The sequence below is a fragment of the Heterodontus francisci genome, unplaced genomic scaffold (assembly GCF_036365525.1).
Source record: "Heterodontus francisci isolate sHetFra1 unplaced genomic scaffold, sHetFra1.hap1 HAP1_SCAFFOLD_571, whole genome shotgun sequence".
Lineage (NCBI taxonomy): Eukaryota > Metazoa > Chordata > Chondrichthyes > Heterodontiformes > Heterodontidae > Heterodontus > Heterodontus francisci.
The window spans coordinates 81,636-153,724 of record NW_027141237.1 but is presented as its reverse complement, the minus strand read 5'-3'; the positions used below and the strand labels follow the sequence as shown (position 1 = coordinate 153,724).

At 44.0% G+C, this 72,089-nt stretch overlaps 2 protein-coding genes across 2 annotated transcripts; both read right to left on the bottom strand.

The window, feature by feature from the left end:
- Positions 1-11,290: 11,290 nt before the first annotated feature.
- On the bottom strand, positions 11,291-16,208 carry LOC137362513 (probable G-protein coupled receptor 139). The gene is made up of 3 exons (XM_068026904.1): positions 15,489-16,208; positions 13,744-13,992; positions 11,291-11,503 (listed from the first exon to the last, which is right to left on the bottom strand). Exons 1-3 carry the CDS (start codon positions 16,206-16,208, stop codon positions 11,291-11,293), a joined length of 1,182 nt encoding a protein of 393 aa, XP_067883005.1.
- Positions 16,209-44,392: 28,184 nt separating this feature from the next.
- On the bottom strand, positions 44,393-46,298 carry LOC137362512 (probable G-protein coupled receptor 139). The gene is made up of 2 exons (XM_068026903.1): positions 46,259-46,298; positions 44,393-45,300 (listed from the first exon to the last, which is right to left on the bottom strand). The coding sequence occupies exons 1-2, from the start codon at positions 46,296-46,298 to the stop codon at positions 44,393-44,395; spliced, it is 948 nt and encodes a 315-aa protein (XP_067883004.1).
- Between the last annotated feature and the right edge of the window lie 25,791 nt (positions 46,299-72,089).

Here is a 72,089-nt window from a genome sequence, read left to right as displayed (position 1 = left end):
CGCAGTAGCTGCTCCTTGAATAAGCTCCACATTTCGATTGCGCCCATCCCCTGCAGTTTCCTTCCCCATCCTGCGCATCCTAAATCTTGCCTAATCGCATCATAATTTCCTTTCCCCCAGCTATAATTCTTGCCCTGCTGTATATGCCTGTCCCTGCCCATCGCTAAGGTAAACCTAACCGAATTGTGATCACTATCACCAAAGTGCTCACCAACTTCTAAATCTAACACCTGGCCGGGTTCATTACCCAGTACCAAATCCAATGTGGCATCGCCCCTGGTTGGCCTGTCTACATACTGTGTCAGAAAACCCTCCTGCACACACTGGACAAAAACAGACCCATCTAAAGTACTCGAACTATAGTATTTCCAGTCAATATTTGGAAAGTTAATGTCCCCCATAACCACTACCCTGTTACTCTCGCTCCTGTCAAGAATCATCTTTGCTATCCTTTCCTCTACATCTCTGGAACTATTTGGAGGTCTATAGAAAACTCCCAACAGGGTGACCTCTCCTCTCCTGCTTCTAACCTCGGCCCAGACTACCTCAGTAGACGAGTCCTCAAACGTCCTTTCTGCCGCTGTAATACTTTCCTTGATTAACAATGCCACACCCCCTCCCCTCTTTTACCCTCTTCTCTGTTCTTAGTGAAACATCTAAATCCCGGAACCCGCAACATCCATTCCTGTCCCTGCTCTACCCATGTCTCTGAAATGGCCACAACATCGAGATCCCAGGTACCAACCCATGCTGCAAGCTCACCCACCTTATTCCGGATGCTCCTGGCGTTGAAGTAGACACATTTTAAACCAAGCTCTTGCTTGCCAGTGCCCTCTTGTTTCCTTATAACCTTATCTCTGCCCTCACTACTCTCAACATCCTGCACACTGGAACTACAATTTAGGTTCCCATCCCCCTGCTGAATTAGTTTAAACCCCCCCGAAGAGCACTAGCAAATCTCCCCCCCCCCCCCCCCGCAGGATATTGGTACCCCTCTGGTTCAGGTGAAGACCATCCTGTTTGTAGAGGTCCCACCTACCCCAGAAAGAGCCCCAATTATCCAGGAAACCAAAACCCTCCCTCCTACACCATCCCTGCAGCCACGTGTTCAACTCCTCTCTCTCCCTATTCCTCACTTCGCTAGCACGTGGCACGGGCAACAACCCAGAGATAACAACTCTGTTTGTTCTCGCTCTAAGCTTCCACCCTCGCTCCCTGAATTTCTGCCTTAAATCCCCATCTGTCTTCCTACCTATGTCGTTGGTGCCTATGTGTACCACGACTTGGGGCTGCTCCCCCTCCCCCTTGAGGATCCCAAAAACACGATCCGAGACATCACGTACCCTGGCACCTGGGAGGCAACACACCAACCGTGAGTCTCTCTCGTTCCCACAAAACCTCCTATCTGTTCCCCTAACTATGGAGTCCCCAATGACTAATGCTCTGCTCCTCTTACCCCTTCCCTTCTGAGCAACAGGGACAGACTCTGTTCCAGAGACCTGTATCCCATTGCCTACCCCTGGTAAGTCGTCTCCCCCAACAGTATCCAAAACGGTATACCTGTTGTTGAGGGAAACGGCCACAGGGGATCCTTGCACTGCCTGCTGGTTCCCTCTCCTTCCCCTGACGGTAACCCATCTACCTTCTTCTTTTACCTGAGGTGTGACTGCCTCCGGATGACTCCTCTCAATAATCCCCTCCACCTCCCGAATGATCCGAAGTTCCTCCAGCTTCAGTTCCCTAATGCGGTCCTCGAGGAGCTGGAGCTGGGTGCACTTCCCGCAGATGCAGTCAGCAGGGACACCCTTGGCGACCCTTACCTCCCACATTCTGCAGGAGGAACATTCAACTGCCTGAACCTCCATTCCCACTATTCTAAATTCCCAAGTTTTTAACCAATCACACGATAAAACAAGAAGAGAAATAGAAAAAGCCTTACCTTACCTACACACAAGCGAGTCCTTTTTTTGGTAAGAGGAGGAGGGCGGGTGGGAGACACTACAAGAGTAGTGTCTCGGGTTCAGAAACAGCCCAAATATATAGGTTTCTACTTACCCAGCAGTCCCTGCTCCACCGAAACTCCCGATGAAATTGACTTCCCAGCTGTTCACTCCTCGCTCGCAATGCCTTTGCTCCTGGAAAAGCTGCACAACGAAAAGGTAAGAGAATTTACACAGCCCAAATATATAGGTTTCTACTTACCCAGCAGTCCCTGCTCCACCGAAACTCCCGATGAAATTGACTTCCCAGCTGTTCACTCCTCGCTCGCAATGCCTGTGCTCCTGGAAAGCTGCACAACGAAAATGTATATAAAGACATCATGCTGTATTGGAGCTTCTCTCAGTTTGAGGGTTGAATGGTTTGTGCTAATTGTTCAAATATGTTCGAAAGGTGTCAGATCAATATTATCAGATGTCACAGGACAGGTTTTGAATACCTACTGTAAGATTTGCAGCATCCAGGGAGGAAGATAACGAGTAGGACCGAAGCTAGTAATCTCTGGATGACTCCCAGGGCCATGTGTTAGTTCGAGTAGAGAAAGGAAGATAAGGGTTATCAATGTTTGTCTTGAAACATGGTGCAGGAGGGATGGCTTCAGATTCTTGGGGCATTAGGTCCATTTCTGGCGCAGAAGCTGCCTGTGCAAAGGGGCTGGTTACACCTCAACAGCACTGGGAACAATGTTCTCACGGAGATGTTCACTCGTGTGGTTGGGGCCGTTTCACTGTTATTGGCAGGGTGATGGGCACTAGCATACTTAAGTACAATAGAGAATTAGGTGCATAATATGCAAGTGTTGGACAGAACTGGGGAAGGGTCTAGTTCCATATTAGATGTGAACTGACTGAGAAGGGCTATGGGGAATACAAAGGCGGCACTAAGATGTGTGTAAGTAAACAGACAAAGGGCTGGATTTTGGTGCAGAAAATTGCGGCTGCCCCTCGCGGGACCCACACCGCCGTGATTCTGTGGTAGGTGGCAACTTTGCATATTCATTGTGGCTGCCCCCTCCCCAATGAGGTGGCGGTGTGGCATTGGCGAACTCCATTCATAGTGTCACCTGATGCGGGCACAGGTGCTGCCGCCGTTTTTAAAAGGTGGCCAGACCTGCACACAGTTCAACAAAATGCTAAGTTGACCCCTTCCCCCTTCTCTATACAAATAGTGCAGAGTTGACGCCTTGCCCACTGCGTTGGTGCTAGCTTTCCCTGGACAGGAAAGTGAAGGTGCTTAAGTGCAGCACATTGCAGTGAAAATTGGGAACTGCAGATAAGATCACTGCGGGTCACATATAAATTAATACAAGGAAGTAGTTAACATATCGAAAGCAGTGTCCTGTTGCAGAGTGGCGCGGGAGCAGCCATGGAGCTTCCTAGCCGCTAGCAATCAGCAATCCTGGCATTGGGTTCGATGGCAGCCACTGCTCCAATTCTCCACCTCACTCCGCCACAGAACTTGGCTTGGAACAAAATCCAGTCCAAAGTGTGGTGAGTATGCATGGTGAGCTATAAGCATAAATACCATTATGAGAGTATGATGTGGTGGAAATAACAGAAGCGTGGCTGAAAGATGATGAGGACTGGGCGCTTAAGCTAAAGGTTATAAAGTGTTCAGAAAAGAAAGAGATGGAGAAAAGGGAGTTGAGTTTGCAGTACGGATTAGGGAAGATATTAATAGTGTCAGAAAGAGTGGATGGCCTTGAGGGGAAAATGACAAAATCCATCAGCTTTTAGTTAAGAAGCAAAAGGGGTATGATCACACTATTAGGTATATTCTATAGGTCTCCAAATATTGAGAGACAGATGGAGGAGCAAATCTGAAGGGAAATTACAGAGATGTGCAAGAACTAGAATAGTGATATTGTGGACTGTAATTACCTAAATAGCCATTGGGATAATTTCAGAGTAAAGGGAAATGAGGGTGGAAGTTTCGTTTGTGTTCAGGAGAATTCCTTGATCAGTATGTTCTTGGCCCAACAAGAACGGACACATTCCTGGATTTGGTGCTGGGAAATGAAGCTGGCTACGACTCTGTGAGGAAGTAAGAATGAACATCGTATCATGAGGTTTGGACTCGTAATGCAGAAAAATAAGTAACAATGTAAAGTACAATGGCTATATTGGAAGACAGCTAATTTCAATGCGATGTAAAGGAATCTATCTGACTCGAATAGCTGTAACAGAACAACGGGTTATGTTTAAGGAAGAGATGTTTCAGCTACAGGCTAAATAGATTGCAACAAGGGCGAAATGCAGGGCAACCAAAAACAGAGCACCTGGGATGACAATGGCGATAGATATTATAATATTATAATGAAACAGAAAAAGAAAGTGCTGTATGTCACTTGAATTATTCAATGGCAATAAAGGTCAAATACAATAGGTTGAGAGGGGAGGTGAAGACGGAAATAAGACTGGCAGAGTGGGAATATGAGAATAGAATGGCAGTCAACGTAAAAGGGAACCCTAAAATCCTCTGCCAAAGAATAAAAATGTAAATGGGTAGTAACAGGTGGAATAGGGCCTACTAGGGTCAAAGAGGGTAGTATATGATTAGAGGCAAATGACAAGACTAGAATATTTCTCTCAGTGTTTACTAAGGAATAGGAATCTGACAAAATATTGGTAGAGGCAGGGACAGTAGACAAAATGGTTCGGGCAAAAATTGAGAGAGAGGAGGGACTGGAAAGGATGGCTATACTTAGCGTAGATAAGTGACTTGCTCTGGACGGCTTGCATCCCAAGTTGCGAAAGGAAGTGGGGGTGAAGATAGCGAAGGGCTTACCATAGCTTTCAAATTTTCGCGAGATCTGAGGCAGGTGCCAGAGGATTGCAGAGTGGCAAATATGACACCCTTATTCAAGAAATAAGGAAAGATGTAGCAACTATAGACTAGTTATTTGAATAGCAGTGTTGGGTACGTTTTTAGAAACAATAATAAGGGAAAATCAACAGGCATTTGAAGAGGTTTGAGTTAATTAAAGATAGCCAGCACGGATTTGCAAAAAGTGCATCATTCTTGACAAATCTAAGTGATTTTTATTTCCCTGAAGTAACAGAGAAGGTTGATGAAGGGATTGTGGCAGATGTTGCCTATGTGGATTTTAAGAAAGTATTTGATAAAGTACCACATAAAAGGCTGGTTAACAAAATTGTGGCTCATAGAAAAGAAAGGTCAGTGTCCAAATTGATAAAAATTGGCTTCCACATCCAAAGCAGTCAATCGCAGTAAATAGTTGGTTTTCAGACTGGAGGTAGCAAACAGCGGTGGTGCCGAAGGGTCAATAGTAGAACCACTGCAATTTTGCTTCATATAAACGACTTGGATGATGAATAGACAGTAGAATTTCAAAATGTGTTGATGATACCAAACTTGGAGAGTCGGCAATCAATGAGGATGATACGAATCACATGCAACAGGGCATGCATAACCTAGCAGAATGGGCAGACAAATGGAAGATGGAATTTAACACTGACAAGTGAGGTGATGTATTTTGGCCGTAGGGATAGGATGAGGCAATATAGAATTAATGACACAGTTCTAAAGAGTGTACAGGAACAAAGGACCTGTGGGTGCATGTGCATCAATCTTAAAACATGGCAGGGAATATCGAGAGCGTGGTTAGCAAAGCACATGGGGATCTTGGGCTGCATAAAAAGCAGAATAGAGTACAACAGCAGAGAAGTCATGCTGAACCCGTATAAAGCTCTGGTTAGGCCAAAACTGGATTATTGCATCCAGTTCTGGTCAGCACACTTTTGGAAGAATATGAGGGTCTTTGTGAGGCTGCAGGGGAGAATTACCAAAATGGTTCCAGGGATGGGGGATTTTAGTTACAATGTTAGGTTGAAAAACTGGTGTTCTTCTCCCTCGAGCAAAGAAGATTGAGTTGAGATTTGATGGAACTGTTGAAGATTATGATATGCTTAGATAAGATAGACAAAGAAAAAAATACGCCTCCCATTAACTGATGATACAGAACTAAGGGACACAGATTGATGATTTTGTGAGGAGATGCAGCGAGTGGTAATGACTTGGAACTCGTTGCCCACAAGGATTGTGGAAGTGGTGACAATCAATGATGTCAAAGGAAATTGGATTGGATTGCTAGTTGAAGGAAATAAACTTTCAGGGATACGGCTATTGAGCAGAGGATTGGGACTGACTGGATTACTTCCGGAGAGCCAGAGTGGACTAAAACGTCTGAATGGCCTTTTTCAATGCCACTAAGTAAGCGGAGTAGTGCATAGCGTCTCAAAATTCCAACTTGAACCAATTACTTGTCAGTTACTAACTCAGATTAAGCACATTGCAAGTTGTGGAACTGCAAAGGAGGAGCAATATTCGTTTTTCAAAGCAGTACACCAACTAGGGCCTTGCGTGTGCAGGAACTTAATAAAGGAAAAAACTAAGAAACGACCTATTACGATGGGATTGGTCATCTCTGCAACAACAGCAACAACAAGAAATTATAGTTATTTAGTGCTTCTAACGTAATAAGACGTTCCACGGTGCTTCTCAGAGGCATTATTACGCAAAATGTGACACCCAGCTACGTGGAGATATATTACAGAAGATGACAAAAGCTTGGTCGAAGAGGTAGGCTTTAAGCAGTACCTTAGAGGAGGAAAGAGAGTTAGAGACGCAGAGAACTTTAAAAAGGTAATTCCCAGTACAGGGCCGAGGCAGCAAAAGACACAGTCAATTGCAATCGGGGATTCTAAAGAGGTCCCTCCTTGCTACTGCAGTGCAGTTTTGAGAACGTCCCATGCGATTCCAGTTGCAGGTTATTTTTGGGTATTCGGAAGACATGGGGAAATATAATTCTATTTTTGTTACTGGCCGAAGCTGCACAGGGATGTGGTTGACTTCTGTAAAATGTGTCAAATGATTGGAAAGCCACAGCTTTCAATTCAGCCAGCCCCATTATTGCCAATACGGATATTTGTCGAACCTTTTAGTTGGATTCTTGTCGAGTATGTTGGATCCTTACCCACGACTAAGTCGGGCTATAGGTATTTCCCGGCCATCATGCATTTGTACACTCGATTTCCAGAGGTAGTATCCTTGAAAAAGATCTCAACAAAAGTTGTGGCTCAGGAGTTGGTCCAGTTTTCAATAGCTATCGGTTATTAAAAGACATTCAGCTGACCAGAGGTCAACTTTCATGTCAGCTGCATTTCAAGAGATCATGTGTAGTTTCAGAGTGAAGCAGCTCAAATCGTCTTCTTATTACCCACAGTCGCAAGGTGCTTTGGAGGATTTCATTAAGGCCTATTATTTTGAGTATCTCCATGATTGGGATAACGGGATGTTATTTCTAATATTTAAAAGCAGGGACACACCAAATGAGTCTACTGGTTTCAGTCCCTTCGAATTGGTCTATCGACTTCAGATTAGGGGTCCTCTAAAACTTACTAAAGAGAGATTTTTGGCACAGGAGGAGAAAACATCCCTCATACTATGTATCACAGTGCAGAGGAATACTCTGAAAAGCTTGCAAGATGAACAGAATACGTCTCAAGATTTGTCAGTTGGAGATGAAACCCAGGCAGATAGAGCAGCTAAGCCACATAGTTATCAACCCAGAGAAACAATCCTATTTTCGTTATCTTTGCCTCGAGAACCATTGAAAACTAGGTTCAGTGTAAAAAATACTCAGTGAGGTGAACTATTTGTTTAGTACCTCAAGCAGACGGAAAAGTCAAAGGGTGTGTCATCTGAAACCTGCTGAAGTGGTACAATGACTGTGAGCATAGTCAGCCAGTACGTGCATCACAGGTGATAGACAGAGTAGATGGTGGACACTGGTACACGTGATAAGCCAGATGAAGAGTCTGAGACTGAGTGTTCCCAGATTGAACCTCTTGTGGTGAAGCTGGGGCATAGAGAGTCGTTCGAGCATCTAGATGAGGTGCTACAATACTTACCTGAGCAGCAGAGGAAAGGCATAGCTGATGGAGTAAGGGAGTATAAGCCTCGATGTGCAAATAAGCCAGATCGTACTTCTCTAGTGATTCATGAAGTTGAGGTGGGGGAAGCTAAATGAGTTAAACAAAAACAGTACAGATCCAGGCCCAGTAAATTGGCCAAAGCAGGAAGGGAAGATTTAGTAAATGCGAAGTTATGATATAATTAAACCCAGTCAATGTATTTGGATATCTCCTATTGTTTTAGTACCAAAACCAGACGATTCTGAAATGTTCTGCATAGATTTTCAAAAGGCTAATGCAGTAATAAAGACGGGCTCCTATCTGATCCCGAGGTGTGAAGATTCTTTTTGATAAGCAGGCGAACTCGGACCTTTTTAGAAAAATTAATTTACTGAAAGGATATTGGTACATCCCCTTATCTGACCAAGGCAAATAGACACCTGCTTTTTTGACACCAGATGGTCTTTTCCAGCATAAATTCATGCCATTTGATCTGAACAATGTACTGGCCACATTTCAAAGATTGACCAATCAGGTAATTGCCGTCTAAGTAATTTTGTTGTGTACATCAATGCCATTTTGGTGTACAGCAACATGTGGAGTGATCATGTCCGACATTTAAGAGCCCTATTTGACAGGCTGGCCAAGACTAACCTCGTCTGCAACATGGCAAAGAGCGCGTTTGCCAAGGCCAAAGTGACTTGCTTAGGATTTATCATGAATCAAGGTCATGTATTCCGATGAGCGGCCAAGCTTCATGCAAGAATAGATTTTCCTGTGCCCACAACAAAGAAATAAGTATTTTGATCTCTAGGCGTGTGTGGGTTCTGCAGGAAATGTGTTCATTATTTCAGCACAGTAGCCAACACATGGACTCATCTGTGAAAGTAGAACGTGAAGTTCAATTTGTCAGAGCCATGCACTTGAGAACTTAAAAGCCATTTTGATAAAAGATCCAGTTCTTCTCGCTCCAGATTTAAATAGACCATTCAAAATGTCTATTGACGCCAGTGATGTAAGCGTAGGAGTGTTGCTACTCCAAGTTGATGATGCTGGTATGGAACAGCCTGTTAGCGACTTCTCTGCGAAGCTGAATAAACATCAAAGTATTCAACCATCGTGAAAGAAGCTGTCAGTCTTGCAGTGGCTTTACAACAGTTTGATGCATATGTAGCGAATAGTCAGGGGGAAACATTGGTTTATATCGATCAAAACACACTCATGTTTCTGGAAAAGTGCAGAACAAAGCACATCAGGTTGTTAGTCATTTACACTGAAAATTTTACATATTGCAGGGAAAAGCAATGTAATTGCTGATGCTGTGTCCAGTCTTTAAGGAGAATATGTCAGAGTGAAGGAAAGTTCTGAAATGTGAAAAGTTTGCAATTTCTGAACCTATAAATCTTAATTTTGTTTTTGGTTAATAATTACAATTTGGTGTAAATTATATCTGTGATTGTAACACATAGAAGCAGGGATGCAATGCTGGAGCAGCATAAAACGCTGGTTAGACCACAGCTGGAGTGCTGCTTATAGTTCTGGTCACATTACAGAAAGGACATAATTGCTCTGTAGCGAGCACAGAGGAGGTTTACAAGAATGTTGCCAGTGCTTGAAAGATGCAGCGATGAGAAAAGATTAGATTGGGCAGGGCTGTTTTCCTTAGAACAGAGGAGGCTGCTGGGGTGACCTATTTGAGGTGTACAAAATTATGAGGGGCCTACATGGAGTTGACAGGAAGGCATTGTATCCCATGGTAGAGTGGTCAATTACCAGGGGGCACAGATTTAAGGTTTTGGTAGAAGGATTAGCGGGGAGATGAGGAAAATATTTTTTTCACTCAGAGGGTGGTGGCTGTCTGCAATTCACTGCCATGAACGGTGGTGGAGGCGGAAACACTCAATTCATTTAAAAGGCACCTGTCATGCACCACAAGTATTGTAATCTGCAAAGCGACGGACCAGGTGCTGGAAGGTGCGATTACATTGGGAGGCTCGTTTTTTTCGGCCAGCACAGACACGAGGGACTGAATGGCCTCCTTCTGTGCTGTAATTTCTCTATGGTTCTAAAATATTACCCATACAATGGATAATAAGGTATTTGTTAAAAATGTTTACGGTATGAAGAACATATTGTATTTTCTTTCAATTGTTTGAAACAAAGGATTACTACAGCAAGGCATTCAATTTTCCATGGGTGAAATGTAATGGAGATCTTGGGCTGAATTTAATAGGCCTCTCGTGAGTGGATTAGGAGGCAGGAGGACCCATAGAATTGCCGTGGAAGGTGGGCGTGGAGGGTTAGTCGCAAGGCAATTAAGTCAGGGGCAGGATCGGCCAACAACGGCCTCCCCGTCCAGAGGACAAGTAAGGCCCTTATGAGCCCTCTGATCAGCCTCTTCCCACGGCCGCTTGCAATAGCCACTGGAGTGGGGGGCGCCGCCACGTGGGTAGGTCATCTACTAAAATGAAGTGACCCCTCTGCAGGCTTGAGGGAGTCCACGTCTTTTGGCAATTTGTGGCCCGTGAAGGGCCCCACTGGCAAACAATAAACCTACATGAACCCCTCTCCCCTGCTGTCAAATCTCACCCTCTTCTCCCATCATTGGGTCTTGCCAGTATAGACCCAGGGACCCCCCCTCACTTTCCTTGGATCATGGTCCTCAGTGTTCGTCCTGGTTCCAAGTCATATTGCAGTACCAGCAATTTCCATTGCTCCCAGTGGCACTGTCAATGCTACTGCACTGCCAGCCCTCTTAATTACCAGCCACTCTGGGAGGTCGGATCCCAGTCTTTAAAGTGACGAGGATCTCCGCGCTGGGCTGCTAGTTGCCTGTGAACCATAAATGCTCGCCAGGGTGCCTCCAAATGGTCGAGGTGGAATTATCAGCAGTCTTTTGCCCAACGCTGGGTGCCCCATCACCGGGAATAAATTCAGTCCCTTGTGTGTGGACTGCGTTCTGTGCAGCTTACCCAATGGATGCCATGACTTAGGACTCAAATAGTGATTTTTTTTTGAGACAGACCCTGATGAGAAACTGAAACTAAAACGCTCAATATTCTGGGAGGTCAGAACCAGATTAAACAAACAGTTTGTTCCTTTTAGCCACAGACATGTAATTAGAGATTAGGTTTCAGTTTTATAAGATGAGCACTGCAGTGGAAGGAAGAGAAAACAGCCTGCTGTTGTTTAAGGAGACAGGCTGAGATTTGTTTTGTGTTTCTAGAGGAGACTCTTGGAATTATAACAGACTACAAACCAGTAGGCTGGAATGGTTTGACTGCTCGCAGAGGAACCTGCACTAATGACTGATGATTGGTGACGATGGCAGCTGTCTTCGGTGACTTAAAACGTTATTAGTGGAGCTCCACCACCAGCGCTGTTGTCAGCAAAACCTCAGAAGTTCTGGAAGGGTGCGGGGTTTTGGTGGAGATAGCATCAGTGCGAATCGGATTGGAGAGAAATTGCCATTGAATGGAAAGCTGCATTTGTATCATGTGAGACGGGATCTGTAGATCTACCGAAAAGGTTGAGAGACCTGAAGGCCCTTGCGACGGTTTGGTGCTATCCTGATGACGTGGACCATAATTTAAAGTTAGTTAGTGTTTAATTTATGTTTGTTTTGATTTGAGTGCTGCAGTAAAATTGGTAAAAGTGAAATTTTGTTTGTTTGTTTTCTGTTTCCTAATTTGGGGTCACTCGGTCCATTGAATTCTTTTGGTTTGTTGGTGGTCTCCATGGGGATCATAATACTGTCAGAAAAAACCTGCTTTGAAGTGAACACTTTTATGTGCAACTTAGTTTTCTGTGTCTAATTTACAATGGACGTATCAACATTCTCCACTGTAATTCTGCAACAACATGTGTGTCTTCTTCAGGAGCATAATGCTTCCAACTGGAGCAATATGGATTGATTAGACCGTGGAAGCATCAAAGCTGACATATATCCATCTTTGTACAAATTATTTATGCTGATGCAAAATTGTATATGTATTTATATGCGGCAGGGTTGTACACAATATCAAATAGTGCAGCTCCGAATAGCCCACAGCACCTCATGGAAGGATTGTTTTGAGCCGCTTGAGGGGCTGTTGATTTATCACTGTTTGTATGGATGTTTGTGTTATATGAAAGAATTCAAGGAAAATTCAGACTGAAGCCAGAACTTTGGGTAGAATAACATCTTGGGTTTAGATCAAATCGGGCAGTACCGCAATAAAGATTCATTATGCATCCCACATAATATTAAATCGGTTTGACTGCAATAGCACTCAATATCGAACCAGATGTATAAACAGTGGCAGTTGGATTTGTTTGTTGGCTGTCACCAAGATGAATTTACAACTTTTGGTCTTCACAAGGACCGTGCAGAGGTCAGTACTACAAATGCTGTAAAGGTCAGACACAACTCGTCAGGGAATATTGGTGAGTACGAGGTCAAGTAGGTCCTTCCCTTTTGATACTTCACTCACCACCTGTCCAAAGACCAATCGAGCAGCTATGCAGAGATGTCCTTCAGGTCTCTGTCAACTCTATTGGTGATGATCCCCCCGAGCCCCTGAAGGTCATGAATAATGAAAACAGAATAGATGCTTCACCTTTGCTAACGTTACTGTTTCAACCAAGTGGTGTTTACACTGGAGAGTACTGACTCATCAGATGATGCAGCGTGCTAGGTGGCAATTAGGAGGAGGTTTCCTTGCCAATTATTGAACTCTGGCCATAAGAGTTTACCGAGAGCGGGCCGAATGTTGAAAGGACGCAGGGTCAATACCTCATGACAGCTTACCACACCGTCCGTGCCTGTGGTGGCTCTGTCCTTCTCGTGGGAATACTATTCGGGGATGGTGATTGAAGTCTCTAGGATGTTGGCCGATCGGTACAATTCTGAGATTTTGACTGTGTCCGGCAGTTGCTAGACTTTTATAGTCAGCTGTCTCATTTTTGAGCCTGGCCCCACATGTTAATGTGCAGGACTTCGTAGGATCGACTGACTTGAGCGTGTTATTGTTGTGCCATCATTAGATGCCGAGGTGACAGCCAAGTCGTGAGTTTGGTTTCATTGCTGATTTCCTATTCAGTGGCTTGCTACAATGAAATGGGTTCTTCAGTAGTTAAGGGTCAAACATGTTGGTGTGCAATGGAGTAACATATAGGCCAGACTGGGCGAGGATGGCAGGTTTCCTTTCCTAAACCTGTTGGGTCTTGGCTGTAATCCAGCAGTTCATTGTTCCTCTTACTCACTGCTTTCTTTTTAACTGAGTGACAAACTGCCCAGTGAGATTTAGATTTTTTTGTTATCTATTCGCCCAGTTGTCAAAACATTAGCCGAATAGCAGAGTCAGTACACTATTGTAGTATATACTCTCCATTTGGCTCGCTGCATACGCGCCTCATTAGACAAATCATATCTGTGACATTATTGTATCATTAGCTTTTTGTAAAAGTAATTGGCATCGAATGGATTCCAGCAGTTTTACTAAATACACAGGATGTTGTGTAACGCCTTAGAATACAATGGAGGAAGAGAAACAGCAAAACGAGTTAAAACAATGGTGGAATTACAACTGAAGAAGCATGCCCGGTTTGGTGATTTGCCATTAAAATCGATTTGTCATGAATCTGGTGTAGTATTGCTATGAATTTGCCTATTAACTGCAAGTGAAGTGTGAAACCTCTTAACTGCTAAGCTTCATGAGCTGTGACCGGCTCTGATCTCTTTATAGGGGACACCGCTGTGGACTACAATCGGTGATTAACAAATTACTTCTCTATTCACCCATGGTTCCAATACATATTTTTCACTTACCATTGTATTATAGAGCATGGTCACCAATAAGTCGAATAAAGCATTCAGGGGATACTTTTTTACCCAGAGATTAGTTAGAATGTGGAATTTCCTATCTCTTTGTGGTGAATAGCATTGATACATTTTAAGGGAAGCACGATTAGTATCTGATTGAGAAAGGAATAGAAGGCTAGACTGCTGGAGGAAGTAGCCTGGAAGAAGGTTCACGTGCAACATAAATACCAGCATGGAGAAGTTGGCTGGTTTCTGCTGTAAAGAATATTAAGAATTAAAGTTCAGAACTCTGTTTGATTATATGGAAAGGAAAGACCTTGATTTTTGTGTTGCAGAGTGTAAAGAAATTGTACTTTATTAGAGGTTTCACGATCTGTAATCAAGCTGAGTGCTTCTTTATCTAATAAATAATTTATTTCACTCATATAACGGGTATTTTAGAATGGATCTAGCTGTAATCTCAAGCATAGCTCTATGTTAGCGATTGGTTCCTATCACAAAGACAGCATATGAACACATTTAAATGCTTTGACGTTCGCTTATACCATTCTGACAAGATGAAGTAAATTTTCGCGTCTCAGAGGCCCAGCTTAAATATTCTATGGCCATCTTGATCACTATGTTTTTGTCGAGTAGACTTTTAAGGCGACACTGGGTCACTGCCAATAATTTTCTATTCTGCGCCTCATCAGATATTCAGTTCCATGCCAGTCAATTCAATTAAATATCAGGCGTGGCATATTAAACAATCTCACAGGGTTCACCCTCGTCTTGTTAAGAAAAATCATGCTTAGTTAGGTTAAGTTGCTGTTCAAGTACTCGAGAAGATTAACAATGTAACAGGATATTTTTGATTTAGTGTATACTGAATATATTTTCTTCGAACAAGAGAGAATCAATTTCGTCAATCGGTACTGTAAGAAAACATAAATCTCTCAATAGTCCCAGATCAATTATGCAAATTATTGGAAAGAGCCAACGAGTTGAAAACATGTCTGCTGATTCACGCTCTCTCAAAGCCATTTTCTCCCAATGCAACAACTACAACTAAGTTCACTCGTCCGATTCCTGGGATGAAGGGATCGTCTTATGAGAATAGGTTAAGCAGGTTGGGCCTGTGCTCACTGGGGCTTAGAAGAATTAGGGGTGATCTTATTGAAATATATAACACTCTTTAAGGGACTTGACGGGGTTGGCGCTCAGAAGGTTTTTTACACTCGTAGGGGAATCGAGAATTACGGGGGCACAGTTTCAAAATAAGGGCCTCCCGTTTAATACGCAGATGATGAGGAATTTCATCTCTCAGAGGGTTGTTAATCTTTGGCATTCTCTTCCCCCAGAGAGCAGTGGAGGCTAAGTCATTGAATAGGTTCAAGGCTGAGTTGGACAGATCTTTGATCGACAAGTGAGTCTAGGGTTATGTGTTGCTGGCAGAAAAGTGGGGATAAGTCCACATCAGATCAGTCATGATCTTTTCGAATGGCGGGGCACGTTAGAGAGGCCGAATAGCCGACCAATGCTCCTATTTATTATGCCCTCACGAAATTAGAACAAATACCTGGAGCACTGAACAAAAAAATATGTTACCATTTAACCAGTTTGAAACATGTCAAAGGATATTTCAATGCATGTTTGAACTCCTCTCTGAACTTCTTCTGTGTCACTGCATAAATACACGTGTTTGTGCAGCAACTCAAAAGGAGAAGCATATACCCGGCTTCCTGAAAGCTATAGAAAGTATCTTTGCTTACTGTGTAAGCGTTTGCAATTCGGAAATATAAGTAATGTACGGTAAACGTCATCCACAACAGTACGAAACTTCCCGATATTGTCACAAGTAAAATTATGGATTTTCTTCTATTTTCCATCTCGGGATTATTTTCATCTTCACCATATTTCTTGCCACGGAGTCTCCTTCGGACCCTATTGGCCACTATAATTGATCTCACGGTGAGTGCATTCAGAAGCAAAATTAGAACCAATGGTAAGAGTGGGGTTAAAATCTTGGAAAGGTGCGAAAATGCTAACCAAGGAGCTGTTGTGTAATAATCAGATTTGACATTGCAGTACCAGGGCACATTGTTAATGATATACAGAGGTTCGATTGTAAAGTACCAGGGGATGTTTCGTAAACAGCTCAGCGCATACACTGCTACCACAATGCCACGTGCCGTTTGTATGCTGCAATATCTGCTTTTCAGCTTCTGGCAGCAAATTGCCACATATCGATCAAAGGTGAAAGTGACCGTTAACCAGACAGAACTGTCTTTGGCGGTATGAACCAGCAAAGATTTCAGAGTGCACACCGGGGTAATGGACAGAAAACTGGCTGGAAAATAAAGAATAATTATTCGATTCATCAGCACACTAGTGAGAACGACCAGTAGATCTGCAACAGCCATTGCCACCAGGTAGCAAGTGATGCATTTGGAGAGACCGCAATTCCCTCGGGATAGAATCACAATCGCCATTATGTTACCTTTACAAAATAAGAAGGAAAAAAGTAAAAGTAACCAGCCAGACTCACAGAAGAAATATCTATGTATCGTGATTCCGTGCACAGTTAAGGGATCTGATATTCGTGATTTGTAATAGAGCAAATCGGGCGGTGCCACATAGACCATCAGTTCCAGGCTGTGGATCAATAGCAGCTAATTGGATTTGATTCAATAATTAAATAACTTCCAGGAGCTGGAATGTCGACTTCTGTTACCAACTTACTGCCAGTGCTTCAGGTTTTCATGACAATATCCATCATTTCTTTCTGCAAGACAACCAGTAATGCATCAATTGTACAAAGGGATGGACCTCCATTAAACAGCAGAAAGAACCTGGTGTGAACTGAGTTTGATATTGACACTATTTTAGGCTGATGCTATCGTCAAAGCAGGAAGCAGAGATATCTGAACCTGAATGTATTAATTTAATGCGCAATTGCATTTTATTCCAAAGTAATGATTTGAAATTCGTGCTTTTCGTTCTGTCAGTTAATTACGAGTCAATTTTATTCAGATATGCAAAAACACAAATTATAAAGCATTAAACGGAACAACATTTCATAATGGCGCTTCCTGGGTTCTAATTCTTTATCTTAAATTCTGTCTTTCTCAGACATTAGAATAGCAGGACAAAATCATAAATGTGGCAATCCTCTCAAAGGCAAAGCTCCCAAGTATGTTGCCTCTCTGTTATGAACACTTTGTTCGTATAATTACTGACCCGGTATGCAGAATACCTCAAAAAAAGGATCGCAAATAGGTTCGCATAAAGGATACTTAGCAAGACTAATCATCAGCTAAACACCTCTCAGTGTATTGAACAATCTGTCTGTATAATTACTTACCAGGTATACCGATTACAGCAAGAACAGGATAGCAAATAGCAAACACCAGACCATTTGCTGGCTTATGCATTTTCCTGTCAGTTGCAAAGGCTTCTGTTAATGTTGGACGCTCAGGCTCTGAAACGTGCTTCATGAGTCATTTGGAGATTCTCTGATATATCCTTAAGTGAAGCCTCATGTGACACAATTAGGTAATCAACTGGGATATTAGTTACAGTTATTTGAACAAACAAACCATGATAGGTGTTGCCATGTTTTATTCAGCAATGTAACCTGATTATATAAATATATGTATGAAAATCAATATTAACATGTAACTATCCATGCACGTATGTATCACTGTAAGTGTGCATATTTTCACGAATAGATGGGAAACCCCTGTAAATTGTGTTTTGGGCATCTGTGTGTCAATGTCAACTGCCATTTTATATTTGTCAGTTCCGATGAAGGGTCACTGACCCGAAACGTTAACTCTGCTTCTCTTTTCACAGATGCTGCCAGACCTGCTGAGTGGTTCCAGCATTTCTTGTTTTTATGCCATTTCATACAGGATGTTTTAAGTTCTGATTTAATGTTCCGATCGCCAAAACGGAGGAGAGAGATCAGGTGGTACAGCTTGTCCAAGAGACCACCTTTTTTTCAGCCTGCTGAATTTGAAACTAGCAGTTGAGGGAACATCTAGTCCAGAAGGCACAGCTGCCGAGCAGAAGCCACAGCATGCCTGAAGCTGCGCATCTCTTTCTCGAAGGCCTTCTCTGCAAGAACAATTGATAAGGAGCCGCACTTTGAAAAATCCAGCAAGGAAAATCAACAAGAAGACAAGCTGCAAAAGAGCAGGAAAGTCTAATTTCCACCAGTTTTGTCTCCGTTCAAAAGAAGGTGACCTCTGCCATTTAGCTGTCTCCATTTATATCCGAGAGGGCTAGAAGAAATTTGTAAGAGAAGAGACATTTTCAACAGCTCCTCTATTCGACATTTCTCAAATTTCTGGAGTTTTTTTGATATTTTAAAGGACTCTAGTTTTAGCTGAAATCCATATTAGTTCGTATTTAAGAAATATTTCTACATAGTAAATGTCCTTAACTTTTGCAATGCCTTTTACCTTTCCCTGAATGTTTGTAAGCGTGTGTGGTGAAGTTAGACCCCTTCCTGAGTTTGAGTGTTCTAATAAACCCTAATCTTTGTTTTGACTTTAAAAAGCGTGTTGTTGTTGCGGTCAATTATCATTGGGGTTTAAGGGAGGGAAGGAAATGCAATCACAAATCTATTTAGGGCAGGTGGTTGGTAAAAAAAAAGGGGAATTTGTTCAGAGGGAAAAAAAACTGCCTGTTCATAGCAATATGTGTGATTATATGTGTCTGCGTATTTGTGTCTGTGGATGTGTGGCTGTGTGTGTGTGCAAGACAGAAAGAGAGAGAGTGAATATCAGACAACTTCTACTGCCCAGTAAAAAGCTGTTTGGACATGTGCATTATGCATCAGAATGAGATAGTCCATGTCTGAGATGAAGCTGATCAGAGGGCTAAGCAGAACGTCCAAGGTTACATACATTTAGCCAAAGCTCAAAGACGATTGTAATGGAGTTACGGTAAAATTCAACCACTAAATTCACAATTATTTTACAAATTCGACACTCAGATGAAAAAAATGGTAACTATGACCGTAATTGTAGCATCGTGAGGTACAATTGTTATCTTATATTAACTTGATTGCAAAGTATACAATATCCCAAGGATTCATTAAGTTCTGTTTAATATTCGAACCTTGACAAAACACTGCTTTTTAAAATTTAGTTGCACGGATTGAGTTAAACGGCTATTGCGGTGGATGAATCCACCCTAAATACTTGTTGCAAGTTTGCACAATCAAGGCATCTTTCATTCCTTTCTACCAAGTCACTAAAATGTAAGATCACATCTGCAGGTCGACTTGAACATTTAATAATCAAAATGGCCGAAGTGAGTATGCTGCATGTAAGGACAACATGTTTCATTAACTTTTTTTTTAAGTTTGCGTTATGCGTTATATTAACTTGCTTTCGACAGACAGCGCAGCAATATCATCATTGTGACAAGGCGGAGTAGAGGGCACAGCATCTCAAAATTACAAATTGAACCCATTCCTTGTCATTTATCACCTAATATAGGCACAGTGCAATTTGGAAGAAGGAGGAACTGCAGTTAGGGGAAAGGTGTCACGACCCTTCAGTCAGGTTTCCATTAAGACCATGATGTCGATGCAATCATTCGCAATAAGCTCGTCGGTTCCAAAGTCTTTGTTCGTGAGTGAAACAACATTCTGGAGCGCAATACAGAAAGGGGCATTGATGATTGGACCACTGGCGGAGTCCACAGCATCAGCACAGGGAAGTGTGAGTTAGAAAAGGGCGGAATCGGGCAAGATAACCCGTAAACTGGCACGCTGAGCGTGAATGTCAGCGAGAGAATCGAGTAAGGAATTTGTGGGAGCTGCTAGTGAGGTGGTAGCGCGAAGTATCTCAATGGGGCCTTCAGAGAATGCTCAGAGAGGCACAGACAGAAGCTGACGGCTGATCAAAGATGGAGTTAAGCCTGGGATGGCGGTTGAAGTGTAGGAAAGTCCAGGAGTACTGAAGGTGTAGGATTGGAATTTGAGCATGCAGAGTACAAGAGATAAAATAAATTAAAGGAGGGTGGAAAATAATGAAATGGAAATGGAAGTGATGGGCTCTGATGCAGAGCAGCAGCCAAAGTTCACAAGCAAATGGACACGATGAGGACTTAAGTTTCATAGCCTGAAGAGAAAATGATGTGGCCATTATGGATGGCAACGGCAGGAGAGGTTTTAGATTAGCGTATTCTGTGACCAATATATAACGGACATATCAATATTATAAGTGTTTCTTTGATGTGTAAACGTCTTCAGAGCGGTGTTCTTCCTGCTGGAGAACTATGGACCGATTACACCGTAAAGGTAGCAAAGTTGACATCTCTAAAGGAATGTATAAATAATTTATGTAGATGGAATATTACATACAGATATATATACAGCACATTTACACAGAGTGTCAAATTCTGCAGCTGTTAAAATGTCAAAGCAACTGATGGATGTCCCGTTTTGAGCTGCCTGATGTGTTCTTAATATATTCCACTTTGCCTGCTGCTCATTTCGCATGAGAGCATGGAGAGAATAAAAAAACGTGAAGGCAGAATTTGGTTGTCGTGAATCACCTTGAGCGACAGCGCATCAGACAGCATAACACCCGACATCCACTATACACGGCACCAGATATTCAATGAAATTGCCTGCAATATAGCTGAATATCAGATCAGGGTCGCCATTTGTTCCCCACCGCCCAAGATGAAACTGTAACTGTTGGACTACACAAGGACTGGGTGGTTGTCACTTCTACCAATGATGACAATGACTTTTTCTCTCCCCCTTCTGCACTTCCCTTCTCTGTTCTTTCTCACATGTCGTTAATTGGCAACACTGCTATCATGTAAAAGGTGACGCAAGAAGACAGGTCTGCGGTCTTTGTGCACAGATCTTTGAAAAGAACAGGCTAGATTTACAGAGCAGTTATTAAAGCATATAGGATCCTGATCTTTATAAACAGAGGCATACAGACCAAAACAAAAAAGCACATGAAGTAATGGTAAACCTATAGGAAACACTCCTTGGGCCCCAGCTGGGTGAATTGTGTCTAATTATGATCACTGCACTTTAGGAAGGACGTAAAGGCTTCGGAGAGACTACACAATAGATTTCCTAGAATGGGTCCAGGGATAAGGGATTACAGTTATGTGGATAGACTGGAGATATGGTGGTTGTTCTCCTTAGTGGAGAGAAAGCTGAAAAGATTCGACAGAGATGTTTAAATTCATGAAAGGTTTAATCCGAGCAAATAAGGATAAACTGTTTCCAATGGCTGAAGTGTCGATAACGAGAGGTCACTGATTTCTGATGTTTAATAAATAAAGCTAAGGCAACACGAGGTAGATCTCATTTATGTAACGAATGGTTAGGATTTGGAGTGCACGTCTTGATAGTATGGTGACTGGATTTCAATAGTAGCCCACAAAATTACATGAAAGAAATACTTTATGGAGAAAAAGTGCAGAGAAATGGGTAAAGAGTGGCGGAGCAGGATAAATTAAATTAGTCTTCAAGAAACGTTATGCACTGAATGGCCTCCCTTTGTGCCGTATTGTTCAATAATTCCTTTCTGTGGTATTGCCCAGTTCCAACAAAAGATATGAACCCGACATATTAACATGCTTCCTTACCTGATTTGTATTATTATCAGTTTCTATTTCTGTCTCAGATTTGCAGAATCTACTGTTTTCTGTTTCTTGCTCCACTGTCAGCAGTGCGCCACGATACACTACCTTTAACACCAAACCAGTCAACTCACAGGCTAGTGTTTCCATATGATTTAGCTACAGGTACCAGCGCATTTAGGAGAAATCGAATGGTTATAACTATCACGAAAAATTGGCTCAAGCTGCGGTTCGTTGCTGTAGAAAAATCAAGGCTGAGGGGGTGAGGGTAGACGTAGGGAATGTTTTACTCGAGTGGAGAGTCCAAAACTAAGGGTCAGAAATATTATCTAGTCATTAATACATTCAATAAGGAAATCAGGAAACACCTCTTTACCAAAGGAGGGTTCGATTGTGGAATGGTCGCAATACTAAGCACTTGATGTGACGAGCGAAGATGCATTTAAGGGGAAGTTAGGTAAGTCATGAGGGTGAAATGAAAAGAAAGATATGCTAGTGGGGTTAGATGAAGTGGTTTGGGCGGAAGATTGTGTCGAGCATAAACACTGGCACACAGAGTTGGGACAAATGGTTTGCTTTTTGTACAGTACGTTCTATGGTATCCTATATAAAATAGCATTAGAGATTGCAGAATATTGAAAATAATTGAGTTGCGCCCAAATCCCTTTATGCCTATTGTCATCAATCTTTAGGCTGATTCAAAAGTCCATTCAACCGAAGGAATTCCCCCCAACAAAACTGGTCACGCCCGCAGATCGGCATGGCGAGTTTCCACCGATTGCGCCCGTTTTGTGGTGTTCATCACATTGCGCCAAGAATGTAGGGTGCACAGGCACACGTGGTCACCTGAGTCTATAATTCATACAATTCGGTGACCAGTAGTAGTCTCCGACGCATCTGCTCTGATGATGCTATCTTCCATGATGGTGCTTCTGATATGACCTCCTTTTTCCTCAACCAAGGATTTCCCCCCACGGTGGTTGACAGGGCCCTCAACCGTGTCTGACCCATTCCCCGCACCTCTACCCTCACCCCTTCCCCTCCCTCCCAGAACCGTGACAGGGTTCCCCTTGTCCTTACTTTTCATCCCACCAGCCTCCATATCCAAGGGATCATCCTACGCCATTTCTGCCACCTCCAGCATGATGCCACTACCAGTCGCATCTTCCCCTCCCTTCCCCTGTCAGCATTCCAAAGGGATCATTCCCTCCGCGACACCCTGGTCCACTCCTCCATTACCCCCACCACCTCGTCCCCATCCCAGGACACCTTCCCCTGCAATCGCAGGAGGTGTAATACCTTCCCATTTACCTCCTCTCTCCTCACTATCCCAGGCCCCAAACACTCCTTTCAGGTGAAGCAGCGATTTACCTGTTCCTCTTTCAATGTAGTATACTGTATTCGCTGCTCACAGTGTGGTCTCCTCTACATTGGGGAGACCAAGCGCAGACTGAGTGACTGCTTTGCGGAACATCTCCGCTCAGTCCACAAGCAGGACCCTGAGCTTCCGATTGCTTGCCATTTCAACACTCCCCCATGCTCTCATGCTCACATCTCTGTCCTGGGATTGCTGCAGTGTTCCAGTGAACATCAACGCAAGCTCGAGGAACAGCATCTCATCTACTGATTACGCCCACTACAGCCTGCCGGACTGAACATTGAGTTCAATAATTTCAGAGCATGACAGCCCCCCATTTTACTTTCATTTTTAGTTATTTTTTCTTCCTTGTTTTTACATTCTTTTTTACATTTTTTAAAATCTTTTTTTGCATTTATTTCATTTCATCTTAGTTTGTTCAGTTTGCTTACCCACTGTTTTTTTCAGGTTTGCACTTGCTGCTGTTCAATATTCAGTGTATTCACACCTAATCTGTACTAATGCTTTGTCTTTCAACACACCATTAAGATATTGTTTGCCTTTGCTCCGTGACCTTTTGGTCAGCTATGTGGCCTGGTCCAATCTGCACCTTCTCCTTTGTTATCTCTTGCCCCTCCCCCACCTCACTTGCTTATCATCTGTGACTTTTCTAATATTTGTCAGTTCCGAAGAAGGGTCACTGACCCGAAACGTTAACTCTGCTTCTCTTTCCAGAGATGCTGCCAGACCTGCTGAGTGATTCCAGCATTTCTTGTTTTGGTTGAGTTAAATTATACATATGTTGCAGTAGAAAATGGGACAATGAGCCTTCAATTGAACACAACGAGAATGCCAGGAATAATGGTTAATGTTCCATTTACTACTCAAGACACCCTCATTGCCATTTCCTGGAACACTCTGCGAATTAATTGGATTTAAAGTATGCCACGTCCACTGTGTTTGGAATGTATGACCTCATTTCCTAGTTAGCTGTTAGTGGTGGGTGGTGGAATATATAGTGCGTTGGGGCAGACCTATTTTCAATACTTGGAACCTGATAAAATAACTTTGATTTCCGTTTTTCATCAGAACTTCCATTCTGAGCAAAGTTCACAGAAATGAAACGTTAACTTTGGTTCTCTGCGGCCAGACCTGCTTAGTATTTCCAGCATTTTCATTTTTACCTTTGTTGACCTCAGGACATTTCCAAGTGCTTTAAAGTCAATTAAGCAATTTTGAAGTACAATCACACTTGTAATGTAGGAAACGTTGTAATGAATTTGTGCATAGCCCAGGTCTCTGTTTACTGATGCTGTTTGAAGATAAATATTGTTCAAGGCAATGGGGAAACTGTTTTGTTGCTCTTTGAACAGTGGCATGGAAACGCTTATATCCACCTGAGATGTAAACAGAGTCCTAGTTTCTGAAAGGATGCACCATCAATAGTGCAGTGCTCTATACTGTTCTGAGGTGCCAACTTTGATTTTGTGCTCAAGTCTGTCGTCGGATTTGACCCCATAATTTATGGGCTCGGAAGCTAAAGTGTTAAAAATTGATCGCCGACAGACAGCACAATAATGAGGCAATTATTGAAAAGTATTAGATTATTATGTAGATATATTCCAGTATTGGTGTTCTGTGCTCTTACTTTGTACTGCAGATTCAACATGGAATTGCAAATATAACAGATCCCTTCAGGATGCAGCACAGAGTTTAACCGGATGCTGCCTGACCACAATTAATCTCATTCTGATTTCACTGGCCGATAAAATTTGCACCCAAGGACGTCACAGATAGCAGGAGCCAGGTGGAAATCAGTAACCACAATCACTTGGGCTCTAAATAGAACCGAATACTTCACAACACTGCACTGGAGCTGTACTAGCACTTGGTGTAAATATACAAAATAAAGAAGGAAGAATAGACGAGACACTAACTTGTTCCGAATCTGGACAATGGCAAGAGGCTGAGGATGGATCAAATGAACAACCAGTGTGAAAGCTAAATTCTGCCTCGGATCTAAACAAAAACGAAAACAACACGGGGCACAGAATCATTGAAATTCACAGCAGAGAAGGAGTCATTTGAACCATAGTCTCAGTGAAGCCAAATAAAACAGCTATCCAGCCTAACCTCATTTTCAACTCTTGGTCCATAGACTTGCAGGCACTTTCAGTGCATATCCAAGTTTTTATTTTATGTGCATTGATGTCTTCTGTCTCTATTGCCCTTTCAGGAATGAGTTTTAGGACCCCAACACCGTCACCTCAATAAATGCTCCTCAATGTCTGAAAACAAAATACAAGACCAATTAGTTAAGCTGAACTGGGTCCTCAGTTTAAACACACATCACTAAACCAGTCAGTAAAAGTGCACCGAACCTAAGACCTGACCACACATCCGAAATCGAGACGTGTTTATGACAATGATCGTTTGGGAATGCTCTGGATCAGAATCTAAGCGAAGGTGGTGTTATTCCAGCAAACATTAGCAGAATCCAGGTCTTGGTCCACGATGTGCATCCTGTCTGGAGAAATGTGCAGGTGCTTGTTGACCGGCACAGAGAGAATTTTGAAATAAGTTTTGTTCTACTTGCCGTCGAGTTTTCTAATGCTGGATAGCATTCGTTCTGTATATGTATCCAGTGGCGGTCTGTAAAACTAACTGGGGATGCAAATTGAAGAAGTATCTCTAAACTAATCAGTAAAACTAAATTGTGCATTGGTGTGACCATCCAATCCACTTACATTCTGCCTCCCTCTCTCTGAGTCACAGTCTCACTGTTACTCTCTCTCTTTCAAATACTTCACATTCACAGAAATCTCGAACATTATGACGAAATGTGAACTGGTACATGTAGAAAATAGTTTTTCAAGTGTGCGGGATTGCAAAATTAGGGGCTGTACGTATAAGATCGTCACCATAAATCTAGTAGTGAATACAGGAATAATATTCCGACTATAATAAAAACAAAATACTGCGGATGCAGGAAATATGAAATAAAAACAGAAAGTACTGGATATACTCAGCAGATCGGGCAGTATCTGTGGAAAGAGAAGCAGAGTTTACATTTCAAGTCGTTAACTTTTCATCGGAACCAGCAATGGTTAGAAATGTAATAAGTTTTAAGCAAGTGAATCGAGGGTTGGGGGAGAAGGGAACCAAAGGAATGGTATGTGATGGGACAGGGGGCAGGAGAGATTAACTGACAGAGAGGTCATGGGGTAAAGACAAAGGGAGTGTGCTAATTTTGTGGTGAAATATCAAGCATTCGTGCAGAGAGAGTGTTAATGACAGAGTAATGAACAGTCCTAACCAAAAGCATCAACATGTCAAAAAAAAAGTTGGCAGGCACATGGTAAAAAATGATGAAACAAAATAAAATAAAATAAAAATAGAAAAGGGCCAGTATGCTCTGAAATTATTGAACTCAATTTTCAGTCCGATAGGCTGTAGCGTTGCTAATCGAAAAATGAGCTGCTTTTCTTGGAGCTTGCGTTGATGATCACTGGAATATTACAGCAGGTGCAGGGCAGAGATGGGTGCAAGAGAGCTGGCGGTGGAGGTGGGGGGGGGGGGGGTGGTGGTGGGCGGCTGTGTTGAAAGGCAAGCGACTGGAAGCTCGGGGTCATGTTTTCTGACTGTGTTTGTTCTCCCCAATGTAGAAAAGATCGCATTGTGAACACTGAATACAGTATACTAAATTGAAAGAAGCACAAGTAATTGCTTCTTCACCTGAAAGGAATGTTTAGGGCCTTGGATAGTGAGGAGAGAGAAGGTAAAACAGCAGGTATTAAACCTCCGTAAATTGCATAGGAAGGTGCCGTGGGAAGGGGACGAGGTGTCGGGGGTAATGGAGGTATGGACCACGGTGTCCTAGTGGGAATGCTTCTTTCAGAATGCTGACAGGGGAGGGTAAGATGCGTTTGGTGGTGGCATCACGCTGGGGAGGTGGAAAAGGCGGAGGATGTTCCTTTGGATGTGGAGGTTGGATAATTTCTTTACCTCGAGCAAGGTTAAGATATAGGAATTACTAGTACGAGCTGTTGAGCCGAATGGCATAAATGCATTGAAGGGAAATCTAAATACATACATGAGGGAGCAAGGGACAGAAGAAAATGCTGATACTTAGATGAAGACTGGTGGGAGGAAATTGCTGTGGACCATAAAAATGGCATGCAATTCTATGTAATGTATGCATCGAATGCTCTCTCACTGAATATTTTTCCTCTCCCTTCGCCTCCTTTTTGCCTCTTTCTCTATATGTGCCTCTCACTCCCTATTTTTCACTTCACCTCAGTCTCATTCTTTTACACTGCCGCTTTCTCTCTCTTCTTTCGCTATCTTTTTCCCTCCCTCGATTTCTCACTGCCTGTCCCCTCCTTTTCTTTCTCTCTCTCCATCTCCTTCACTCCCTGTGTGCATGGGTATGTCTCTCTTAAGTAATGACTTACTAATACGCTTGAAAATGGGTTCACAAGGAGTTAACAAAGGGGATTGAAAATGTGGATTAAAAAGGAATCTAAAAAGGATTTTTTTAAAGGATGTTTATAAAACAAGTTTAAAAAGGAGATGCTAAAATGATTTTTTAATAAGAGGACTAAATCGGGTGTCAAGAACGAATTGAAAAGGGGAAAGTTTAAGGCGTTTCCAAAGTGGGTTGGAGGGAATAAAATAAATGTTAAAGACGGTTTCCATACTATATCAATAACTCGATGAAGACAGCAAGAGAAATGTATCCAAGGTTGCTGACAATCCAAAGCTAGGTGGGAATGTAAGCGGTCAGGATGATACACAGAGGTTGCAAAGAGGTATAGACAGGTTATGTGAGTGGGCAACAGGCAACAGATGAAGTATAATGTGGAAGGTGTGACGTTATTCGTTAGTCATAAGAAGAGAAAAACTAATCTTTGTAATCTTTGTTTTAAAGGCATGTAACTTTTAAATGCTGATTTTCAAAGAAAATTGGGTGTACTCGTACAAGGAATATAGAGAGTTAGTATGCAGGTACGACAAGCAATTAGGAAGGCAAATGACAAGTTGCCTTTATTGCAAGGAGACCGGAGTACAAGAATAAATAAATCTTGCTACAATTGAATGGACTTTAATGAGACCATAACCGCAGCACTGTGCACAGTTTTCTCTCCGTATCTAAGACAGGATATACTTGTCTTGGAGGTGGTACAGAAAACCTTCACTAGATTGGTGTCTCAGATGAGACTATTGTTCTATGAGGACAGGATGAGCAAATTGGGCCTATTCTCTCTGCAGTTTCGAAAAATTAAAGGCAATCTCATTGAAACATACACGGTTCTGAAGGGCTTGCGATGGTAGACACTGTGAGGTTCTTCCCCCTGACAGAGGAATCTGGGATACGGAGCACAAATCTTAGGATAAGGGGTCCATCATTTCGAAACCCGATCAGGGGAGGCGATGGCGTAGTGGCAATGTCACTGCACTAACAATCCAGAGGCCCAGGCTAATGCTGTGAGTACACGGGTTCAAATCCCATTTTGTGGAATTTAAATGCAATTAATAAATCTGGAATTTAAAAAACTAATCATGAAACTATCAATTCCTGTAAAACCGACCTGGTATAATAATGCCCTTTAAGAAAGTAAATCTGCCATCCTTACCTGTTCTGGAATACATTTGATCCTTAGCTGCCATCTGAAATGGCCTAAAAAGCCATTCAGATGTACCAGGCTACTAGGGAAAAGCCTAAAAGGAATGAAATGGGATGGATTATCCGCCTTATAACTCGGCACCGGAAATTACAACGGCACACCCAGTCCAGTGGCACTACAAAGAACCCCTTATTAATATCTGGAGGTACTAACATCTGGAGGTTTGTACCAAACTTGGGAGAGCTGCCCACTGACTAATCAAGCAACAGCCTAACACTGCATCTCTGAAATGTCCAGATAGCTTCTTCTTCAGCTCTACACATGATGCTGAGAGTATGCCCTTCGTTGGCTTCCTGTGCCTTGCTCCTCCCCTCAGGCCTGGGCCTTTGCATCTGCTCCTGAGGATGTCCTTCCTTATTGCTACTCGACCCTATCTATGAGTACTTTAATCCCAAGTCAAAATCCCAATTTCCAGTCAATATTTGGGAAGTTAAAGTCCCCCATAACAACTACCCTGTTACTCTCGCTCCTATCGAGAATCATCTTCGCTATCCTTTCCTCTACATCTCTGGCACTATTTGGAGGTCTATAGAAAACTCCCAACAGGGTGACCTCTCCTCTCCTGTTTCTAACCTCGGCCCATACTACCTCAGTAGACGAGTCCACAAACGTCCTTTCTGCCGCCGCAGTACTCTCCTTGATTAACAATGCCACCACCCCCCCTTTTTACCATCTTCTCTGTTCTTACTGAAACATCTAAGTATGTACCTGTGAGGCAGGGAGGAAGTTGTCGAGCGAGGGAGCCGTGGTTTACTAAAGAAGTTGAAGCGCTTGTCAAGAGGAAGAAGAAGGCTTATGTTAGGATGAGAAGTGAAGGCTCAGTTTGGGCGCTTGAGAGTTACAAGCTAGCCAGGAAGGATCTAAAGGGAGAGCTAAGAAGAGCGAGGAGAGGACACGAGGAGTCATTGGCGGATAGGATCAAGGAAAACCCTAAGGTTTTCTATAGATATATCAGGAATAAAAGAATGACTAGAGTTAGAATAGGGCAAATCAAGCATAGTAGTGGGAAGTTGTGTGTGGAATCAGAGGAGATAGGGGAAGCGTTAAATGAATATTTTTGTCAGTATTTACAGTAGAGAAAGAAAATGTTGTCGAGGAGAATAATGAGATACAGACTACTAGGCTCGATGGGATTGAGGTTCACAAGGAGGAGGTGTTAGCAATTTTGGAAAGTGTGAAAATAGATAAGTCCCCTGGGCCAGATGGGATTTATCCTAGGATTCTCTGGGAAGCCAGGGAGGCGATTGCAGAGCATTTGTCCTTGATCTTTATGTCGTCATTGTCGACAGGAATAGTGCCGGAAGACTGGAGGATAGCAAATGTTGTCCCCTTGTTCAAGAAGGGGAGTAGACACAGCCCTGGTAATTATAGACCTGTGAGCCTTACTTCGGTTGTGGGTAAAATGTTGGAAAAGGTTATAAGAGATAGGATTTATAATCATCTTGAAAAGAATAAGTTCATTAGCGATAGTCAGCACGGTTTTGTGAAGGGTAGGTCGTGCCTCACAAACCTTATTGAGTTTTTCGAGAAGGTGACCAAACAGGTGGATGAGGGTAAAGCCGTGGATGTGGTGTATATGGATTTCAGTAAGGCATTTGATAAGGTTCCCCACGGTAGGCTATTGCAGAAAAGGCAGAAGTATGGGATTGAAGGTGATTTAGAGCTTTGGATCAGAAATTGGCTAGCTGAAAGAAGACAGAGGGTGGTGGTTGATGGCAAATGTTCATCCTGGAGTTTAGTTACTAGTGGTGTACCGCAAGGATCTGTTTTGGGGCCACTGCTGTTTGTCATTTTTATAAATGACCTGGATGAGGGTGCAGAAGGGTGGGTTAGTAAATTTGCGGATGACACGAAGGTCGGTGGAGTTGTGGATAGTGCTGAAGGATGTTGTAGGTTACAGAGGGACATAGATAGGCTGCAGAGCTGGGCTGATAGATGGCAAATGGAGTTTAATGCGGAAAAGTGTGAGGTGATTCACTTTGGAAGGAGTAACAGGAATGCAGAGTACTGGGCTAATGGGAAGATTCTTGGTAGTGTAGATGAGCAGAGAGATCTTGGTGTCCAGGTACATAAATCCCTGAAAGTTGCCACCCAGGTCAATAGGGCTGTTAAGAAGGTATATGGTGTGTTAGCTTTTATTAGTAGGGGGATCGGGTTTCGGAGCCACGCGGTCATGCTGCAGCTGTACAAAACTCTCGTGCGGCCACACCTGGAGTATTGCATGCAGTTCTGGTCGCCGCATTATAGGAAGGATGTGGAAGCTTTGGAAAGGGTGCAGAGGAGATTTACTGGGATGTTGCCTTGTATGGAGGGTAGGTCTTACGAGGAAAGGCTGAGGGACCTGAAGTTGTTTTCGTTGGAGAGAAGGAGGAGGAAAGGTGACTTAATAGAGACATATAAGATAATCAGAGGGTTAGATATGGTGGATAGTGAGAGTCTTTTTCCTCGGATGGTGATGGCAAACACGAGGGGACATAGCTTTAAGTTGAGGGGTGAAAGATATAGGACAGATGTCAGAGGTAGTTTCTTTACTCAGAGAGTAGTAAGGGCGTGGAATGCCCTGCCTGCAACAGTAGTAGACTCGCCAACTTTAAGGGCGTTTAAGTGGTCATTGGGTAGACATATGGATGAAAATGGAATAGCGTAGGTCAGATGGTTTTACAGGTCAGCGCAACATCGAGGGCCGAAGGGCCTGTACTGCGCTGTAATGTTCCATGTTCCATGTTCTATAATTAGCAATGCACAACATTTAAATATTTTCTTAATAGGCAGTCAAATGCAACATTCCCCCCATAAATAATGCATTAATCATACATATAGTTCGTATTTCCAATGGTTCTAACATCAATAATCGAAACTCATTTCTATTAGGTGCTGTTCTTAACTATTCCAGAAAGATGAATTCAACTGCTGTATACATTGTAAAAAAAAATATAAGAAATGTACCTATTGTCAATGTCATGAGAGAAACAAACGTGCAAGTCATCATGCTTGGACACAACTGCCGATTTCACTCTCAACATGAAGAATACTTAAGAACATTCAAGTTTCTGCATTCTTCGTGCCAGTCGCAGTTTGGTTTAATTTGCTATTCAGCACTGGGCAATCTCGGTAGTCAGTATTCGGTGTCTATGGATCTGTAGGAACAGTGCGTCTTCAGGAAGATTCCTTGGTGATGTAGGCAGCTTGCATATGGGCTGCCTGTGATCAACTATTAATGAATATGATGTTAGGGTATATATGACCGTTGATATAGTAATACTTAATGCTGAAACAACATATATCTCCACCTCAAACACAAACAATCTAATGTATCGTTATTTGTGCATTAATATATTGGCATCTGCATCAAGAGCACCATCTACACTGGCTGACTGTCATATCACACATATTTAACTTTCTGGCAGCTAATACGAGGTGTATGTTGGAGACTTGTGACTAACCTGTTTGGGTGCTGCAGTCTGCAGAGGTGTGGTTTCCGCACCTTCCTTAATTAGTGACATCAGAGATAAGAACTGTTTCAGAGTAAACCGTTAGATGTGGTGATGACAGAATTCTGTCGAATCCATTTAACTTTTTACATTCACAGTCAAGCTCTCGAATTTAGAAGAAATTAACCAAAATTCTGCTCTCCTTGTTGAAGTACTTTTTTTTTTCAAATTTCGTTATGAGGTTTGGAGTGTGGAAAATGTCTTTGAAGTTTTGTCCCAAACACAAATACAGCTGGAAAATAAATTGAAACAAATTGAGTGAACCAACAGGTCCGACCAAACTGATCAGTTTGGCAACATTCAGGATACACAATGCTTGTTACCCGTTGTTAATTGCGTTCACTAGAACTAGGAGATGGAAATAGATTGAAGAGATTGCCGGTGCAGACACACTGGACTGAATGACCTCCTCGTGTGCCGTCTGTAAATGTCTATCATTCTGCGAGGATTTATAGAAAAAAGTTCGGTACCCACACTAAATGGGAACATGTATGACCAAGTTCCATTCAGAATCAGTCTGGTGGCCCAAATGGGGGAGCAGTTGGTACAAACTCTGAGGCTGATCTGGAGGTTGTTTGCCAATCTATACACGCAGCAAAAATCCTCTCACGATATGGATACGACCTGGACAACACAGCGACCAGAAAGTTCTGCACTGTCCCTAACGCATAACAATTAGAAGCAATGTTCGCAATGTTTCTACACCCACTCGTCTATAGAGACCAGACAGCATCTTCCTATGACACATACAGTTGCTGGATACCAAATAGGTTGGAAAGAATCTTTCAACTTTTTTACACAGCACCTGCCACACAAAGACGAGAGGAAATACTTTCAGTATATTCTTGTTGTCGCTCAAAGATGGAGACCAGAACGCATCTCTCCAATATATGTCTGACATCTCCACTGCCGAAAGTCAGTACCAGATAATTGCAAGAAAACAAAACCCAACCCAATCTGTTCAACTCATTAGTGAACTGTTGGAAAATGTAAAACTGTGTCAATCACAGCTAACTTAGAAGAGGCAAGATTTATAGGATGCATGTGGGCTTTAGAAAAATTGCACTGCTTCCCATGTGAAACGTGTTGAAGTTCCACTTTCGATAATTTCAGCAATGTACTAGTCAGGGAGTATAATAAATGTTAATGATTATATCGCTGGATCTCCGACCCACCCGTCCGAAAATCCATCATTGTCTTTCACTGTAATTCAAATTCAAATTTCTGAAGCACTGATGACGAATGAAAGAACTGAACAAACAACATCCCCGCCTCTGTGAAGACAGCATGCAAGACCAGGTTTGCCTAGTCTTTCAAAAGGAGAAAATTAGTTGCAACCTATTATTTAAACCCGTGTTTAAATTACAGGAATGTATCTACATGGGATAAGTTTCCACTGCCCCTGCTCCTTTGGTCACTATGACAACACACAAATTCCACTGTATCCAGGCCGAAGAAATTCATGGGACCAGTTCACGTGCTTTAGCGTACTTCTCACTGCAACTATCATAATGCAATTATAATTATTTTATAACAAAAATATGCACATCAAATTGGTACAGTAGTATGTGGTTTTGTGAGGATGGGACTCAATTGCTGTGTGTGAAAACAAAAGAGATTTCAAAAACGATTTTTTTCAGCTGCTTATCTCAAACTTGTAAAATAGAAATCTAAATTCTTCATTTTATCTGGCTGATTTCCATCCCTGTCCTTGAATATTTTAAAAGTTGTTCATTGTATTTGAAAACTGTTGAGATATGTGTTCTGTATTGTGCTTGCAATCGTCTCTATACTTATTTTTCTGGAGGGACAGCACTGAAACAGGCCCTTTGACTCACCGAGTCCGCGCCGACCAACAACCACCCATTCATACTAATTCTACATTAACCCCATATTCTCTATCACATCCCCACAATTCTCCTACCGACACTAGGGCAACTTGTAATCGCCAATTTACCTATCAACCTACAAGTCATTTGCTGTGGGACGAAACTGGAGCACCTGGCAGAAACCCATGCAGACACAGGGAGAATTTGCAAACTCAGCACATGCAGTACCCAGAACTGAACGCAGGTTGCTGGAGCTGTGAGGCTGTAGTGCTAACCACTGCACCACTGTGCCGTCTTCAATACACTTCCATAGCAGTCAGTCCAGCCTTTCATAAACTGACTGATGTTGATGAAACTTTTGCAACATCAATTCCAAAAAAAAACTGGAAGTCGACGGCCGTACCGTAACCCCTTATGAATTCCAGTAGTAATTATACAGAGATGTTTAAGTGTAGCAATGCTTTAAACTTGCAAAGAATATTTCATCAAAAATTTAACCCCAACCTGATAGCATTCTAAAAAGCTAATGGCAATACATTGGAAAGAATATGTGATTGTAAATTAAATCTTTCAACCATCAAAAATGAGGTTACCATTATTCTCTCAAAAATGCCCATTCACATCGTCATATGTGCAGTGTTCGAGGGGGGCAGAGTTATATCAAACTCATTGCATAACTAAATTTCATATATATAGAGAGAGAGTTTTCAGTAAGATGTAATGGCTCCAATTTCACGTGTCTTCATGGTGGATATATCCATCACCTTTCCCAGTCATGAGAAAATTGCAATTGTCTACATAATCCTTTATTAACAATTGGTTTTGATTGCGAGAATCAACTGCAGTTCCACTTCTGTATAGCCATCGTCACCCTGTATTACAAGCACTGTGAATGGAATTAATCCCAATCGTAACTCAGTAGAATGCCGAAGAGAGAATGGAATCAAAGCTGTTGCCCTGTTACTATTTGTTCAAGGTCCTTTTTTTTGCTGAATTGTTTGCATAATCTGCAGTTCATACAGTCAGAACGTGGCCTACATGTCCGTGGAATCACTTTGGTCGTTGTTTGTAAGTCAGTTGCAATTGCATTATAAATATCACCTCTGGTTATTTTTATGGTGCAGAAAGTAATCAGAGGAAGTATGACTACCTGCCCTCCAGCAACCATACTCATTTTCCTTTATGACTGGTAGGTCTCCAGCCAGTGGAGTGATTTCCCCCTACCCTCCATGGCCCACCCACTCCTATTGACTACAGTTGTATTTGAGTTCCTTGGAGCCACAAATAGGTTAAATGCAGCCTAAACATCAAGGGCAGTCACCCTCGTCTCATTGTTTTATGAACCTGAACCCCTAGGTTTCTCTACCATTCTACATCGCTTAACAGCGTTCAAACTAAAATTTACCACTTCATTGTCTTTAGAAATTGTGTCAAGACGTGTTAAGATAAAATGGATGTTGGGATGATTTTAATGAGTTGCTGAAACTTAGGAAGCAATGGGACAAATGGAATAGAATGAGATTGAGGTGGAATTTGAACTTGCCACCCAAGTGAAAAATTCCAGATCAATTGTTCATTCTAGCAATCTCCCGAGTTTCATTTCATTTGCTTTCAATAGAAACAATGTTCGGTTTTTGCATTAGATGTTCAACCAACAATGGCAGTTTTATTTTTTGTCAGTGCCTTGCAAATAAATCCTTATGTGGACATTTAAAAATAGGTCTGAAAAGTGGTTAAAGGCATCAGAAATAAATGAATTTGGAAACTGAGCAGGCACATGCGATTAGGAGTGATAGCCTTCTGTGGGCTGAACTTAGTGTGCCATTTGGAGCTGGAATGGATGCATGAGGGGCGGAAGAATATCGTTGGATGTGTTCACCCAGAAATCCAACGTTGTGACCTCAGTGCCAGACTTATTCAGTTGCGGGAAAGCATCAAGGTGTCACCGACCCGACGCAATGGGACTGCCATTTAAATTCTGTAGCAGTCACTTATAAGACATTTGCTGCAATTGACGCCAATTCACTCGGGTGTCTTTTGATTAAGTGAACCACAGGAGGCCCTCATGTGCCTATGGATTCCAGGCCATTGAAAGGTGCTGGCACCGAGGTGAAGGCTCACTAATCTGATGGGTAGGCAGCCATGACCATCAATTGATACGGGAAGAGGGGGGAGTGAATCTCCCCTGCCGGCGTACATGCTATGCATTCTGCATGGGTGGGCCTGGTCTCGGGTGGCAGTGCCAGATGGGCATGGTCTCAGGTGGTTGGCGCAGGTGGACTTGGTTTCAGGTGGCAAGGCAGGATGGGCTTGGTATCAGGATTTGGCAAGGGTGACCATACAATTAGGTCATCTGTACTTGTGGCCATAATGTTGGGTCATCTGAACTGTGGGCATACTGTTGCATGAGAGAGGCAGGTGCCCAGACTGGTGGATAGACGGGTGGCCATACTATCGGGTGAGACTTTTGGGTGGCCATACTGCTGGGTGAGAGGTCTGGACTGCCGTACTATCGGGTGAGAAGGTTGGGCACTGAGGGTTATCAGTGCATAATCTGAGAGAAGTAGCAATGGTGAAGATGCCAAGGCAATTTCATCTTTGCAACAACAGTGGTCTGGGGGCCGACTGATCACCTGGCGTGGGTCTCACACACCCTATCTTTGTGAACCCCATCCCATTTCCCATGAAGCTCCACAGCAAGCACAACAGCAGCTGGCCATGCCAAGAAGAGGACACTTACATCAGAGAGTTTATTGTCCTCGCCTCAGCTACCTCCAAATGTCCAAGTGACATTGCCAGTGAAGGCTGCGGCTCTGCAGAGAGACAGTTACTGACTTATATGACATGCTGAAAGACAAGTTGTGAAGTATGAACAGTAACAGAGACTGGCAGGACTGAATAACCTGTGCTGCTGCTCTAATGTCTGAACATTTCTGTGTTCAGGCTCTGAACCACTGCATCTCTTATCAGTACCCCTGAAACCTGCAAATATTTGTCAACGTTGCTCATAGATTGATTTCTGCTGAAGCACAGGTATTACAATATAAATCAAAAACAGAGGAGAAACTCACTAGAAATAGAAAGATATATTTGAAAACCCTGAGTGTAGTATTTTGTTGCACAGTAGCACACAAGCAGCACAGTAGCACAGCGGTTAACACGGCAGCCTCACAGCTCCAGCAGTCTGGGTTCAGCTCTGGGTACTGCCTGTGTGGAGTTTGTGCGTTTTCCCTGTGACTGGGTGGCTTCCTCCCACAGCCAAATATTTGTAGTTCGATAGATAAATTAGACATTATAAATTGCCCCTTGCGTAGGTACGAGAGTGGTAGGGAACGTAGGATGAGAATAAATGGGTAGTTGTTGGTTGGCACAGACTCGAAGGGCCTGTTTCAGTGCTGCAACTCTCTATTATTATTTTTTATTCATTCATGGGATGTAGGCATCACTGGCCAGGCCAGCATTTATTGCCAATCCCTAATTGCCCTTGAGAAGGTGGTGGTGAGCTGCCTTCTTGTACCGCTGCAATCCATTTGGGGTAGGTATACCCACAGTTCTGTTAGGAAGGGAGTTCCAGGATTTTGACCCAGCGACAGTGAAGGAACGGCGAAAAAGTTCCAAGTCAGGATGGTGTGTGACTTGGAGGGGAATTGCAGGTGGTGGTGTTCCCATGTATTTGATGCCCATGTCCTTCTAGTTGGTAGAGGTCGCGGGTTTGGAAGGTGCAGTCTAAGGAACCTTGGTGCATTGCTGCAGTGCATCTTGTAGATGGTACACATTGCTGCCACTGTGCGTTGGTGGTGGATGGAGTGATTGCTTGCAGATGGGGTGCCAATCAAGTGGGCTGCTTTGTCCTCGATGGTGTCAAGCTTCTTGAGTGCTGTTGGAGCTGCACCCATCCAAGCATGTGGAGAGTATTCCATCACAGTCCTGACTTGTGCCTTGTAGATGGTAGACAGGCTTTGGGGAGTCAGGAGGTGAGTTACTCGCCTCAGGATTCCTAGCCTCTGACCTTCTCTTGTAGCCACGGTATTTATATGCCTACTCCAGTTCAGTTTCTGGTCAGTGGTAACCACCACCCCCCCCCCCCCCCCCCACCCCCCGGATGTTGATAGTGGGGGATTCAGCGATGGTAATGCCGTTGAATGCCAATGGAAGATGGATAGATTCTCTTTTGTTGGAGATGGTCATTGCCTGGCACTTGTGTGGCGTGAATGTTACTTGCCACTTATCAACCCAAGCCTGGATATTGTCCAGGTCTTGCTGCATTTCTACGCAGACTGCGTCAGTATCTGAGGAGTCACGAATGGTGCTGAAAATTGTGCAATCATCAGCGAACATCATCACTTCTAACCTTATGATTGAAGGAGGGTCATTGATGAAGAAGCTGAAGATGGTTGGGCCCAGGACACTACCCTGAGGAACTCCTGCAGTGATGTCCTGGAGCTCAGATGATTGACCTCAAACAACCACAACCATCTTCCTTTGCGCTAGGTATGACTCCAGTCAGCAGAGGTTCTTCTCCCTGATTCCCATTGACCTCAGTTTTGCTCGGGCTCCTTGATGCCATACTCGGCCAAATGTTGCCTTGATGTCAAGGGCAGTCACTCTCACCTCACCTCTTGAGTTCAGTTCTTTGTTCGATGTTTCAACCAAGGCTGTAATGAGGTCAGGAGCTGAGTGGCCCTGGCGGAACCCAAACTGAGCGTCACTGAGCAGGTTATTGCTCAGCAGGTGCCGCTTGAGGCACTGTTGATGACACCTTCCATCACTTTACTGATGATTGAGAGTAGGCTGATGGGGCGGTAATTGGCCGGGTTGGACTTGTCCTGCTTTTTGTGGACAGGACATACCTGGGCAATTTTCCACATTGCAGGGTAAATGACAGTGTTGTAGCTATACTGGAACAGCTTGGCTCTGGGCGCGGCAATTTCTGGAGCACAGGTCTTCAGTACTATTGCCGGAATATTGTCAGGGCCCATAGCTTTTGCAGTATCCAGTGTCTTCAGTCGTTTCTTGACATCATGCGGAGTGAATCGAATTGGCTGAAGTCTGGCATCTGTGATGCTGGGGACTTCAGGAGAGGGCAGAGATGGATTATCCAGTCGGCACTTCTGGCTGAAGATTGTTGCAAATGCTTCAGCCTTAACTTTCACACTGATGTGCTGGGCACCCCCATCATTGAGGATGAGGATATTTGTGGAGCCACCTCCACCAGTAAGTTGTTTAATTCACCACCATTCACGGCTGGATGTGGCAGGACTGCAGAGCTTAGATCTGATCCATTGGTTATGGGATCGCTTAGCTCTGTCTATTGCATGTCGCTTATGCGATTTGGCATGCAAATATTCCGGGTGTAGCTTCACCAGGTTGACACCCTATTTTGAGGTATGACTCGAAAAGGACGATATCAACTGCCATCATTCACCCTTGATCAGGGGGAGCATTGCTGTTTTGCAAGGTTGCTGTTGAGTTCAGGTCACCCACCACAGTTATGCATTGCTCTTTCGAATTATAGAAAATGGAGACACTGGAGTTGGCAGGACCAGGGCCTTGTTTAATTAACCATGTTCCATTTGGCTTGCCTTAGTAGGTTAGATTATCAAATGTACACCGGAACTCTGCACACGAAAGCAACACCGCTGACACATGTTTTGCCATCACGACAGAGCACGGAGCACTATACACAACTGAGAAAAACCATTCAACACTCATTAATTTGCCATTCTAAATATGGTTCAACATCTTAAGCATCCATTAATGTATTTGTTAATTGAAAAGTAATCGCCCATCACAATATCAGTTTAAATATCCGTTATTTACTTTGGAAAATCCAGTAAAATATTAATTATATTCCAATCACAACTGCTACTGATACGTCTATTGTATTATGTATTTGTTAGGTGTTTTAGGAACCAATAATATACACATTTAATACGCATCTAAAAACAGATCCACTAAGGAGCATGTGACTGTCTAATAAAATGGATTTAAATATGCATTAAAATATTACTTGAAATGTACCTGAGTCATCTATTGAGTCTCCATTGAATTACGCACTAGATATGCTGGTATATGCTGCTATGGTCTGAGTTTTGTGTGCCTGTTTGGAGCGGGGATGGAAGCACAGAACCATAGAACCATAGAACCAAAGAAGAATGACGGCACAGAAAGAGGACAGTCAGTCCGTCTTGTCCGTGCCGGCGGATAAAACTTGTCGCCCAATCTAATCCCACCTTCCAGCACCTGGTCCATGGTACTGCCGGTTACAGCACGTCGGGTGCATCTCCAGGTACGTTTTCAAAGAACTGAGGGTTTCTGCCTCCACCACCGTTCTTGGCAGTGGATTCCAGACACCCACCAACCCTGTGGGTGAAAACGTTTTTCCTCAAGACCCCTCTAACCCTTTTATCAATCACCTTAAATCTGTGCCCCCTCTCCGCTAGGGGATATCGGTCCTACCTGCATAGGTCCCTCATAATTTTGTACACCTCTATTAAGTAACCCCTCAGCCTTCTCTCTTCTGTGGAAAACAGCCCTAGTCTATCCAATCTTTCCTCACAGCTGCAACTTTCGATCCCTGACAGCATTCTTGTAAATCTCCTTGTTACCTCTCCAGAGCATTTATGTCCTTTCTCTAATGTCGTGACAAGAACTCTATGCAATACTCATGAGAATAGCGTTGGACGTGTTCACCCGGAATTCCAGCATGATAACGTCAGTTCCAGAATTAGCAAGCTGTGTCACTGACCCAACGCAATTGGACTGTCATTTAAATTGTGAACAGTTACTTTGAAGTAATTTTCAAGCAATTGATCGCAATGCAGTTGGGGGGGGGGGGCTTGAGATTAAGTGGACGACAGGAGGCCCTCATGTGTCTTCGTATTCCCAGCCATTGAAAGGTGGTGGCACTGAGGTGAGGTCTCAGTGCCCTGATGGGTAGGCAGCCACGACCATCACTGGATAGGGGAAGGGGGGGGTGTGAATCACCCTGACGGCTTGCGTGCTGTGCACACTGCATGGGTGGCTTGCTGTCGGGTGGTCTGCACGTGTGGGCCTGGTCTCGGTTAGCAGTACCAGGTGGGCATGGGCTCAGGTGGTCAGCACATATGGACTTTGTTTCAGGTGGCAGGGCCGGATGGGCTTGGTTTCAGGTGTTTGGCATGGGTGGTCATACTGTTGGGTCATCTGTACATTTGGTCATATTGTTGGGTCATCTGCACGGGTAGCCATACTATTGGATGATAGAGGCAGGTGCCCAAACTGGTGGGTCAGATGTTCTGGTAGCCATACTATCGGGTGAGATGGCTGGGTGACCATACTGCTGGATGAGAGGTTTGGGTTGCCATACTATCACGTGGGAAGGTTGGACATCGAAGGCTATCAGTGCACTATCTGAGAGAAGTAGCAATGGTGACGATGCCAAGGCAACTTCTTCCCTGCAAGGACAGTGGTCAGAGGCTTACTTATCACCCAGCATGGGCCTCATAAATGCTTTCTTTGTAGACCCATCCTATTTCCCGTGAAGCGCCACGTCATGCACAACAGTAGCCAGACATGCTAAGAAGAGCACACCTGCATAAGGGAGTTTACTGGACTCGCCTCAGCTACCTCCAAATGTCCCAGTGGCATTGCCAGTGAAGAAGCTGGCTCTGCAGAAAGGCTGTCACTGACTTATATGCCATGCTGGGGACAAGTTGTGACATATGGGACTCGGTGGTCACCCGATGCCAGTGGCCCTGAATATCAGAGTGACACTTAACCTTTATGCACCTGGATCTTTCCAGCGATCCACCACGGACATATGTGATGTCTCCCAGGCAGCAGACCACTACTGCATCAAGGAGGTGACCAATGCCCTTTTCAATGACTATATGAACTGATACTGAGAGTCAGGCAGAGGGTCATCAGCTTTTGGGCCATTGCTCTATTCCCCCACATGCAAGGTGCGGTAGATTTGTGTGCATGTGACCATCAAGTCTTCAATTGAGTAGCCAGCCACCTGCATCAACATGGGTTTCCTTCCATCAATGTTCAACTGGTCTGAGACCACCAATAGCTTTTCCTGCAGGTGTGTGCCCATTTCCCGGGAAGCAGCCATGATGCCTACATAATTCGACAGTCTCAACTGCCACTGTTTTTCATGTCCCCTACTCGACATCAGGGATAGAATCTCAGAGGCAGAGACTACCCATGGAAGGCATGTCTATTGACGCCTATGAGGAATCCATGCACTGCAGCAGCACTTGCCATGGGTTCACCTGAGCGACCATAGCACAGGCCATTGGGATGCTCAAGATGTAAGTGTCTGGTACAATCCGATTGAGCACTGCAGCAGGCTCCAGTGAGGGATTCACATATCATGGTGGTCTGCTGTGCTCTTCACAATCTAGCCCTGCAGAGGGGTGAGGCCGTGCCTGAAGGTGACATGATTAATCACCAGTCCTCAACCATGAGGAGGATATGGAGCAGGATAATGAGGAGGCAGCACTGGATGTTTAAAATAAAATCAAGAAATGCTGGAAATACTCAGCAGGTCTGGCAGCATCTATGGAGAGAGAAGGAGAGTTAAAATTTGAGGTTCGTGACTCTTCATCAGAACTGGATGTTTAAATCCTTGCACCAGAGGCCTGACACATTGAGCAATGGGATGAGGAGACAAAAGACAGTCTCATACTTACCTGCATCCAGGCACCGTGATGCCTCTCAGAGTGCAAGCAGAGGGTGATGCCTGAATGATATTTGGAGCGATTTACGATACAGATAGCAGAGTTTTGGATGAGCACAAGTTTATGTAGCCTGGAATATGGGAGCAGGCCAGGATACTTTCGCATTTGTGAGATCCAGGGGTAACAACGGAATGGATGAGGGTTTCAGCAGCAGATGAGCCAAGAGAGTCGTTTGGAGACTGAAGAAAATACCTCAGTCTTCCCAATATTTAGTCAGAGGAAGTTTCTCATCATCGAATCTAGGATGTTGGCACATAATGTGACACATCAAAGTCAGTTGAAGAATCCAAGTAGGTTTTGGTGAGATAGTGCTGCTTGACGTCGAAATATATTTGGAACTTGATGTGTTTTTGGATGATACCACCAAAGTTTAGTATATAGATGAGCAAGAAAGAAGGGGATGAAGAATTGATCCTGAGAAACTCCAGAGGTAACAGAGTGAGAGTGAGAAGTGAAAGCATTGGCATAGAACGATAAGAATGGAACCAAGCTGGGGAAGTTTCACGCTGCCACAAGATGCAGCAGAGGCCTTTCATCAGAATGATATGTCGAAAGCTGCAGACAAGCCCAGAAGCGTGAGAAGGGAATACTTTATATTTGATCGTAAATACAACTCCGCCAGTCAATAAAGATGTGAGAAAGAAAACAGGCAACTATTGTTAGCCTTAGATCACTGGTGGGCAAAAAGTTGGAATCTATCACTAGGATCGTGATAACAGGGAACTTACAAATTCATATTATAGAAGCACGTCGTGTTTGGCAAAGTTATTGGAGCTTTTGTACAATGAAGCTGGCAGTGGAGATATGAGAGGACCAGAAAATCTAATATATTTCGATATTCAAATGGCATTTGACAGGATACCACACAAAATCGGAGGGTTGTGGAACTGGGGGGTAATATATTACCACAGGCTGAAGATTGGTTGCCCGGTTTTCCCTAGTGGGGTGCTGCACAGGTCAGTGCTTGGGACTCAATTGTTTGCAATCTACAGCAATGACATAGATAAGGGGACTGAGTGTGATTTATCAAATTTTCTGACGATCCAAAGCTGGTGGGAAATTATGCTGTGAGAAGGACGCAAACAGACTGCAAATGGATATGTAGGGGTTAGGAGTGTGGCCAAGTGGTGGAAATGGAGTATAATGTAAGGAAATCTGAAAATAACCTCTTTGATAAGAAGAATCAAAATTGAAATGAGAACACTCATAAAGGTTCTGTTTCAGAGTGATATGGTGTCCTTGTTCATAAATCCCAGGAAAGTAACATACAGAAACAGCAAACAATTAGGACAGAAAATGATTTGTTGGTCTTTATGTTTGTAGTATGTGTGAGGAAGTCTTGGTCCAATTATACATGGATTTCATGAGTTCACATCTGGTATGCTGTTTTCAGTTTTGGTCTCCTTACCGAAGGAATTGCTTGTCACAGCTATGGTGGAATAACGGTTCACTACTTTGCTTCCTTGGATGAGAGAGCTGTACTGAGAGGAGGGATGGATTAGAAAAGACTTATTTCCTCTGGGTTTTTGAAACATGAGAGGTGATCTTTTTGAAACGTATCGAATTCTTAGGGGACAAGTCAGCTTAGATGTTGAGAAGCTGTATCCCCTACTGCAGTGTCAAGAACTGGGGTATTTCAGGATACGTACCTTGCCATTTGGATGAGAAAACGAGATGTGTTTTTTTTCCAATTAGAGGGCTGTGAAATTTTAAAGTTCTCCATCTCAGAGGGCTGCGGACTCTCAGACGTTGAATATATTCAAGACCGAGGACGATATATTTTGGGGCACTAACGGAATCAAGGCTTATTGTGATAGTGCATGAAAGAGGAGTTCCTATAGAAAATCCACCATGATCTTTTTGAATGGTGGATTGATCATCTGGCTACTCCTTCCCCCTTTTCTTCTGTTCTTAAGTTCAAAATTAAATTGTAATTAGAGCACGTCCTTAGTTTCTCTGCTTATTGAAACAAAAATGCTGAGCAAATCTGACTCACTGGGTATGTCACCATTTTCTTTAACTCTTCTCTGAATTTAGCCTGAGTCACTGCATAAATAAATGTGTTCGTGCAGCAACTCAAAAGTAGAAGCATATATCCTGTCTCTTGAAAGATATAAACAGGATCATCATAGCCTGTGTAAGAATAATTATTCGTAATTCGATAATACACGTAATGGATTGTATACGTCAGCCATAACAGTATAAAATTGGCTGATATGCTGAAGAGTAAAATTATGGATTTCTTTCTGTTCTGCATCTCAGGATCAGGATTATTTGCAGATCTGGTGTTGCCTCTCAGTGCCTTGCGGGCTCTGTTGGCCATGAGAATATATCTTACTGTTAGAGCATTGAGAAGCAAAATAATGAAAAATGGCAGAAAAGGAGTCGCTATGGAGCTGAAATAAGAAAATGCTTGCCACAGTGATGAGGTATAAAAGATTGACCTAAATCTGCAATACCAGGGCAATCCGTTACGTATGTACAGAGGTTCATATGCAAAGTACCATGGGATGTTTCGTAAACAGCTCAGAATAAGCACCATGCCTATGATTGCAGCTGCCGTTTCCTTGGTGCAATATTTTGCTTTCAGCTTCTGGCAACAAATGGCTATAAAGCGGTCAAATGTGAATGCGACGGTAAACCAGACAGAAAGATCATTAGATAAATATGACAGGGCGGTTTTTATCTGACATACTGGAGTAAGCGACAGATAATTTCCGGGAAAGTAAATGTCAATGATCTGATTGAGTATAACGGCAGTGATAACAGCCAGCAGATCCGCCGCTGCCATGGACACCAGGTAGTAGGTGATGCATTTCGAGAGACCGCACTTTCCCCAGGACAGAATCACAATTGCCACGAGATTAACTGCAGGGAAATGCAGAAAAGAAAAGATGTTATTGGCATGCATTAATGCAAAGAAGCAATGTCCACATTAGAAATTGGGCTACACCTTAACTTTGCGTGCTAATGCAAAATATTGATAGCGGTTTGCCAGCTGGTTTAACATCTCTCTCCATTAAAGACAATGAGCATAAAAATCAGAGATGAAGTAAAACCACTACCACCTCATCATCCCTCGTTATACACTGTCGCACAATCTCAAAATCTGCCCCTTGGCTACTACATCCCACAAGAAAACAATTTTTTGAGTAACTATCTGTATTCGAGAGTTTCGAAATGTCAAGTTATAACAATTATAAATGAAATAAAAATGGTCTGTGTTAATGCAACATGCTACTTGTAAATCATAAGGGAGGTGGTGGAGTTGTGGTATTGTGACTGGATTAGTAACCCAAAGACTCAGGGTATTGTTCTGGGGACATGGACGCTCGAATCCCACCACTGCAGAAGATAGAATTTGAATTCAATTAATAAATCTGGAATAAAAGCCAGCCTAATGATGGCCATAAATCCATTGCCGATTGTTGTAAGTACCCATCTTGTTCACTATTGTCCTTTAGGGAAGGAAATCTGCTGTCCTTACCTGGCCTGGCCTACATGCGAATCCAGAGCCACAGCAATGTGGCTGACTCTGAAATGGCTTAGCAAGCCACTCAGCTGTATCTAACCACTACGAAGTCAATCTGGTTTGAAACTGGACCAGACCACTCACATTGACCTCAGGACCGAAAACTACAACGGCAAACCCAGGTCTGCGACCCTGCAAAGTCTTCCTTACTAATGTCTGGGGTTGTGCCAAGGTTGGGAGTGCTGTCACAGACTAGTCAAGCAACAGCCAGACACGGTCATGCTCACTGAATCATACCTTACAGAGGATGTGCCAGACACTGCAATCATCAACCCCGAATGTGCCCTGTCCCACCGACAGGACAGTTGCAGCAGAGGTGGCGGAAAAGTGGCATGCCGTCGGGAGGGAGTTGCCCTGGAGTCCTCAACATAGACTCCAGCCCCAACGAAGTGCCATGGCATCAGGTCAAACATGGGAAAGTAAACCTCCTGCTGATTACCAACTACTGCCCCTCCCTCGGCTAATGAATCAGTACTCCTCTATATTGAACAACACTTGGAGGAAGCACTGAGGGTAGCAAGGGCACAGAATGTACTCTGGGTGGAGGACTTCAATATCCATTACCAAGAGAGGCTGGATAGCACCACTACTGACCGAGGTGGCCGAGTCCTAAAGGACATAACTGCTAGACTGTGTCTGCGGCAGGTGGTGAGGGAACCAACAAAAGGGAAAAACGTACTTGACCTCGTCCTCACCAATCTGCCTGCTGCTGATGCATCTGTCCATGATAGTATTGGTAGGAGTGGCCGATGCTTAATCCTTGTGGAGACGAAGTCCCATCTTCACATTGAGGATACCCTGCATTGTGTCTTGTGGCAGTACTACCATGCTAATTGGGACAGATTTCAAACAGATCTAGCAATGCAAGATTGGGCATCCATGAGGCGCTGTGGGCCATCAGCAGCAGCGGAATTGTGTTCAAATACAATCTGGACACTCATGGCTAGGCATATGCCCCACTCGACCATTACCTACCTGTCGGGGTACCAACGCAGGTTCAGTCAGGAGGGCACACAAGGAGCAGCAGCAGTCATACCTCAAGATGAGGTGTCAACCTGGTGAAACTACAACCCAGGTTTACTTGCATGCTAAGCAGCATGCGACAGAAAGAGCGAAACGATCCCATAACCAATGGATCTGATCGAAGCTCCGCAGTCCTGCCACATCCAGTTGCAATGGTGGTGGACAATTAAACAACTAACCAGAGGAGGTGGCTCCACAAATATCCCCATCCTCAATGATGGGGAGCTCAGCACATCAGTACGAAAGATAAGGCTGAAGCATTTGCAACAATCTTCAGCCAGAAGTGCCGAGTTGATGATCCATCTCGGCCTCCTCCTGAAGTCCCCAGCATCACAGATGTCAGTCTTCAGCCAATTTGACTCACTCCACTTGATATCAAGAAACGACTGAAGGCACTAGATACTGCCTTGACATCATCCGGCAATAATACTGAAGACCTGTGCTCCAGAACTTTCCGTGCCCCTAGCCAAGCTGTCCCAGTACAGCTACACCACTGGCTTTTAGCCGGCAATGTTGGAAATTGCCCAGGTATGTCCTGTACACAAAAGGAAGGACAATTGCAACCCTGCCAGTTACCATCCCATCAGTCGACTCTCAATCATCAGCAAAGAAATGGATGGTGTCCGACAGTGCTATCAAGTGGCACTTACTTCGCCATAACCTGCAGAGAGATGCTCAGTTTGGGTTTACCAGGGCCACTCAGCTCCTGACCTCATTACAGTGAGGTAAGGTAAGGTAAGGGCATCATTTGACTGAGTATGGTATCAAAACTGGAGTCAATGGGAATCAGGCGGAAATACTTCGCTGGTTGGAGTTGTACCTAGCGCAAAGCAAGATGGCTGTGTTTGTTGGAAGTCAATCTTCTCAGTTGCCGGAGATCACTGCAGGAGTTTCTCAGCTTAGTGCCCTAGCCCCAACCATCTTCAGCTGCTTCATCAATGACGTTCCTTCAATCATAAAGTCCGAAGTGGGGATGTTCGCTGATGATTGCACAATGTTCAGCACCATTTGTGACTCCTCAGATACTGAAGCAGTCCCTGTAGAAATGCAGAAAAACCTGGACAATATCCAGGCTGGGGCTGATATGTGGCAAGTACCGTTCACGCCACCCAAGTGCCAGGCTATGACAATCTCCAACAAGAGACAATCTAACCATGTCCACAGGACATTCAATGGCATTACAATCACTTAATTCCCCACTATCAACATCCTGGAGGTTACCATTGACTAGAAACTGAACTGGAGTAGCTATATAAATACTGTTGCTGGAAGAGCAGGTCAAAGGCAAGGGATCCTGTGGCGTATAACTCACCTTCTGACTTCCACAGAGCGAAACCATCATCTACAAAGCACAAGTCAGGATTGTGATGGAATCCTTTCCGCTTGCCTGGATGACAGCAGCTGCATAAACACTCAAAAAGCTCGACACAATCCAGACAAAGCAGCCCACTTTGTTGGCGCACCATCAACAAACATTCACTGCCTCCACCACCGACGCACAGTAGCAGCAGTGTGTACCATCTACAAGATTCACTGCAGAGATGCAACAAGGCTCCTTTACAGCACCTTTGAACCCAGCGACCTCTCCCACCTAGAAGGACAGGGGCACCAGATGCATGGAACACCACCATCGGTAAGTTTCCCTCCAAGCCACACAGCATCCTGACTTGGAAGTACAGCACCGTTCCTTCACTGAAGCTGGGGGAAAATCCTGGAAGTCCCTTCCAAACAGCTCTGTTGATACCTAACCCACATGAACTGCAGCGATTCAAGGAGGCGCCTCACCATCAACTTCTCAAGGGTAATTAATGATGGGCAATAAATACTGGCCAAGCCAGCGACGCCCAAATCCCATGAACGTATAAAACAGAAGAAGAAGCCAGTCTAACATTGAAACGAGACACTGGCGTTTCAAATACACTGGAAATAAGTTTGAAAACAAAAATGAAAACAAGTAATGACTTCTAACTTGAATGCCATAACTTAAGCTGGAATAAATAATGTTCAACTTATTAACAATAGTAAGAACAAGCAATAATATATCAGTTAATTGAGTAAAATACATACGACATCAATGCAGAAAGCGAGTTTCTGATTAACAGTACAAATAATGTGTATTCAAACTGAAACTGCAAAATAAAAACAGTAAATGTCATGAAGAGTAGACACCTGGGTGCCATGTGAAACCATGCAATCCATAATGTGGCAGAATGAATAAACCTATTGAGTTCGAATAGTTGCTTCATAAAGGCTATCGAAACATCAGATAAGGCAAAAAGCAAAATCTTGGAATGATGAAAAGGCCGCCACCTGACCAATACTGCTCTCCAGACTCGATGGATTTTTTGAAGCGGCAAAACCTAGCTCTTGTGGCATTGTGGCCAGAAGAACTAGTTTGTCAAACTTATAAAACAGGGAGTAGCAAGAACAATAAGAAAGGAGTGAGGATTAATAAAAATAGCGAAGCATAGTTGGTGTGAAATAACTATGTGGCGCTTTGAGGCAATGTCTGGGAATTTAAAGTTCCTTAAAGAACAATAAATTCCTAACTGGCACAGAAAGGAAGAGCCTGTGACTTCTCTGCAAAATAGGTAAATCATTACATCAATGAAATATGTTACTGGTCATGTAATATTGGCTTACTGTATTGACAGACGTTTTGCCAGTTCAAAATTGCGCTAAAGCAAGATTTGGAAGATTGAAGCCACTGATTTCATCCCAGCACAAACTCTGTTGCTCAGAAATTGATTTTATCCACCTCACTGACCACTGTCACAGGGTAGTACAGACTTTTAAAACCCATTTTGTCCCTTTGACAATGTGTTGTGCTGCTCACTTGATATCCTTTTCCACTAACATGAGCTATTTCATCCCACTTCCGTTATCTTACCCATCTCTGTTCCATCTGAATCTATTTGCTTCTGAAATCTTCCATCGTGCTTTTGTTAACTCCACTCCAGACTATAGCAATGCTATCCTGGATGATCTCCCATCTTACACACTCCATAAGGAAACATTGATTCAAAATGCTGCTGCCTGTGCCCTAATTCGAATCAAGCCCATTCACCCGAGACACCAGTACTCGCTGACCAATGCTGACTCACCGTCCACCAACTTCTATTTTAGGATTCTAATCCTCGTGACAGGAGCTCTCCATGGCTTCTCCTCTCTGTAACTCAGCAATCTACTCCTGTCTTACAAGTCATTGAGGAATTTACCTTCTTCCAATTCAAAATGTGTGAAGGAACATTTGCCAATGGTTTCTCTACCTTGTCAGACTAAGGAATGTACGAACGACATAGTTAGTTTTTGTAATCTACTATGTTACAGCTCAATGTTACTGGCTTGTAATGATATGTGTATCATTTGAATTCAGGCGGTATTAATTTCATTATTTAGCAAAATAACCAATTTAGTGTATGATGAGATACGAAAATACCACTGAAAGTATCAGTCATGCAATAAATCTAAACAGCAGTATTTTTTTTAAATAATATCATTGTTACAAATCAAATTCACTGGGGGGCTGATTTACATCAGTCCAGTCGGCATTAGAAGACTATATCAAATTTGAACCATCGTCTTATTTATTGAAAAAGTCACAAGTATCAATAAAAGCAATTGAGTTTGTTCAATGCTCAGTTGTTTACTCAAATACTCAGAACACAACGTTGCTCATTCCTGTAATACAACTATTATTATATATGGAGATGTCATGCAGCAACTTTAAACTTTTCATCTGCTCATTTGACTGCTCCCTTTACAACTGATGCGCAGAACTTATATATTGCAGTATGTCATCAAGATAGATTGCATTGCAGGTAAGCTTAATGCACCTGAGCTGTATTGATGGGTACATGTGCCAGTGCAATTTTCTGTTTCATACTGAGCTGCACAAACAGGGAAATCTAGGATAATTTCTCGTCTCATCTGTCCGTTGATCTCATAAATTGTGATGTAAGTAATTCAAACAAACTGAAGACTGCTGGTGGAGGAAGTAACACAGCCAATGTTCTCCATCATGAGTAGAAAGTGTGTAAGTGGATGCTCTATTGAGGACCTGTCTAATCAGTGAAATCACTTCTGTGTTTAAAAGTCTATGAAATCTCCCTATCACGTGGCATATGAAGAAGAGGACGGGCACACAAAGGCTGATCTGGCCTATGCAACCTGAGCAGGAAAAGATAAAGGAAAACAATACTTTCTTCTTGAAGTTCAATATTGCTTCATTTGGACTTTGAGATGCTGATCTATACGCAATAGAAATTTAAGCAAAATGCAGCACCAAACACAAGTTTATAATCTGATGAACAGTTCATTTTGAATGTCAAATGACAGGTTAGTAGAAAAATGCAGTCTGCACCAGAGAAAAATAACCACAGTTTCATTAAATATTATATTGAAGATATAATATGAACAGAGGGTAACTTAGACCTTGAGCGTTTACTGCAGAATATGTGACAATTTAGAAACACATCCACCAGATACACAGGAAGATTATTAATCTGATAAAACAGATTTGCACGGCTGGCCAGGTTACAACTTACCAGGGACACCAACTGCGGCAAGAACTGGATAGAAAATGGCATAAACTAGACCAGTTGCTGGCTCATGCATTTTTTGGCCGAAAAGATTATGTCTCAACTGTATCAACACATGGTTTGTGGTACAGTCAATATATAGATCATGGAAGCCTCCAGAGAGACAATTAGGTAACTTCATTACTGAAATTAGTTCTATGCATTTGCACAAACAAACTGAGCGAGTTGTTTTTATTCTAATATTTACGACTGAACGTGGTTAAAGGTTATTATGCATTTTTTGTGGGAAAAACCAAAAGGACCAATTACAATTTTGTTTACTTTGCTTCTGAACGTACAGTTGAAAGGAGATACAAGCAATGATTCAGAATGGTTATCAATCCCAAATTGGGCCTCTGGAGTGTGTTGATTTAGCTGAGTTATCCGCAGAGTGATGGCGGGGCTAATGAAACTGCTTGACAGTCCACAAGCTAACCAGGTTGAAAATAATCCCACGTAATGCTTCCAAATCAATATCCATTGATCCCTGCTGGCTCATGTTCATTTGTTATTATGATCAATAGCTAAAGTTACTGAATATCAGGAATTGGAATTACCTTACCCATGGCTTATTATGTGCTCTTCCACAAGCGAAATTAATAAGGTATAGTTAAGAAGCATAACCTTCCACTATCAGCCCATTACTGGACTATGATTTTATAGTCTCAGTAAACATCATCAAAAAGACATAGATTGTGATGAGAGAAATCCAGGGAAATCTTTATTTTGGAAAAGCAATCTATTTTAGGCGCACATGGAATATTAAAATAGATATTTCGAAATGAGAGGCAAAAGGCTTTGAAAAGAATCATCATCTTCTTAGAGTCCCTTCCTGAATAGGAACTTTAGTTAAAAATTATGGCCCTTTTCAGCACCATAGGAAGCTATTCAACCCACCAGTTCTCTACTGCTCTTTGAAAGTCTTACTCTCATAACCCTGACATATTGCCCACGTTTTGTTTTCTACTTCCTGAAATATGTATCCACTTCCTTTTGCTGTCCTACCTCATTAGGCGGCTGGGATACAAAATGGTGGAAGTCATATTACATTGATATAAATCTCTCGTTCGAGGTCATTAAACGTATTGTGCTTAGTTTTGGGTACTGCACACCAAGAAGGACGTAATGGTCTTGGAGGGGAGCATGACACAGCTTTACCACAATGCTCCCAGACAAAAAGGGTTGATTAAAGAGAAGAGGTTGTACAGATTCGGCTTGCATTCCTTTGACTGCAGACGATGGTGTAATTAAGGTGTTTGAGATCATTAAATACGTTGATGACATATACAGAAACATTTTCCTCTAGTGTGTGATTCCAGAATATTGGGGGATCAAATTAATGTTAGAGTTAGGAAGGGGCAATATCAGTGATGATTTATGCACACAAAGGGTATTGAAAATCTGGACATTACTCCCACAAACACTGTTGAGGCTATGTCAACTGAAAATGTCAAAACTATGATTGAATGATTTTTGTTAGGCAAGGGCGTTACAGATTACAGAAACAAGGCGACAAAATGGGGTTAAAATGCAGATTTAATTTAACAGTCTAGAAAAGGTGAATGGTCTACTTTTGTTGTTGGGCTGTTAAGCTGGAGATCAGATAACTGAAAACAGGCCTCAGTTGGAATCTGGGTCCTTGCTGCTGTCTGTATCATAGTATCACACAGAGTGAGATCAGCTAATGCAGCACAGATCTTGGTTGCAATATTTGTCCCTTTGCTCTGTTAGTGTCTGAGTACCGTGCCAGATACAATGGGCGAACGGCACAGGGTCGGGACAAAGCCTGTGGTCTTCATTCTCTTTGGTATCACCTAAACACAGTGGATAAAACCTGCTATCACAGGGTCCCTGTGCCGTTTCTGTTCAGTATGGTTCATTACCACTCTGGGTTGTAGCAGTTAACTCAATACAGTCCAGTGCTAATACTAGGGCTTCCCTGCTCTCAATGGGTGGGACATTACCACCTTTGCAGACGTTCATTCACTGGGGTCAAAGGCGTGTCCCATCCCCAATGGTCAGTGAGTGGTTAAGAGGCTACCTCCGGGAGCCCTGTCCAAGTGAGGTTGGAGTGTGGGTTCCTCAGGCTGCAGGCTGAACCTGATTGCCTGCAGATTTGGACAGCTAGCAGCCCCAATAAGAGAGGTGGGCACTTATTAGATAGTAAGGGAAGTGCGAGGGTGCCTCAACATGGAGGCGTCCCCAGTAGTGTGCATCACCATTAAAAATTATGAGGGCTGAAGCTGGTAGGACCCTTGGTGTGGAAGGGAAATGCTTCCAGTGGATTCGCTTGGCCTGCGGTTTGGGTTTTTCCTGCCTGTGGGCCCGTCATTGGGTCATGGAGCTTCTGGCTCCTAGGGCCATCCCGTCTGGGCGTTGTGAGTTGCCCAATCATTAAAACTCGCCCTCTCGGCCTTCCTAGTGGGTTCCAAAGGAGTGCAGAGCACGACGTCTGGCATCTGTTTGTCCGCAGGAACTGCTGGAAACATGCCAAAAGTGAGACATGACCGCCTTAGGGCCTCTGCTCCGGATTTTCTGATAGGGTTTCCTCCCTAGCCTTAGTGTCTCCCGAGACACCCACAAGGCAGTCGGGTTGTTAGCTCGTATCACTGAGTACGGGCCCTGTTAACAGTCCCATGAACAGACCCTCATGATAATACCACTGTAAACAGACACTTATCTAATTATCCCCCGCGACAGACGCACATCTAAGTACCCACTGTGACAAAACCCTCATCTAATTACCCTCGTGAACAGACCCGCAGCTAATGCCGCGTTGTGAACAACTTCCCCCTCACATCTATTACTTACCTTGTGAACAGTTTCTCATCTATTGACACCACAGCACCGTGAACAGACTTTCCCTCCATAAACAGACCCGCATCCAATTACCCCCTGTGACCAAACCCTCATCTAATCACCTCTGTGAACAGATCCCTATCTACTTACTGCCTGTAAACTGACGCCCATCGACTTACCAGCCACCCCGTCAATAGACCCCTATCTAATTACTCCCCTGTGAACAGAAAAACATTTACTTGCCTCCTTGTGAAAAGGCAATCATCTAATTACCCTCGTGAGTAGAACCCCACCTAATTATCTCAGTTAACAGAGCATCATCTAGTTATCAACCCGCTGTGAACAGAACCTCATCTAATTGCCACTGTGAACAGACCCGCATCTAATAACCCCTGTGAACAGAACCTCAACTAATTGCCCGCTGAACAGACCCCCATCTAATTGCCCCTGTGAACAGACCCCCATCGAATTGCCCCTGTGAACAGACCTGCATCCAATTGCCCCTGTGAACAGAACCCCCATCTAATTGCCCCTGTGAACAAATCCGTATCTAATTGCCCCTGTGAACAGACCACCATCTAATTGCCCCTGTGAACAGACCTGCATCTAATTGCCCCTTTGAACAGAAACATATCTAATTGGCCCTATGAACAGACCCCCATCTAATTGCCCCTGTGAACAGACCCGTGTCTAATTGCCCCTGTGAACAGAAACACACCTAATTGCCCCTGTGAACAGATCTGCATCTAATTGCCCCTGTGAACAGACCCCCATCTAATTGCCCCTGTGAACAGACCTGCATCTAATTACCCCTGTGAACAGACCCCCATCTAATTGCCCCTGTGAACAGACCCGAATCTAATTACCCCCTGTGAACAGAACCTCATCTAATTGCCCCTGTGAACAGACCCCCATCTAATTGCCCCAGTGAACAGAAACTCATCTAATTACCCCTGTGAACAGACCCCCATCAAATTACCCCTGTGAACAGACACCCATCTATTTGCCCCTGTGAACTGACCCCCATCTAATTGCCCCTGTGAACACACCCGCATCTCATTACCCCCTGTGAACAGAACCTCATCTAATTACCCCTTGTGAGCAGAACCCCAATCTACTTACCCCTGTGAACAGACCCCCATCTAATTGCCCCTGTGAACAGACCCCGATCTAATTGCCCCTGTGAACAGAACCTCATCTAATTGCCCCTGTGAGCACAACCTCATCTAATTACCCCCTTTGAACAGACCCCCATCTAATTGCCCCTGTGAACAGACCCGCATTTAATTACCCCCTGTGAACAGAACCCCATCTAATTACCCCTGTGAACAGACCCCATCTAATTGCCCCTGTGAACAGAACCTCATCTAATTGCCCCGGTGAACCAAACCCCATCTAATTACCGCTGTGACCAGACCCCACATTGAAATACCCCTGTGAACAGAACCTCATCTAATTAGCCCTGTGAACAGACCCCCATCTAATTACCCCTGTGAACAGAACCTCATTTAATTACCCCTGTGAACAGAACCCCCATCTAATTACCCCTGTGAACAGAACTCCCATCTAATTACCCCTGTGAACAGAACCTCATCTAATTGCCCCTGTGGACAGACCCGCATCTAATTACCCCTGTGAACAGACCCGCATCTAATTGCCACTGTGAACAGAACCTCATCTAATTACGCCTGTGAACAGACCCGCATCTAATTACCCCTGTGAACATAACCTCATCTAATTACCCATGTGAGCAGAACCCCCATCTAATTACCCCTGTGGTCAGACCAGCATCTATTTACCCCTGTGAGCAGACCCCCCATGCAATTACCCCTGTGAACAGAACCTCATCTTATTACCCCTGTGAACAGACCCCCATCTAATTACCCCTGTGAACAGAACCCCCATCAAATTACCCCTGTGAACAGAACCCCATCTAATTACCCCTGTGAACAGAACCCCCATCTAATTACCCCTGTGAATAGAACCTCATCTAATTACCCCTGTGAATAGAACCTCATCCAATTACCCCTGTGAACAGAACCCCATCTAATTACCCCTGTGAATAGAACCTCATCTAATTACCCCTGTGAACAGACCCGCATTTAATTACCCCCTGTGAACAGAACCCCATCTAATTACCCCTGTGAACAGACCCCATCTAATTGCCCCAGTGAACAGAACCTCATCTAATTGCCCCGGTGAACCAAACCCCATCTAATTACCGCTGTGACCAGACCCCACATTGAAATACCCCTGTGAACAGAACCTCATCTAATTAGCCCTGTGAACAGACCCCCATCTAATTACCCCTGTGAACAGAACCTCATTTAATTACCCCTGTGAACAGAACCCCCATCTAATTACCCCTGTGAGCAGAACTCCCATCTAATTACCCCTGTGGACAGACCCGCATCTAATTACCCCTGTGAACAGACCCGCATCTAATTGCCACTGTGAACAGAACCTCATCTAATTACGCCTGTGAACAGACCCGCATCTAATTACCCCTGTGAACATAACCTCATCTAATTACCCATGTGAGCAGAACCCCCATCTAATTACCCCTGTGGTCAGACCAGCATCTATTTACCCCTGTGAGCAGACCCCCCCATGCAATTACCCCTGTGAACAGAACCTCATCTTATTACCCCTGTGAACAGACCCCCATCTAATTACCCCTGTGAACAGAAGCCCCATCAAATTACCCCTGTGAACAGAACCCCATCTAATTACCCCTGTGAACAGAACCCCCATCTAATTACCCCTGTGAATAGAACCTCATCCAATTACCCCTGTGAACAGAACCCCATCTAATTACCCCTGTGAATAGAACCTCATCTAATTACCCCTGTGAACAGAACCCCCATCTAATTACAGCTGTGAACAGAACCCCCGTCTAATTACCCCTGTGAACAGAACCCCCATCTAATTACCCCTGTGAACAGAACCTCATCTAATTACCCCTGTGAACAGACCCTCATCTAATTACAGCTGTGAACAGAACCCCCGTCTAATTACCCCTGTGAACAGAACCCCCATCTAATTACCCCTGTGAACAGAACCTCATCTAATTACCCCTGTGAATAGAACCTCATCCAATTACCCCTGTGAACAGAACCCCATCTAATTACCCCTGTGAATAGAACCTCATCTAATTACCCCTGTGAACAGAACCCCCATCTAATTACAGCTGTGAACAGAACCCCCGTCTAATTACCCCTGTGAACAGAACCCCCATCTAATTACCCCTGTGAACAGAACCTCATCTAATTACCCCTGTGAACAGACCCTCATCTAATTACCCCTGTGAACAGAACCCCCATCTAATTAACACTGTGAACAGAACCCCCATCTAATTACCCCTGTGAACAGAACCCCCATCTAATTACCCCTGTGAATAGAACCTCATCTTATTACCCCTGTGAACAGACCCCCATCTAATTACCCCTGTGAACAGAACCCCCATCAAATTACCCCTGTGAACAGAACCCCATCTAATTACCCCTGTGAACAGAACCCCCATCTAATTACCCCTGTGAATAGAACCTCATCTAATTACCCCTGTGAATAGAACCTCATCCAATTACCCCTGTGAACAGAACCCCATCTAATTACCCCTGTGAATAGAACCTCATCTAATTACCCCTGTGAACAGAACCTTCATCTAATTACCCCTGTGAACAGAACCCCCATCTAATTACCCCTGTGAATAGAACCTCATCTAATTACCCCTGTGAATAGAACCTCATCCAATTACCCCTGTGAACAGAACCCCATCTAATTACCCCTGTGACTAGAACCTCATCTAATTACCCCTGTGAATTGAACCCCCATCTAATTACAGCTGTGAACAGAACCCCCGTCTAATTACCCCTGTGAACAGAACCCCCATCTAATTACCCCTGTGAACAGAACCTTCATCTAATTACCCCTGTGAACAGAACCCCCATCTAATTACCCCTGTGAATAGAAACCCCATCTAATTACCCCTGTGAACAGAACCTCTTCTAATTATCCCTGTGAACAGACCCCCATCTAATTACCCCTGTGAACAGAACCACATCTAATTACCCCTGTGAAGAGAACCCCCAACTAATTACCCCTGTGAACAGAACCCCCATCTAATTACCCCTGTGAACAGAACCTTCATCTTATTACCCCTGTGAACAGAACCCCCATCTAATTACCCCTGTGAATAGAAACCCCATCTAATTACCCCTGTGAACAGAACCTCTTCTAATTATCCCTGTGAACAGACCCCCATCTAATTACCCCTATGAACAGAACCCCCATCTAATTACCCCTGTGAATAGAAACCCCATCTAATTACCCCTGTGAACAGAACCTCTTCTAATTATCCCTGTGAACAGACCCCCATCTAATTACCTCTGTGAACAGAACCTCATCTAATTGCCCCGATGAGCAGACCCGCATCTAATTGCCTCTGTGAACAGAACCTCATCTAATTACCCCTGTGAACTGAACCCCCATCTAATTACCCCTGTGAACAGAACCTCATCTAATTACAGCTGTGAACAGACCCCCCATCTAATTACCCCTGTGAACGGAACCCCCATCTAATTAACACTGTGAACAGAACCCCCATCTAATTACCCCTGTGAACTGAACCTCATCTAATTACCCCTGTGAACAGACCCTCATCTAATTACCCCTGTGAACAGAACCCCCATCTAATTAACACTGTGAACAGAACCCCCATCTAATTACCCCTGTGAACTGAACCTCATCTAATTACCCCTGTGAACAGACCCTCATCTAATTACCCCTGTGAACAGACCCGCATCTAATTACTCCTGAGAACAGAACCTCATCTAATTACCCCTGTGAACAGAACCCCCATCTAATTACCCCTGTGAACAGAACCGCCATCTAATTACCCCTGTGAACAGACCCTCATCTAATTACCCTTGTTAACAGACCCGCATCTAATTGCCACTATGAACAGAACCTCATCTAATTACGCCTGTGAACAGAATCCCCATCTAATTACCCCTGTGAACAGACCGGCATCTAATTACCCCTGTGAACACAATCTCATCTAATTACCCCTGTGAGAAGAACCCCCATCTAATTACCCCTGTGAAATGAACCTCATCTAATTAACCCTGTGAACAGATCCCCCATCTAATTACAGCTGTGAACATACCCCCCCCATCTAATTACCCCTGTGAACGGAACCCCCATCTAATTAACACTGTGATCAGAACCCCCATCTAATTACCCCTGTGAACTGAACCTCATCTAATTACCCCTGTGAACAGACCCTCATCTAATTACCCCTGTGAACAGAACCCCCATCTAATTAACACTGTGAACAGAACCCCCATCTAATTACCCCTGTGAACAGAACCCCCATCTAATTACCCCTGTGAATAGAACCTCATCTTATTACCCCTGTGAACAGACCCCCATCTAATTACCCCTGTGAACAGAACCCCCATCAAATTACCCCTGTGAACAGAACCCCATCTAATTACCCCTGTGAACAGAACCCCCATCTAATTACCCCTGTGAATAGAAGCTCATCTAATTACCCCTGTGAATAGAACCTCATCCAATTACCCCTGTGAACAGAACCCCATCTAATTACCCCTGTGAATAGAACCTCATCTAATTACCCCTGTGAACAGAAACCCCATCTAATTACCCCTGTGAACAGAACCTTCATCTAATTACCCCTGTGAACAGAACCCCCATCTAATTACCCCTGTGAATAGAAACCCCATCTAATTACCCCTGTGAACAGAACCTCTTCTAATTATCCCTGTGAACAGACCCCCATCTAATTACCCCTGTGAACAGAACCACATCTAATTACCCCTGTGAACAGAACCCCCAACTAATTACCTCTGTGAACAGAACCTCATCTAATTGCCCCGATGAGCAGACCCGCATCTAATTGCCTCTGTGAACAGAACCTCATCTAATTACCCCTGTGAACTGAACCCCCATCTAATTACCCCTGTGAACAGAACCTCATCTAATTACAGCTGTGAACAGACCCCCCATCTAATTACCCCTGTGAACGGAACCCCCATCTAATTAACACTGTGAACAGAACCCCCATCTAATTACCCCTGTGAACTGAACCTCATCTAATTACCCCTGTGAACAGACCCTCATCTAATTACCCCTGTGAACAGACCCGCATCTAATTACTCCTGAGAACAGAACCTCATCTAATTACCCCTGTGAACAGAACCCCCATCTAATTACCCCTGTGAACAGAACCGCCATCTAATTACCCCTGTGAACTGAACCTCATCTAATTACCCCTGTGAACAGACCCTCATCTAATTACCCCTGTGAACAGAACCCCCATCTAATTAACACTGTGAACAGAACCCCCATCTAATTACCCCTGTGAACTGAACCTCATCTTATTACCCCTGTGAACAGACCCGCATCTAATTACCCCTGTGAACAGACCAGCATCTAATTACCCCTGTGAGCAGACCCTCAACTAATTACCCCTGTGAATAGAACCTCATCTAATTACCCCTGTGAACAGATCCCCCATCTAATTACAACTGTGATCAGAACTCCCATCTAATTACCCCTGTGTACAGAACCCCCATCTAATTACCCCTGTGAACAGAACCCTCATCTAATTACCCTTGTTAACAGACCCCCATCTAATTACCGCTATGAACAGAACCTCATCTAATTAACCCTGTGAACAGAACCCCCATCTAATTACCCCTGTGAACAGAACCTCATCTAATTGCCCCCGTGAACAGCCCTGCATCTAATTACCCCTGTGAACAGACCCGCATCTAATTGCCACTATGAACAGAACCTCATCTAATTACGCCTGTGAACAGAATCCCCATCTAATTACCCCTGTGAACAGACCGGCATCTAATTACCCCTGTGAACACAATCTCATCTAATTACCCCTGTGAGAAGAACCCCCATCTAATTACCCCTGTGAAATGAACCTCATCTAATTAACCCTGTGAACAGATCCCCCATCTAATTACATCTGTGAACAGAACCCCCATCTAATTACCCCTGTGTACAGAACCCCCATCTAATTACCCCTGTGAACAGAACCCTCATCTAATTACCCCATTTAACAGAACCCCATCTAATTACCGCTGTGAACAGAACTTTAGCTAATTAACCCTGTGAACAGAACCCCCATCTAATTACCCCTGTGTACAGAACACCCATCTAATTACCCCTGTGAACAGAACCCTCATCTAATTACCCCATTTAACAGAACCCCATCTAATTACCCCCTGTGAACAGAACCTCATCTAATTGCCCCTGTGAACAGACCCCCATCTAATTGCCCCAGTGAACAGAAACTCATCTAATTGCCCCTGTGTACAGAACCCCCATCTAATTACTCCTGTGAACAGAACCCTCATCTAATTATCCCATTTAACAGAACCCCATCAAATTACCCCTGTGAACAGACACCCATCTATTTGCCCCTGTGATCTGACCCCCATCTAATTGCCCCTGTGAACACACCCGCATCTCATTACCCCCTGTGAACAGAACCTCATCTAATTACCCCTTGTGAGCAGAACCCCAATCTACTTACCCCTGTGAACAGACCCCCATCTAATTGCCCCTGTGAACAGACCCCGATCTAATTGCCCCTGTGAACAGAACCTCATCTAATTGCCCCTGTGAACACAACCTCATCTAATTACCCCCTTTGAACAGAGCCCCATCTAATTACCCCTGTGAACAGACCCCATCTAATTGCCCCTGTGAACAGAACCTCATCTAATTGCCCCGGTGAACCGAACCCCATCTAATTACCGCTGTGACCAGACCCCACATTGAAATACCCCTGTGAACAGAACCTCATCTAATTAGCCCTGTGAACAGACCCCCATCTAATTACCCCTGTGAACAGAACCTCATTTAATTACCCCTGTGAACAGAACCCCCATCTAATTACCCCGTGAACAGAACTCCCATCTAATTACCCCTGTGAACAGAACCTCATCTAATTGCCCCTTTGAACAGACCCGCATCTAATTACTCCTGTGAACAGACCCGCATCTAATTGCCACTGTGAACAGAACCTCATCTAATTACGCCTGTGAACAGAATCCCCATCTAATTACCCCTGTGAACAGACCCGCATCTAATTACCCCTGTGAACATAACCTCATCTAATTACCCATGTGAGCAGAAACACCATCTAATTACCCCTGTGGTCAGACCAGCATCTAATTACCCCTGTGAGCAGACACCCCCCATGCAATTACCCCTGTGAACAGAACCTCATCTTATTACCCCTGTGAACAGACCCCCATCTAATTACCCCTGTGAACAGAACCCCCATCAAATTACCCCTGTGAACAGAACCCGATCTAATTACCCCTGTGAACAGAACCCCCATCTAATTACCCCTGTGAATAGAACCTCATCTAATTACCCCTGTGAATAGAACCTCATGAAATTACCCCTGTGAACAGAACCCCATCTAATTACCCCTGTGAATAGAACCTCATCTAATTACCCCTGTGAACAGAACCCCCATCTAATTACAGCTGTGAACAGAACCCCCGTCTAATTACCCCTGTGAACAGAACCTTCATCTAATTACCCCTGTGAACAGAACCCCCATCTAATTACCCCTGTGAATAGAAACCCCATCTAATTACCCCTGTGAACAGAACCTCTTCTAATTATCCCTGTGAACAGACCCCCATCTAATTACCCATGTGAACAGAACCACATCTAATTACCCCTGCGAACAGAACCCCCATCTAATTACCCCTGTGAACAGAACCCCCATCTAATTACCTCTGTAAACAGAACCTCATCTAATTGCCCCGATGAGCAGACCCGCATCTAATTGCCTCTGTGAACAGAACCTCATCTAATTACAGCTGTGAACAGACCCCCCCCCCATCTAATTACCCCTGTGAACGGAACCCCCATCTAATTAACACTGTGAACAGAACCCCCATCTAATTACCCCTGTGAACTGAACCTCATCTAATTACCCCTGTGAACAGACCCTCATCTAATTACCCCTGTGAACAGAACCCCCATCTAATTAACACTGTGAACAGAACCCCCATCTAATTACCCCTGTGAACAGAACCCCCATCTAATTACCCCTGTGAATAGAACCTCATCTTATTACCCCTGTGAACAGACCCCCATCTAATTACCCCTGTGAACAGAACCCCCATCAAATTACCCCTGTGAACAGAACCCCATCTAATTACCCCTGTGAACAGAACCCCCATCTAATTACCCCTGTGAATAGAAGCTCATCTAATTACCCCTGTGAATAGAACCTCATCCAATTACCCCTGTGAACAGAACCCCCATCTAATTACAGCTGTGAACAGAACCCCCGTCTAATTACCCCTGTGAACAGAACCCCCATCTAATTACCCCTGTGAACAGAACCCCCATCTAATTACCCCTGTGAATAGAAACCCCATCTAATTACCCCTGTGAACAGAACCTCTTCTAATTATCCCTGTGAACAGACCCCCATCTAATTACCCCTGTGAACAGAACCACATCTAATTACCCCTGCGAACAGAACCCCCATCTAATTACCCCTGTGAACAGAACCCCCATCTAATTACCTCTGTGAACAGAACCTCATCTAATTACCCCGATGAGCAGACCCGCATCTAATTGCCTCTGTGAACAGAACCCCATCTAATTACCCCTGTGAACGGAACCCCCATCTAATTAACACTGTGAACAGAACCCCCATCTAATTACCCCTGTGAACTGAACCGCATCTAATTACCCCTGTGAGCAGACCCTCAACTAATTACCCCTGTGAACAGAACCCCCATCTAATTAACACTGTGAACAGAACCCCCATCTAATTACCCCTGTGAACTGAACCGCATCTAATTACCCCTGTGAGCAGACCCTCAACTAATTACCCCTGTGAATAGAACCTCATCTAATTACCCCTGTGAACAGATCCCCATCTAATTACAACTGTGATCAGAACTCCCATCTAATTACCCCTGTGTACAGAACCCCCATCTAATTACCCCTGTGAACAGACCCGCATCTAATTGCCACTGTGAACAGAACCTCATCTAATTACGCCTGTGAACAGAATCCCCATCTAATTACCCCTGTGAACACAATCTCATCTAATTACCCCTGTGAGAAGAACCCCCATCTAATTACCCCTGTGAAAAGAACCTCATCTAATTACCCCTGTGAACAGAACCCTCATCTAATTACCCCATTTAACAGAACCCCATCTAATTACCGCTGTGAACAGAACCTCATCTAATTAACCCTGTGAACAGAACCCCCATCTAATTACCACTGTGAACAGAACCCCCATTTAATTACCCCTGTGAAAAGAACCTTATCTAATTGCCCCTGTGAACAGACCCGCATCTAATTGCCCCTGTGAAAACATCCGCATCTAAAGCCTCTGTGAACAGAACCTCATCTAATTACCCCTGTGAACAGACCAGCTTCTAATTACCCCTGTGAACAGACCACCCAGCTAGTTACCCCTGTGAACAGAACCTCATCTAATTACCCCTGTGAACTGACAAGCATCCAAAAACACCTGTGAACGGAACACCATCTAATTACCCCTGTAAACTGAACCCCATCTAATTACCCCTGTTAGCAGACCCCCATCCAATTACCCCTGTGAACAGAACCCCCATCTAATTACCCCTGTGAACAGAACCCCCATCTAATTACCCCTGTGAACAGAACCCCCATGTAATTACCCCTGTGAATAGAACCTCATCTAATTACCCCTGTGAACAGACCCTCATCCAATTACCCCTGTGAACAGAACCCCCATCTAATTACCCCTGTGAACAGAACCCCCATCTAATTACATCTGTGAACAGATCCCCCATCTGATTACCCCTGTGAGCAGAAACCCCATCTAATTACCCCTGTGAACAGACCCACATCTAATTACCCCTGTGAACAGAACCCCCATCTAATTACACCTTTGACTAGATCCTCATCCAATTAGCCCTGTGAACAGAACCCCATCTAATTACCCCTGTGAATAGAACCTCATCTAATTACCCCTGTGAACAGAACCCCCATCTAATTACCCCTGTGAACGGAACCTTCATCTAATTACCCCTGTGAACAGAACCCCCATCTAATTACCCCTGTGAATAGAACCCCCATCTAATTACCCCTGTGAACAGAACCCCCATCTAATTACCCCTGTGAACAGAACCCCCATCTAATTACCCCTGTGAACAGAACCTCGTCTAATTGCCCCTATGAACAGACCCGCGTCTAATTGCCTCTGTGAACAGTACCTCATCTAATTGCCCCTGTGAACAGAACCCCCATCTAATTACCCCTGTGAGCAGAACCCTCATCTAATTACCCCATTTAACAGAACCCCATCTAATTACCGCTGTGAACAGAACCTCATCTAATTAACCCTGTGAACAGAACCCCCATCTAATTACTACTGTGAACAGAACCCCCATCTAATTACCCCTGTGAAAAGAACCTCATCTAATTGACCCTGTGAACAGACCCGCATCTAATTGCCCCTGTGAACACATCCGCATCTAAGGCCTCTGTGAACAGAACCTCATATAATTACCCCTGTGAACAGACTCGCTTCTAATTACCCCTGTGAACAGACCACCCAGCTCATTACCCCTGTGAACAGAACCCCATCTAATTACCCCTGTGAATAGAACCTCATCTAATTACCCCTGTGAACAAAACCCCCATCTAATTACCCCTGTGAACGGAACCTCCATCTAATTACCCCTGTGAACAGAACCCCCATCTAATTACCCCTGTGAATAGAACCCCCATCTAATTACCCCTGTGAACAGAACCCCCATCTAATTAACCCTGTGAACAGAACCTTCATCTAATTACCCCTGTGAACAGAACCCCCATCTAATTACCCCTGTGAATAGAACCCCCATCTAATTACCCCTGTGAACAGAACCTCTTCTAATTATCCCTGTGAACAGACCCCCATCTAATTACCCCTGTGAACTGGACCCCATCTAATTACCCCTGTGAACAGAACCTCGTCTAATTGCCCCTATGAACAGACATGCATCTAATTGCCTCTGTGAACTGTACCTCATCTAATTGCCCCTGTGAACAGTACCCCCATCTAATTACCCCAGTGAGCAGACCCGCATCTAATTACCCCTGTGAGCAGACCCCCATCTAATTACCCCTGTGAACAGAACCCTCATCTAATTACCCCATTTAACAGAACCCCATCTAATTACCGCTGTGAACAGAACCTCATCTAATTAACCCTGTGAACAGAACCCCCATCTAATTACCACTGTGAACAGAACACCCATCTAATTACCCCTGTGAAAAGAACCTCATCTAATTGCCCCTGTGAACAGACCCGCATCTAATTGCCCCTGTGAACGCATCCGCATCTAAGGCCTCTGTGAACAGAACCTCATCTAATTACCCCTGTGAACAGACCACCCTGCTCATTACCCCTGTGAACAGAACCCCAATCTAATTACCCCTGTGAACAGAACCTCGTCTAATTGCCCCTATGAACAGACCCGCATCTAATTGCCTCTGTGAACAGTACCTCATCTAAATGCCCCTGTGAACAGAACCCCCATCTAATTACCCCTGTGAGCAGACCCGCATCTAATTACCCCTGTGAGCAGAACCCTCATCTAATTACCCCATTTAACAGAACCCCATCTAATTACCGCTGTGAAAAGAACCTCATCTAATTACCCCTGTGAACAGACCCGCTTCTAATTACCCCTGTGAACAGACCACCCAGCTCATTACCCCTGTGAACAGAACCTCATCTAATTACCCCTGTGAACTGCAAGCATCCAAAAACACCTGTGAACGGAACCCCATCTAATTAGCCCTGTGAACAGAACCCCATCTAATTACCCCTGTTAGCAGACTCCCATCCAATTACCCCTGTGAACAGAACACCCATCTAATTACCCCTGTGAACAGAACCTCATCTAATTACCCCTGTGAACTGACAAGCATCCAAAAACACCTGTGAACGGAACCCCATCTAATTACCCCTGTGAACAGAACCCCATCTAATTACCCCTGTTAGCAGACCCCCATCCAATTACCCCTGTGAACAGAACCCCCATCTAATTACCCCTGTGAACAGAACCCCCATCTAATTACCCCAGTGCATAGAACCTCATCTAATTACCCCTGTGAACAGACCCGCATCTAATTACCACTGTGAACAGAACCCCCATCTAATTACATCTGTGAACAGAACCCCCATCTAATTACCCCTGTGAACAGAACCCCCATCTAATTACCCCTGTGAACAGAACCCCCATCTAATTACCCCAGTGCATAGAACCTCATCTAATTACCCCTGTGAACAGACCCGCATCTAATTACCCCTGTGAACAGAACCCCCATCTAATTACATCTGTGAACAGAACCCCCATCTAATTACCCCTGTGAATAGAACCTCATCTAATTACCCCTGTGAATATAACCTCATCTAATAACCCCTGTGAACAGACCCACATCTAATTACCCCTGTGAACAGAACCCCATCTAATTACACCTTTGAATAGATCCTCATCCAATAACCCCTGTGAACAGTACCTCATCTAATTACGCCTGTGAACAGAATCCCCATCTAATTACCCCTGTGAACAGACCCGCATCTAATTACGCCTGTGAACACAACCTCATCTAATTACCCCTGTGAGCAGAACCCCCATCTAATTACCCCTGTGGTCAGACCAGCATCTAATTACCCCTGTGAGCAGACCCCCCCCCCATGCAATTACCCCTGTGAACAGAACATCATCTTATTACCCCTGTGAACAGAACCCCATCTAATTACCCCTGTGAACAGAACCCCCATCAAATTATCCCTGTGAACAGAATCCCCATCTAATTACCCCTGTGTATAGAGCCTCATCTAATTATCCCTGTGAACAGAATCCCCATCTAATTACCCCTGTGAATAGAACCTCATCTAATTACCCCTGAGAACAGACCCCCATCTAATTATCCCTGTGAACAGAATCCCCATCTAATTACCCCTGTGTATAGAGCCTCATCTACTTACCCCTGTGAACAGACCCGCATCTAATTACCCCTGTGAACAGAACCCCCATCTAATTACCCCTGTGAATAGAACCTCATCTAATTACCCCTGTGAACCGATCCCCCATCTAATTACCCCTGTGAATACAACCTCATCTAATTACCCCTGTGAACAGAACCCCCATCTAATTACCCCTGTGAATAGAACCTCATCTAATTAACCCTGTGAACAGTACCCACATCTAATTACCCCTGTGAACAGAACCCCCATCTAATTACCCCTGTGAGCTGAACCTCATCTAATTACCCCTGTGAACAGACCCGCATCTAATTACCCCTGTGAACAGAACCCCCATCTAATTACCCCTGTGAGCAGAACCTCATCTAAATACCCACTGTGAAAAGGCAGTAATTAGTTTGTCGACCCCTGCCACCCCTATTAGCTTACCACAGGCCGTATGTAATCTCCTTCTCCATTTGAACAACCCGGTATCTGAAAAAGCACACCCTGCCGTTTTCAACCTCGACAGCCACCCCCATTTTAAATCTGGAGATGCCCCCTCCTACTCTGAGACTTGAAGATGCCCCCACCCTCATTTTAAACGTTAACTAATTCTCTCTGCGAATATCGCCCTATAATTCTCCCTCAGCCCTGCTGTAAACACTCCCTCCCTGACCTTTAAATGCTCCCCAATACTGTTTCCCGCCTTGTGTAATCTCACCCGTGAACAGCTGCCACCACCCAACCCCACCCCCCACCCCCACCCCCACCCCGTGTTACTTCTGTCCCTGTGAACAGCCTCCTGTGCATTTCCCACTCTGTCAAACTGTCCATCCCACTGAATAGAGATGCGACAGACACACACCTGCACAGAGATTTAGGTTGGAACAGGGACAGGGGGACGCCATTCAGCGAGAAGGCATTCGAAAGACTAAATGGGGTGTGGAATTCCATCAGTGATAGTTAGCCCTGAACATTGCAGCTTCATCTGCTCTTCCTGCTCTCCATGTTAACTTACCCCTGTGAACAGAACCCCCATCTAATTACCCCTGTGAACAGAACGCCCATCTAATTACCTCTGTGAACAGAACCTCATCTAATTACCCCGTGAACAGAACCCCCATCTAATTACCCCTGTGAACAGACCCCCCATCTAATTACCCCTGTGAACAGACCCCACATTGAAATACCCCTGTGAACAGAACCTCATCTAAGTACCCCCGGTGAACAGACCTGCACCTAATTGCCCCTGTGAACAGAACCTCATCTAATTACTCCTGTGAACAGAACCCCCATCTAATTACCCCTGTGTACAGAACCTCATCTAATTACCCCTGTGAACAGAACCCCCATCTAATTACCCCTGTGAACAGAGCCCCCATCTAATTACCCCTGTGAACAGAACCTCCTCTAATTGCCCCTGTGAACAGACCCGCATCTAATTACCCCTGTGAACAGACCCCCATCTAATTGCCACTGTGAACAGAACCTCATCTAATGACGCCTGTGAACAGAATCCCCATCTAAATACCCCTTTGAACAGACCCACATCTAATTACCCCTGTGTACAGAACCTCATCTAATTACCCCTGTGAACAGAACCCCCATCTAATTACCCCTGTGAACAGAACCTCATCTAATTGCCCCTGTGAACAGACACCCCCATGTGATTACCCCTGTGAACAGAACCTCATCTAATTACCCCTGTGAACAGACCCGCATCTAATTGCCACTGTGAACAGAAGCTCATCTAATGACGCCTGTGAACAGAATCCCCATCTAAATACCCCTTTGAACAGACACACATCTAATTACCCCTGTGAACACAACCTCTTCTAATTACCCCTGTGAGCAGAACCCCCATCTAATTACCCCTGTGGTCAGACCCGCATCTAATTACCCCTGTGAACAGACCCCCCCATGTGATTACCCCTGTGAACAGAACCTCATCTAATTACCCCTGTGAACAGACCCCCATCTAATTACCCCTGTGAACAGAACCCCCATCAAATTACCCCTGTGAACAGAACCCCCATCTAATTACCCCTTTGAATAGAACCTCATCTAATTACTCCTGTGAACAGACCCGCATCTGATTACCCCTGTGAACAGAACCCGCATCTAATTACCCCTGTGAATAAAACCTCATCTAATTACCCCTGTGAATAGAACCTCATCTAATTACCCCTGTGAACAGACCCGCATCTAATTACCCCTGTGAATAGAACCTCATCTAATTACCCCTGTGAACAGAACCCGCATCTAATTACCCCTGTGAATAGAACCTCATCTAATTACCCCTGTGAACAGAACCCCCATCTAATTACCCCTTTGAATAGAACCTCATCTAATTACCCCTGTGAACAGACCCGCATCTAATTACCCCTGTGAATAGAACCTCATCTAATTACCCCTGTGAACAGAACCCGCATCTAATTACCCCTGTGAATAGAACCTCATCTAATTACCCCTGTGAACAGAACCCGCATCTAATTACCCCTGTGAATAGAACCTCATCTAATTACCCCTGTGAACAGAACCCGCATCTAATTACCCCTGTGAATAGAACCTCATCTAATTACCCCTGTGAACAGAACCCCCATCTAATTACCCCTTTGAATAGAACCTCATCTAATTACCCCTGTGAACAGACCCGCATCTAATTACCCCTGTGAACAGAACCACATCTAATTACCCCTGTGAACAGAACCTCATCTAATTACCCCTGTGAACAGAACCACATCTAATTACCCCTGTGAACAGAACCCCCATCTAATTAGATGTGGGTTCAGTTCACAGGGTTAATTAGATGAGGTTCTAATCACAGGGGTAATTAGATGGGGGTTCGGTTCAAAGGGGTAATTAGATGAGGTTCTATTCACAGGGGTAATTAGATGGGGGTTAATGGGCGGCACAGTGGCGCAGTGGTTAGCACCGCAGCCTCACAGCTCCAGGGACCCGGGTTCGATTCCGGGTACTGCCTGTGTGGAGTTTGCAAGTTCTCCCTGTGTCTGCGTGGGTTTTCTCCGGTTGCTCCGGTTTCCTCCCACAAGCCAAAAGACTTGCAGGTTGATAGGTAAATTGGCCATTATAAATTGTCACTAGTATAGGTAGGTGGTAGGGAAATATAGGGACAGGTGGGGATGTGGTAGGAATATGGGATTAGTGTAGGATTAGTATAAATGGGCGGTTGATGTTCGGCACAGACTCGGTGGGCCGAAGGGCCTGTTTCAGTGCTGTATCTCTAATCTAATCTAATCTAATTACCCCTGTGAATACAACCTCATCTAATTACCCCTGTGAACAGAACCCCCATCTAATTACCCCTGTGAAGAGAACCTCATCTAATTACCCCTTTGAACCGAACCCCCATCTAATTACCCCTGTGATTAGAACCTCATCTAATTAACCCTGTGAACTGAACCCACATCTAATTACCCCTGTGAACAGACCCTCATCTAAATACCCACTGTGAAAAGGCAGTAATTAGTTTGTCGACCCCTGCCACCCCGATCCTCTTACCACAGGCCGTATGTAATATCCTTCTCCATTTGAACATCCCTGCATCTGAACAAGCACACCCTGCCGTTTTCAACCTGGACAGCCACCCCCATTTTAAATCTGGAGATGCCCCCTCCTATTTTGAGACTTGAAGAAGCCCCCACCCCTCCACCCACCCTCATTT

Coding starts and splice junctions, on each gene's coding strand:
- LOC137362513 (XM_068026904.1), bottom strand. CDS start 16,208: ATGGCGATTGTGATTCTATCCCGAGGGAATTGCGGTCTCTCCAAATGC. Junction 13,993..15,488: donor GAATTGCAAACGCTTACACA/GTAAGCAAAGAT, acceptor TATTCTTTACAG/CAGAAACCAGCCAACTTCTC. Junction 11,504..13,743: donor CCATGCTCTATAATACAATG/GTAAGTGAAAAA, acceptor CCACGTCATCAG/GATAGCACCAAACCGTCGCA.
- LOC137362512 (XM_068026903.1), bottom strand. CDS start 46,298: ATGCCACTTTTCCGCCACCTCTGCTGCAACTGTCCTGTCG. Junction 45,301..46,258: donor CTGCTGCAACTGTCCTGTCG/GTGGGACAGGGC, acceptor ATTTCCCTGCAG/TTAATCTCGTGGCAATTGTG.